Source organism: Camelus ferus, chromosome X (assembly GCF_009834535.1).
Source record: "Camelus ferus isolate YT-003-E chromosome X, BCGSAC_Cfer_1.0, whole genome shotgun sequence".
NCBI lineage: Eukaryota > Metazoa > Chordata > Mammalia > Artiodactyla > Camelidae > Camelus > Camelus ferus.
This window is the reverse complement of record NC_045732.1, coordinates 11089630-11161718: the sequence shown is the minus strand read 5'-3', so window position 1 is coordinate 11161718 and position 72089 is coordinate 11089630. Positions and strand designations below refer to the sequence as shown.

The following is a 72089-nucleotide window of genomic DNA, read 5'->3' as shown; positions in this document are numbered from 1 at the left end:
TTCAGGACCTTTGTTAACTCGCATGAATCTTTCTTTCATAAATTGGTTTAAAAGATCTTTTAATTTTCAGGTTTGCAAGGCCTAGAAAGCTCAACTTTGGTGAGGGTCTGCTCACCAGCTGCTTTTGATAGCCCTCGTCATACTAAATTTAGACATACACTTTGTATGGACAGACTTCAACAGGAAGCTGCCAGATTAAAAGAAGATGCCGCTAGTGCATCAGAATTCAAAAGCCACTGAAGGCCAGCAACTTCCCAGAAGCCACAGTGCTCTCTTATTCACAAAAATACTTCATAATTTCCCACCTGGGAAAAGAAAAGAAGAAAAAGATTTGAGGGGAGGTCCCCCACACACAGACACAGTAGCAAAAATAAAATAATTAACTGTGAAAATCAGGGCAAACAGAAGACAACGGCACAAAAAATGAGATAAAGCTGAAAGGTGAGGACAGTACTCAAAGTTCGCCATCACATAAAACTTTACTTCAGTTGGAAGGGAACTACATAAATCAGATTCTGAGTTTCCTAGACATCTATTCAAAGAAACATGTATGATTGTATGCCTGATTTACAGTATCCAAAAACTGAAGAACATACAAGTATCAAAAACACAGTTTCTAGGGTTTGACACAGGGGAGGAACGTCTCCCACGGATCCCAGAGCACGAACAGTGCACTCAGGACAACTCCAGCCTCCGTAAATGCTATCGGAGAGATTTTCACCGGGCCGCTTCTTGAAATAGCCCTCAATGTTAGGTAAGTGTACAGCACCAAGGGACAGCTACATAAATCAAATTCATGAGTGGATTAACGATATGTTAGCAGCATGCAGATCTCCCAACAGCCTGGTTTACTCCAAGGATGTGTCTCAGCAGTGCTCCAAGTCCCAACTGGGCTGTGGGTCTCTTGGGGTCACAGAAACATATTACACTATATCGTAAACACATTTTGGTGCCAATAAATACACCACTTCTGCAATATTGCTTTTAGTGGTTGCCTAGTAACCCACTGGGCTAGATTATACTTCGATCTTTCACCATGGCATTCAATTCCTTGCTCTTGCAAATGATGCCTCAGTAAAGCAGGGAAAACCATTTTTTAACTGTCAAAAACTTCTGCGGACCACCTACACTAGCAGTACTTTACTGCCTAATATTTAAGGGAAAGGTTCCCAATGGCAAGACTAGGTAACGGCACTAAAGTCAATGATGCCTCTGACATTTCTTGTTTCTGTTCATCACAACAGGGTCTGCAGAGGTTTGCATGAGAGCAGCACACAACACGGGAACAGCGCCTGCTGTGTGTACAGACACATTTCCAGGCTTCCTCAGAAATAAACACAAAATACCTGGCATTAAAACTTTCCCACAAGTTTGAGTTGAGAATTTCAGGAAAAACATCATGAGCTAAATGTTACCTTTACTTCAGAACAGTAACACATTCACCTGTCTTCTCGCTTGAGACAATCCTGGTTGATCCCCACTGTCTCCAGGTCATTATGAGCAGCGCTGCCTTTCTCTCTCTAAAGTGTCCCAATTTGGACAAGAAATTACATGGCTACTGTAGGTATCAGAGACAAATCATCAACCCAGAGGTTCCAGAACAACAAACTAGGAATGCCAAGGTCCCAGGCGAAGGTTTCTGCACAGAGAGTGAGTTAACTAAACCTGCAGACCCCAACGCAGCGCAGTGAGGGTGATGGCCCTTGGTTAGAACCATGTGAATTGTGAAAGGAAGCGTCCTCCCTCTGCTGTCATGAAATAATCAGTTCCTTCCACACAGTCAACAAACGGGATGACCAAGCCTCATCCTTCCCAGTCGTCAGGGCACCTGGCATGGCTGTGCCTCTAGCCCCCTGCTCCCCGGCTTGTGCCGTGGCCTCCCTCAACCACGGGAGCGGGTCCAGAGCTGTCGAGCTGGACCACACACTCCACGCGGGCAGGAGCTGCGTGGGCTTTTAGTGCCCCCGTGCCTGGTTGAGTGGAGCCGCTCGTCAACACGCAGTGAATGAATTTAGGAATTTTCATTCTTTTCCTGTGTCGAACTACCCCCTTTCTCAGATCCTTTCCCTGGTTCCCCTTCATCCTCGATCCATGAGACACAGGCATTTCCCCAACATCCCGCCCCTGAATTCCCTTCTCTAGCTCCGTTCCCATGGAACGTCATCCAACGTGGTGGCCCTCTTGCCCAAAACGCTGAAGCTCTTTCCAAGGCATTTTTTCCCTTTCCTCCGCCTGCTTCGTATCTCCACGTGGGTCCATGTCCAGCCCCCAAAGGACACTGTTTCAAAGGTAAACATCCATCTCCTCCAGTCTCTTCACTATTTCCTCTGACTCACCCATCGTTACCCTTCACTCCCAGGCTCAAGGCTTCGCTGTTCCCATTTGGACTCATTCCTTGCCCTTCCCGACCCCTTCCCATCCATCCATCAGGCACCAAGACTAGTCACTTCAAGCCCATAGTGTCCCTACGTGACCTCTCCACGCCAGTGCCACCCACCTACATGGTGCCTCTTGATGGTTGCATACGGTTTCCCTCTGCCTCAACTTTCCCCCTGAAAATCCACAAAACTGCATGAATCTTCCTAAAGCAGAGGTCTGATCCCAGGTTGTCCCTCAGAAATATGTAACGGATGACACGACTGCTCGGGAAAACAAACCCAGCTCCTCGCTGTTCCTGCTGAAGTGCTGGTTCCTGCACAGCCAGGAAAGCAGGCGGCGGGGGCCAACAGCATTTCAGGAATAAACGATTACAATACCGTAACCAGCACCATCTGTGCAGCAGAATCAGGCCCCTGTCACCCAAGCTGAGGCCCTCCTAACCCCAGAGCCTGTGACTGCGGTCGCCCCATGGCACGGAGTGTGCAGTCGGACCTCGGGGGGCTAATTCAACCTTAAAGAAAGACATCACCCTGCATTACATGGCGGCCCAGAGTAATCGGGGGGGTCTGTCCAATGGAGAAGAGGGTTTCAGGAGAGGCGGTGTCAGCAAAGTGACTGAGAAAGACTCAACTGTGGCTGGCTTTCAAGAAGGAGGAAGAGCCAGGAGCCAAGGGACACAGGCAGACTCTAGGAGAGGGAAAAGGTAACTGGAAAAAACAAAAAATGAAACAAAACAAAACAAAACAAAACAAAAAAAAGATTTTCCCAAGAGCCTCCAGAAAAGAAGGTGTCCCTGCAGACACCTCAGTTTTCATCCAGGGAGACCCGTTTTGGACTTGTGACCTCTAGAACTGGGGGATGAGAAACGTGTGATGTTTTGAGCCCCTCTGTTTGCGGTCCTTGTCACACTGACAGCGGCCATGGAAGCATATACCCCTGCTCTCTGTGGAGCTCCTGCTGTGCTAGTCACACCGCAGCACTCTGCCCTCTGCCCTGTGACTGTCGACATCTCACAATCCCTTTAAGAGAGAATTCTGGGCGTCAGGGAGCTCACAGAGCAATCCGCCTGCGGTTTGCACAGCACCTCAGACAAGGAGCTGCAGAACCGATCCCGGTAGCCTGGCAGAACGAAGCAGCAGGACACCTGTCACCCAGGGCGGGATGAGGGGGTGCAAGGGGAGAGCCCGAGAGTGAGCACCCCCTGAATCCTGTCACTCCAAGGGCCTCACTCTCCTCAGCGTCCTGCTCCCACTCCCCTGTGGTTCCTCCAGTGCCACAGGGTCATGCGATCTGGTCCCTCCACGAGGACTTCCGTTCTGAAAACCTGCACTCTGGCTCCCAATGCTTCACACCCCAGCCTGGCCCTCAAGAACGCAGCTGAGTCTCTGAGCAGGAGCTTCATGAACAGAGGATGAAGAATAAAGGGTTGGGAAAGGGTGGTGCTCAATCTGGGAACTTAGGTCCTGAGGATAAAGCCTCCAGGGTATAAACGACACAGAACCAAGACTCACCCTTGTGCCTGAGCCCTGAGTCCCCGCAAGCCCCAGGGACCTCACTGCCCACGGGTCCTTTCTCTGCTGGGCATCGCTCATTCATTCCTTTATTCCCCCATCTGCTCAGACCAGGCTTTAAAAGATGCTCTTGATACGCAGAGACATAAAGCTGGCCTGACACTCATGATACTGCAGACACAGAAAGCTGGCCCAGCTCCTTTCTTCAAGGAGCTCATGGTCTCCAAAGCAGGTGGTCAAACCCCTAACTTCCTACTCAACAAGCAACACTCTAGGTGTTATTACCAAGATTCAGAAAGTTCTATGAGAGATGATGACAAGTGCTGGTGAGGATGTGGAGAAACTGGAATGCTCACACGCTGTGGGGAGGAACATAAAATGGCACAGGCACTCTGGAAAACAGTCTGGCGGGTCCTCGGGAAGCACAGCCACCATATGGCCCAGCAATTCCCCTTGGAGGAAATATACCCAAGAGAACTGAGAACTTATATCCACACAAAAACTTGTACACTAACATTTACAGTAGTTTATTCATAACAGCTAAAAAGTAGAAACAGCCCACATGCCCATCAGCTAGGGGACGGATAAGCAAAACATGGTATATTCGTAACAATGGAGTATCACTCAGCAGGAAGAAAGAGTGAAGCACTGATTCAGGCGACAACATGGATGAACTCTTAAAGCGTTACACAATGTGAGAGAGGCCACACACCAAAGACACATACTGTACGATTCCGTTTACTTGAAATGTCCAGAACAAGCAAATCCATAGAGACACAAAAGAGATTAATGGTTGCTGGGCGCTTCACGTGGACGGAAATACTGCCAATGGGCAGAGGGATTCTTTTTAGGTGGTAAATGTTCTAAAATTGTACTTTGGTAATGTCTACACAGCTCTGTAAATTTAAGAAAAATCATTGAATTGTTCATTTTAAACAGGTGGATTTTTGTATGTCAACTATGGCTTAGTAAAGCTGTTTTTTTAAAAGAACCTCTCTGATATCCTTAAAGCAAAGATTTTCCTATGTATGTACGCATAAGTGTTCAACAAAATATATAGTTACATTGCTTCCATACAATCAGAAAAATGGAGACAACTTCCAACTTAAAAAAAAAAACAAAAAACGCTTCATTTGCCTGGATACAAAGGATTTAAACAGGTATACTGCCTCTAATGTCAAACACGTAATCGCATAATTTAAGTTGGTAGGAGGCCTGTAGATAGGCTTTCTCATTCAAATTATACCTGAACAGTAAGTTTTCTTGAATAAAAAGTCACATTTACACATAACATGATTTTCAGCTGGTTTGAGACAAAGACTGAAATCCTACAACATTTCTTGTTATAGTCACAGCAGAAGCCAGCAGACATAACTCAATAGACTATCTGCTCATTAGGACTCAAGAATCCTAACACCTGAAGCCCCCGGTTTAAGTGGGTTTTAAATTCAACGTAAGTGGATTAAGAAATTCCATTTTCTGTTGTCAGACATGACAAAAGCTTTGAGAATGACGGTGAAAGATACTTTTCCAAACTGCCCAGTAGCTAATACAGCTGTTGCAGGGCTTTTTCCAGGCGGTGTGGAGTTCAGCACTGCTGAGAAGATGGGCAGAACACAAGCGCTTTCGCGTCCTCTCATACCTGTGAAAACACTCCCCCAGTTCGGATTGAACTATCATTATAAACAGAATTTTGCAAAAGAACACGGTCCAGTTGGGTCAATCTTAGCAGCACGTGTCACAGGAGCAGAATTAGGATACAAAAACAGAAAACAAATGCAGCCAGGCCGTGCCCCATTCTCCCTGCTGGAGGAAGGAGCCAGGCCCTGGGCCTGACTCACCGGACCTGGCAGCCGGAGCCCCTCCCCAGCAGCGCTGAACGTATCCCGTGTCTTTGTTCCCAACGGCGCTGTAACAAATGACCACAGGCTCAGCTGCTCTAAGCAACACAGCCTGGCTCTGGGACAGTTCTGGAGGTCAGGTGTCCGCCCCAGGTCACAGGGCTGTGCTCCTGCTGGAGGCTCCAGGGAGATTCTGGTCCTGACCCAGTCCAGCTCCTCCAGGCCGCCCACCCTCCTTGGTCCGCGGGCGCGCACCGCTCTGACCTCTGCTTTGCTGGACACACCTTCTCTCTGAGCCTGACCCACCGCCTCCTTGTTGCTTCCACTCAGACGCAGCTCTGTGGTGACACTGGGCTCAAGACAACTTCCCCATCCCAAGTTTCCAGAATCACACCCGCCAAGTCCCTTCTGCCATGAGACATCACATTCACAGGCTCCAGAATCGGATCTGAGATGTCCTTCCAGGGCCATTCCTCCGCCTACCACGCAGATCAGGACCAACATGAGAAACGAGAAGAGTCTGGAGTGTGAACACAACACAGAGCAGGGCGGTGGTGGCGGGAGCAGTGACTGACAGCGGCGCTCACGTTCGCGGCGCTGGCCCGCAGGAGCAGCCGTCTTTCTTTGCTTTAAGTAAATCCCGGCGTTTCTGCCTGGGTTCGGTACTTTGTGCTCACGGTGCTGCCCCTCGGCCCCTAGTAATTACAGAGGATTGTGGCCAAGGGAGCAGGCAGGCAGGCCTGGGCTCCAGCTGTCAATGTAGTCGCTCAGGCCAGAGCGGTATATCAAGAGCAGAAGCGGGGCGCGGGGCCGGCTGCTCCCACTTACAGGAGTGGGACCCCAGACGGCACACAAATGCTTCCTGAGCTGTCAGTCACCTCATTTAATCTGCACGTGGACCATTATGCCCAAATCACAGATAAACAGACCGAGGCTGGATGATTCTCCTCATCACAGAGCCCAAGCCCACGGCCCCTTCCACTGCACATCATGGCCAGGTGTGCTCCTGTCCTCAAAGACTGTGGGGTCAGCCAAGGCCCCAAATGCTTCCTACCCCTTTTCCCAAAACACCCAAACCAGAAATGCATGACCTCGAAGCCAAGAGAAATGCAACCACAAGATTTACAGCCCCAAACGAAGGCCCCATCAGGGACCCCTGGGCAAGCTGGGCCCGGCTTGGCCCGACGTGGCCTTGCCCACTTGGGGCCCCGCCCACTTGGGGCCCCGCACACCTCACCTCCTCCCTCAGCTAAGGGCTTCGCATCCACACGGCCAGCAGGCCCTTCCCAGGGCGCCAATGCCCATAGCTTCACTCCAGCTCTGCCCCGGCAATGGGGGCCACCAGCACCTCGCCCGCCCCCCCCCCCCAAGGAGCTAAGGTTCGACGAGGGAGAGCCTGTACTTGTCTCGACGACTCCGGAGCCAGCTGAGCACCAGGCAGAGCATGTGCTTATGTAGCGCTGGCACCACCAATCCACATTCTTTTCTCAAGTTCCACGGTCAAAGCTAGACATGGAGAAATATCCCATATCCTCTCCACAAACAATGTGGAGCACAAGCATTTCCAAAAACTATCACAGGCCAACACAGCTCTTCCTCTGAATTGCTGGTGACTCCACGTCCGCGTAAGAGCCCCCTCCTTTTTCCACCTCTGCTTCTGTACTAGGAGGGTGTAACGGAGAACACTGCAACATAACCAGCTTACACATACAAAAGAACATTTTGCTGAGATTTGCCACAGTAAAACTCAGAACGTGGTAAACTACATTTTGAAAATAAGAAATCACCTCTAGTCTGGACCGTTGAGCAGAAGAAAACAGGCCCCTTGGTCTTAATGTCACTGCCACCAACATCACCGAGATACATGCCGCAGCGCACAGGAAATTACAACCCCTGGGAGCATGTTGAGTATTCACTTAAAAATAGGTATCAAGGCCCAGTCCCATGGCACATGTCCTGTGTGCTGTGTGTTTGTGCAAGCGTGTGTATTTATGTGTGTGCATGTGTGTCTATACACACATAACATTCATGTTAAAAAAAAATTCATGAAGAAAGGCTCCAGTCCAGGGTTTCTTGACTTTGGCACTGCTAACATCGCAGCGAGCTCATCCTCGGTGGTGGGAGCTGCTGTGTGCATAGCTAGTGGCACCCCTGGTCTCCACCCACTAGAAGCTGAGAACATTCCTCTCAGTCCCCACTTGTGACAACCAAAAATGTCTCCAGACATTGCCAGATGTTCCCTGGGGGCCATGGTCACCCCCAGTTGAGAACCACGGCTCTAAGCTACTAAAAAGTCCCCAGGATGACTGTGTCCTGATTATTTAAAGCATACACGGTCCTCAAAATCAGAACAGTTGACTTTCTCAGATTATTATGATCACAGTCAGAATTATTTTTCTTTGGGGGGGATCTTAAAAATGCAATAAATTCTGCATTACACTTTGTTCATCCACATTCCATTAAAATGACCAAAATGTAATAAGCTCTTACAAAGGAAATCTGTACAAGTCATTTTTCTATGCAAAAAAAAAAAAAAATTTTTTAACGAGATGATTTTGGAAGAGTCTAACAAAAATCAAAATTGCCTTCTTTCATCAGTTTTACACCGAAGCCTGCAATCAGGGAAAGAATGCGGGAAATGGTCCTCCATTAACCCAGATTCCATCTTTCCCTCATTTGACCGAGATTTTTGTGGGTTACGTAAATATTACCTTTAAATTACTGTTTATTTTCACCTGACATGTGGACAAAGAATCAAACGGATCGCTGGAAATAGAGTCTACATCAAAGCTCTTATTTTCCCCTTTTAACCACAAGTCCAATAAAAATTTTCACGCTTTCGTCTATCTGACTCTTTCTCCGTCAACTGACGGCACAGGGCCTCGGGCAGGATCAGAGAGGAGTATTTCTGGGATTCCAGGCCCACGGCCCCTTTTGAAAACAGCCGTGACCAGACGTGAAGGGGCTGTGAGTGATTTCTAAGACCAACCCCTCCAGGTGGGCACGGAGGGAACGCGCCACGCCCGCACATTGTGTCCTGAATCCTCAGCGGGCTCTCTCGTATGTCCTCGCTGTCCCTCCAGGTTTTCTTCCCCAGAATGAAGGCTGAATGAAACACACACATGCTTCACGCTGCTTTTAGGGCCTAAGCAGGGGGGAGCCGACCCTGTACTCTTTTTCTCCAAAGTTCCAGACGGAATTCACTGTTGCCCATGACTAAATCCAGACTGTGGGGTGTCCAAGCCACATCCAACCCCCCAACACACACACACCCCATGCTCAGAAACCCCTGGCAGGTGAAGGCATCACCAAAAGAATTCTGCACAGTGAGCCCAAAGTATGATGAAAGTCTTGTCTGCAAGAAGGTCTGCTTGGTACACAAGGAAGCAAATCATTCTCCTTACTTTTAGTCACAAAACATTAGGATTCAGGCGGCTTTTATAACCGCTTGGGACGCACAATCCCAACATCTGTTTGGAAGGTCTAATTCCATACAGCTGGGGTCGACAGACTCTTTCTGGAAAGGGCCAGATAGGAAATACTTCAAGCTTGGTGAGCCAAAAGGCAAAACTGAGAATGCGGTGTGAGGTTATATAACAAGACAGAAAACAAATTTCCCCCAAACTTTCATGGACAAAATTTGAAATTTTATGAACACTGATTTTGAATTTCACATCATTTTCATGTATCATGAAATATTCCTCTTCGATGTCCCCTCCCCCACCTCAGTCAATTAAAAACGTCAAGCCCATTCTCAGCTGGAAGGCTGACCAGCAAGAGGTGGTGGGTGTGTTTAGCATGGGGGCTGAGTTTGAGACCCTGCCCAGGAGGGGCACAGGCAGACCCCTCAGGCCCAGCTCTGGACCTGGGGAGGAGACAGGTGCCGCTCAGGCAGCAACAGGCGAAGACCAGAGAGAAAAGCAAGAGAAATCCAGACCATGGCATCAGGGAGGCAAAGGGCTTTCTGAACCCAGAACACTCTCTTTGTGCTGTCTGTACTAAGAAACGTGTATCGGGGGCAACTGACACCTTCAAGCACGAGAAAGTCTTGGGATTTTTTATATATATGACACCGCCTACCACCATAACTCTGTGCCTTTCAGGGTCGCTGGTGTCTTATAACCTCTCCAGTTACACATACATTGTTGTGCGCATCAGGTGTTCACAAATGGACCCAGTTCTATTTCTTTACACCATGTCACCAGAGAAACCCTCCTAACTCCAAAAGAGCACTAAAAATCCTACAAACCAAGCTTAATAAACAGTAGAACATTTGATACTTAAATGGGATGCATCTGCAGGTTAGCTACTGACTTTACGAGAGGTACGCCCACCTGGAGAAGACATCTGACAGAGCAAAGTAAATTTTATTGGCAGTTTGCACAGAATTTGTCTCCAAGGACAAACGCCCCACACACCCCCGTTCTGCACACAGTCCAAGACCACCATGGAGAGAACCCGAGGGCCTTTACCAACATTCACAGTCTTCATGCTTCCATCATGATGTGTCACAAACCCTACTTAGAAAGGGGACGCTTTGTTTATGTAAATATACAAATAGATCTTTAAAGGAGGCTTTAAACAAATGCAAACAGGGACAAAGAAAAGCAGCAGGAGGCCTTGCAAACAGACTGAAGAGGTGAAGTGGACATGGTGCGGGAGGGTGAGGAGGGAAATAGGAGTTCTCAGGACACCTATGAAGAGTGGAAACTTCTGGACCATGTAAGTGATTTTTATATTAAAAAATATCCTTATTCTCCAAAGGTTCAGGAAAGAAAGAGGGAATAGAAGGAGGTAGAGAGAGAGATGGGGTGGGGGTAGAAAGGGAAAGAAAATTACTGCTCAAGAGAGTAATAATTCTACCTAATAAAACTGAAAAAAGGAAAAAAAAAATAATGGAGCAAGGGAATAAAGAATGTAACAGTTAAAACAAATGGCAAAGTGTTATCAATTGATGAATGTATTCTTTGAGTCTTCCATGGGTTTGAAATTTTTCAAAATATAGAGTGGGAGGAAAAGGATGGACTAAACCTTGGCTTTAAGTGAGTTATTCTGCTCCCTGCCAGCTCCAGTGGCTACTATTTGTCTTCAACAAAATACCTCAGTCTTAATACTGAAGTAAAAGTCCAAATTACTCCCGTTAAAAAAAAAAAAAACAAAACTGAGTTTGCATGTGTCGAGCTGGACATTTCTGGATCATTACACAAGTATTTCTAGCTTCCTGAGTCTCTCTGGACCCTCCCACCATGAGCCAGGCAGGCATGACCAGCCTCCCCTCTGCAGACTCTGCAAGGCCAGGCATCACTCAGGTGACCTTGGGTGCCTCAGAGTGAAAACCGGGCCAGAATTTCAAGACATCATGCATCCCCTGCTCTCCAGCTAGGACACCTCCCCAGAAAGCTTCACAGATCCCAGGGGAGATCAAGAATCATAATTCTCATGCTCCTGACTGAGCAAATACTTAACTATAGGAGCTCAGAATATTTCAAAATAATTCACAACAGCATCTGCATGCATTTCCCAGAATGCTGGGTGGGGGTGCCAGATGGTGGTGCTAGGTGATGGTACCAGGTGGCAGTTGCTAAGTGGTGGTGCTAGGTGGTGGTACTAGGTGGCAGTGCTAGGTGGCGGTACTAGGTGGCAGTGCTAGGTGGCGGTGCTAGGTGGTAGTACTAGGTGGCAGTGCTAGGTGGTAGTGCTAGGTGGCGGTGCTAGGTGGCGGTGCTAGGTGGCGGTGCTAGGTGGCAGTGCTAGGTGGCGGTGCTAGTTGGTAGTACTAGGTGGCGGGGCTAGGTGTGGTACTAAGTGGCGGTACCAGGTGGCAATATTTGAGCAACAGGGTGAAAAACTTGCCTCTCAGTCTTCACCAGGGTGTACGTGCAGGTGGGTGAAGGGATGCGGATTTTGGCCGCTGTTAAAAACAGAGGATTACCCTTTCAAACACGAGTTCAAACCCTAGTGAAGTCTGCAAAGAACTTTCCATTCTCACCCAACATCAGTGGCCTGCTCCTTAGATAAGGCTTCCTGGAGGCGACATTTAAGAGCGCCTAGAACCTTCTTCTCCTTGGGTAAAGCTCTCCCCTCAAGGGGAACCCCAGCTGATACCTTGAAGCTGTACGAGACCCATAACCTCAAAGGAAGGCAGGACCTCCATGCTGGACGCTGCCTTGAAGGATACGTCTTGCCCTTCCCAGACCCTTCATGTGCACTGAAGCCGCTGGGAGGCTCTGGCCTATTCCAGAGGGAAGTTCAAATTCCATCATGAGTTTTCCAGCTGGGCTGAGCGCCTCCGTCTGGGCCCCAGAGCAGCCTCATCCTGGCTCACACTCTGGTCCTCTGGGTCTTCAGCCTTGCGGGCCACTCGTGCTGGTGAAATGCTTATTGTTCCTAGGCTGGAGTTTCTTTTTCACACATCATCTTTGAGGAGCCAGACTGTCGCCAGCGCTTGGTTGATTTAGGCACCACCTCATTCATGATCCTCTGTGCATGGGGGTCACCTGTGCAGACGGAGGGTTGGGGTTTGTGGCTACTGACTTTTGTACTGGAACCTTATGTTTGTGGGAGAATATCTACCTCGCCCTTCAGGCACCAGATCCGTCACCTAGAAGACCTCAGACAAGTCCACCCAAGTAAACTACTGAAGAGTGAGACTTAGTGGCCAGTCCCCAAGCTCGTCCTTTGTAAGCACCGACAGACCACCAGCACCGCAGGCCACCAGGATTCAGACAACACATCCTAACGTCTCTGCCTCATCTCGCTCCTGGTCTCCCCATGTTTGCTTTCAGTCCACTGGGGGGACTTGAATACCCCACCCAGGATGTGAGTTGGCACCGAACAGCAGGAGGAACAGAAGGAGAGGAAAGAATCCAATGGTCTTCCTCAGTCAGGGAAACACACATTTGATGGCCACGCGCCCAGCACGCAGCTGCCTTGAGAAGTGAGACACACAGGGCTTCATGTTGGCCACAATTGCATGGACGGTGCACCCAGATGTCTAGTCTCCCTACAGCCAGCCGATTTCCTGCTCCTGGGCCCCTGGTCCCACCCACGACAGACGCATGACTCACGCGAGCCCCTAGAAGAGTCACAAAATCAAGTCCAGCGAGGCACAGAGGCAGCAGGGACACTCAGCTGGAATGGCACGGTACAGGCTCTTACACCACTCAGCACCACTTCCTGAACCTTAAACTGCACTTCCCTGGTTCCTCAAATGGGACAACGCCCAACCTGCCTGCCTCACAAGGAGGCAGGCAGATCAAAGACGAAGGCCTTTGGAAAACCGCAAAGCATGGACAGCTGTTCACTACGACAACCACTGAGAGGGGGACGGGCGAGGGCTCAAGCCACATTCCCCCTGCGAGCGCCAGGGACTGAACAGCTGAGCTGTCCCTGCACTGGCCAAGTGACAGCTTCTCAGGACACCACAAGTCTTGCAAGCCGGGGCTCTTCTACACACCAAGAACACGGAGTGCCGCGGCACCCCGTTACTACTCCGGCACAGTCTAGGGTAGCCCAGCACGCGACACGTACTCAGTTTTAACTGCCCCTTGTCTCTCCCTCTTCCAAACAGGACCCCAGCTCCTTTACAGGGGACTTCCTTCCTTTTCCATTCACGAGATGGTGCTGAGAACTGAGGAGCGTGAATGAAGACGAAGCTCCCTCTTGCCCTGGTCTCCTCCAAGGTTTTAGGAACAAATAGTTGACAAGCTCATACAATTATGAAAATATGCAAAAGCAAGACACGTCCCCATCAGTGCCCAGCCAGTCCCCTGCCCCCTCTCCCCGTCAGCAGAGGCTGCGAGGATGCCATACGCTCCGTCCTGGCTGCGCGCGTCCAGCCGGAAGAGTCCCAGTACCCCTGTGCTGCTGGGGCACTGCTGGCGGTGTGGGTGGAACGCTGGCTTCCAGATACACTGTATGTTAGGATAAACTATCTAACGTCAGGGCACAGTGGGCAGGGCTGGACAGAGTATCGTCGTATAAACAGCATGAACGCAGAAACAAAGCTAGAAACTATCACAGCCAGAGCTAGCCTCTGGAAAAGTTTTCCACAGAACTTTTGTCACTTACCAAATTGCTTATCAATGTTTATCATTTATCAAATAAAATTACTGGAGACTTTCCAAAACAACAAGACAAAAAAGTTCACAGGCCATTACCAACAAGGGGCTGTAAAGAACCGTCACAGCACAGCAACTGGTCACCAGCCCATGGGGACCCTGAACTCTCTCTGTCCTCTCTGAAGACGATTTTGCAAACCCACTGTCACAGAAAGGGGTGACCTGAGAATATACAACCTAAGGGAAAAAAATACAGAGGCATATCAGGCAATTAATTCATTCATAAAAGTAATTTTCCCAGAATGTGCTATTTGCAGTGTCTGCCAACTTTGAAACATTGTGTAAGTACTTGCTCCAGGCCCCTCAAAACCTGGTGAGGGCAATTCCTCACAGGAAGACTGCCAGGGGAGCTCTCCTTGGCCCCTGGCAGCCAGTACATGGGCACAGACTCCAGTTCAGCCAATTAGATAGGGCCTTCCATCACTTGTGCGTGCTCACCGACACACACACTCACACTCACAATCACACACACTCTGAATCTTGAGGTAGTGACACAAGAACAGAGATGTATTTGGAGTTTCTCTTATGGTCTTGGTTACACTAGTGTGATGATATGCAGGCCAGGCTGTTCCTGCCAGAGTGAAAATTCTCAGTTCTGCAAAGCAACCTTGATTCCTGGGCTCCCAAGACTGGCCTCGCTGCCCTTCCTCAATTCCCAAGGGTCCAACTTTAGTTGGCCAGGAACTGTTTCTGTTGTTTAAAATCAAGAACCATAATGGATACTCATTTGATGTACAAGGGAATGTCTATCAACTGGTATACCAACATGTCCAAGACATATGTGCATACCTGTGTATTTTATTTATAGGTTTGCTTCTGTTTAAAACCACGCTGTAGGGGCGAGGGTACAGCTCAAGTGGTAGAGCGCGTGCTTAGCATGCATGAGGTCCTGGGTTCAATCCCCAGTACCTCCTCTAAGAATAAATAAGTAAGTAAACCTTATTATCTCCCCCCACCAAAAAAAAAATAATAATAATAACAATGAAATTTTTAAAGAGATTTTTTTAAAATTTTAAAAAATGAAACCATGATGTAAATAAAGTGCACATAACACGCACGCTGCTAACTGTATGTAAAACATCTGGAAAAATACACAAGAAATTATCAACAGTGGTTGCTCTGGGAAGTGGGATTAAGAGGAAGAAAGAGGTTTTTACTTCTTACTCATACCCTTCAGTACTCTTTGAATTTTACGGATTTTAAGTAAATAAACAGCATGTACTATAACAAATACATACAAACAGAAAAGAAGGGCCAAACCCAGAGAGTAAACTCTGTCCCAGGAGAAATGCTTAACCTCCTCTGAATCTTATTTCCCCTTCCTTCTAAGGCAGTTCCCTTCAACAACATTCACCCTCAGGCCCATCGGCATCCGGGGACAAATTCAATCTGAGCATCCAGTGTTTCAAGGAGCAAGAGAGAAACCTTTTTTCTCTCTGAGACACAGAATTTAATTGCCAAGTCCAGCCCAAGAGGCCCAACCCCAACATATGTCGTCCCCACAGTAGGTGCTTAACATTTAACAAATAAAAAGTTCATGAATGAACAAGCTGCACTAAAATGTCCTGTGATCATTTGTTTCTACAATATTGAATTCGTATGGTTAATTACAGTTAAATTCCACCAAACACATTTTTTGCTTTTTTGTTTGCTTTGGTTTTGCTCTTATATTGCTTAACTCTCAACCTCTTTTATCGTGGCGAATGAAATTCTCTCTTTAAACGTTACTTACGCCTTACACAAAAACGACGGCCTGCATTTATTTCCAATTAGAAAGGAGAAGCAAAGTCAGAAACTAGGAGAAAATTAATGCTGCATTCATACTTGATTTAAATGGATCAAAAAAGCATTTTTACACCCTTTAATGACAGCAAAAGAGGAACACACAAACAATTCAGGAGGTTAGACTGACTTATCCCAACACTCCCTGCGGCTTGTCACCATATTGGAGGGTCTTCCAAAGAACACCCAAGCATTAGTGACGGCAGAAGCGTCTCCTCTCCCACTTTCATCCTTAATAAAAGTTATGCGTAGGTGAATCCTGCTTAACCCACTGAATTTAGATTTGTTTGTAATTAATGCTCTTTTCTCAACTGTTCATAGAAAACAATCTGCTATTTCTAAACCAGCACATACTTGAAGGGAAGACAATTCCCTTCGGCGTCACTTCCCCTCAGCTGCTCCAGCCTTGTACTAATGAGCCCCGGGCATTTCATTTCATCCTTGTGAAAGAAGGTTAGCTTAATAACGAAAACACAGCCACAAGGCTTTGTCTTCAAAGAAGGAGCTGGACTGTTCTGGTTGACAGTTCCTCTCTGGCTTTGCCTTCACCTGCCAGATGACTTGGCCCCTGCAGTGCAAAGCACAATTTCCGACAGCCGTTAATTAGGGCACCGGGAAGCCTGGCTGCCTGTCTGGCTCTGGCCAGGTCCCGTGACTGGTGAGGACCAGGCTCCAGCGTGCCTCAGTTCTATGACTCACTAGCCACCCAGTGAGGAGTCTGTTTGTCACTTGTGCTCCATGCCTCATTCTGACCTGGTGAGCCACCTAGGACACTAGGCAGACCCTCTAGAACCCGAATCCCGCCTGGCACACAGTAAACGCTCACCAAGCGTGTGCTTCAACAATGGCATTGTGATGATGCTGAAAAGCTACTGTTGTGTCTGTCCACAGCACCAAGGACTTCAGTTCTGGTACCAAATCCTTCCTGAGCTATAGTTACCACGTACTGTCCATGCACAAACCCTCTGGATGGCCTGCTCTGCTGCCAATGACAGATGTCTTCTAGCATTCCACTCAGAACCAAACCTGTCCCCTGGCGCCTTCCTGAGCCCAGTCGGCCAGGCTGGTCCTAACTCTCAGTCTACTGGCTATGAGGATTATCTGCAGGTGATGGGACGTGCCTGTCCTGTGACCGGGTAACAGGGTGGGATGGGCAGATTTCCCCGTCTGCCCAAGCACGTGCAGGTGCCAGGCTCTGTGCGAGGTGCAGGACGCACTGAACACGACGCAGGCCTGGCCGTGACTCAGTCTGGTGGGGAGACAGAGCCAGCCAACGACTATCATAAAACGATACAGAAGTGCTGTAACAAACTGCCCTGGGCAGATTACAAAACATAGATGAAAAAAAGCCATCTGGGTGGGAGACAGAGGCTTCCTGGAGGTGGTGACACCAGAGCCGAGTCTTAAAGAATAAGCAAGGTTAGTCACAGGGAGGAAAAGGCAGTAGGGACCAAGACAGCCCTCATTTATTAACAGAAACTAGTCCTTACCAAGTGCCCGAGTACCAAGACTTTCACTTATGTCCTCTCAGGGAATTCACACAACCACCTTACAAAGTAGGTATCGTCAACTCCATTCTCCTGACTGAGAAACCACAGCAGAAAGTGGTTAGTTAACGTGACAAGACACCACAGCTACTCATCGGAGGAGCCTCATTCCACCCTGATGTGAATTGCTCCCAGACCACGCCACCTCCAGGATGACCGCGACCTTCGTGGGACTGCATTACCGTCATGGAGGTCACAAGAAGGGCTCTGTGCATGTAAACAAGCACACACGTGCCCAGACATCCGTCTCACCCTGGGACCCGGTCTATCCTTCTCACTGCAACCACTAAAAGATCCACAAAGGATCAGTGAGGAAATAACGTCATAATTCCTTCTTCTCGGAGTCCCTGTCACCTTAACTCTAACCTGCCACACCTTGACCCGCCCGTCCCCCGAGCCCCGTGTGCCCTGCAGCTTTTGCAGCAGCTGACCCCCCGGGTACCCCACCTGCTCCGCTGTCCTCTGCCCCATCTTGTGCTGCCGGGAGGGACCCCAGCCTGCTTCTCCCAGCAGGTGCACCACACCTCGGCATCCAAGCATGCAGCCTCTCCCCGGCCTCCCTTACCCACCAAAGGTTCATCTTAGACAAACATGCTCTGGGGTCTGGACACGTGACACACCCCCAAACAACAAAAAATGCCATCGAGGAAAGGGACATGCAAGACAGAGCTGGACTCCCATCAACCCTTCACTATGAGAGTGCTCACACAAACCAGCTTTAGTTTTTCAGACTAAAAGAGCAGCATGATTGCCCCTAAGACCGGACCCTTGAGGGAGGAGAAACAAAACCAAACCCAGACAGATTAAATCTAATCTCCAGTCTCCACAAATCATTACGTTTAAATTATTAACTGAACCTCCGGGCATCAAACATTAGCACAAATGATTTAACAAACTCCTTGAGTCCGCCTCCCGTCCCCTCCATGGCCCGCAACACCAGTGACCCTGATCTCAGATGCACTCCGACCACCTCAAATGGGTGCATCTTGGACCTCCTCATGGTCACAGAGAACCACTTTCCTCCAAAGCCTTCACCACCGGGAGTCCCAGCATGCCACCCGCCAAGCCCCCATGTGCCTATTCAAACTCAAATTTAAGTGAATACACTCATATTCATAGCAGCATTATGAACAGTAGCCAAAAGGCAGACACAACCCAGGTGTCTATCGCTGGAGGGATGGACAGACAAAAACGCAACATATATCCACAATGGAATATGATTCAGCCTTAAAAAGGAAGGAGGGTCTGACACACGGTCCAACACAAGGACATGATGCCAGGTGAAATCAGACTATCACGAAAGGACAGACCTGTATGATTCCACCCACACGAGGCACCCAGAGCAGTCAAATCCACAGAGAGAGTGTAGAACAGAGATGAGCAGGGGCAGCAGGGGTGGCGAGCAGGGGGCGCTATTGTTCAGAGGGGACAGAGGTTCAGTTGGGGGAGATGAAAAGTTCTGGACATGAGTGATGGTCACGAAGGCACAACGTGAGTGTCCTTCGAGCCACAGAACTCCACATTTCCAAATGGTTAGAGCGACAAACTTTGTTATACGTATTTTATCACAATAAGGGGGAATGTATATAAGAGTCAAAATTCAGTTCTCCCGTCCCACGAGCCCCATGTCAGGCGCTCCCCAGCCCCACCTGAACGGCTGCCACGCGGGCCAGCACAGTGCAGGGGCTGTTTCCGTTCCCGCCACAGTCTGGGTGGGTGTGGACCGAGAGTCCCCGGGCCAACCGGGACAGCAGAAAAGGCCCATCCCCTGTATTCCAGCAGCCCGCTGTGCTCTCAAGCACCCATTCATTCACTCAGCAAGCGCTGCTGAACACCGCCCATCACAGGGCCAGGCACTCGCCCTGAGTGCTGACAAATAAAAGTGACCCAGACACTCCTGGCAGCTGAACACGCAACAGCATCCCGGTGAAGGAGCACACGGTTTAAAGGGAAATCACAGCACCCTGCAGCAGGGGACACTTCGCCCATATAACCCACAGCTAACTGCCTCCGGACTTTGTTCTTCACAGCACACGTTCCTGAATGTTCTGCTCTGCTCAGGAGCCAACGCCCAGACCCAGCGCAGATCATGCTGCACCAAGACTTCCCAGGAGGCTCCACTTTCCTCTTTGCCACCTAATAGCTCGTTTTCGACCCTGAGTTTTCCCTCTCTTTGTTTCAAAGCAAGAATCAGCCTTCACCTTCCCGAAGTTAATGCCACTGACATGTCTTGAGTCCAGCCTGTTCTGGGCCCCACTTCATCCTCCGTATCCTCGTGTCTTTCGTCTCCATATCTGTAATTCCTGAGGACCTCGACCCTTAGTCAACAGGCAAGCTCAGTGCCCTCTTACTGTAGGAAAAACCATCTTTTCCACATTGTCTTCTCCTTTTCAATCCAACAGTGTTCTGCAAACTACTTCAGTGAGGGGGCCAGGTAATGCACATCACAGGCCCTGGGGATCACACATAGTCTGTGTCGTACGATGTTCTTTACTTTTCTTTCATGACTCTTTAAAAACGTGCAAACCATCCTTAGCGCAGGGGGTGGGCCGTACATGGGTGTATGGGACACAGTGCACCAGCTCTGGCCTACATGTTCCTCCCAGACCACTTTTTCTTAGGTGCACTTTTTGATGTGCCCCTTCTCTGTTCAAAAAACACAATACTCAGTGGTCTCTCCCCTTTCTAGAGAATATGTTCCATCCTCCAAGGATGGGCCTTCAAGACCCGAACCCACCCTCTGAATGTCCCAGCTCCCTCTTCCCGTTCAAATCTCTCTGAGTGCCACCCAAATGGCCTACTCTGCTGCCCACCCCATCCTGCCACCAACTCAAGTTTATCCCAACTAACGATCTGGGAAAAGTCTTTACCATCACACCGCTGAGCCCAGCGCTAATAAGGTCACCACCTTTTCAAAACTCACTGTCTCCAGGTACAGAGGCCTTCCTGGGCTGCCACTTACCCAAGCTTCCCTTCCCTAGCGTCTTATCTCCCCAAGACACTGAGAACTAGTTATTCCTGACACACTGCAGTTGCTCAAAAAGGTTTCCTTAAAGAATGAGAACTCTCAACTTACATAACACTTTAAATCAACTCTACCTCAATAAAGTAAAAATAAAATAAAATGCACCCCACCGCCCAAGGACTGAAGGAGGACTCTTGTTTCCACGTGGGCAGCAGGGGCAGACTTGGAGCTGTCCTCAGCGTGATCACTGCTCAGCACTGCCGTAGCAGGTCTGCACAATTCCTTGTCTATCCGGTGCATCGGAGAACCGGTTCCATTTATCAGTTCACTGGGAGTGTCTCTCTGGAGAGGGCATACCTGACAGGCCATCACCAAAGTCGTCTCGTTCTGTACAGTCATTGCTACAGACTGAACGCCTGTGCCCCACCCTCAGCTCCCAATTTACATGCCGAGACCTAATGGCCAATGTGATGCAAGTGGGGGACGCAGCCTTGGGGAGGTGACGAGGTCACGAGGGTAGCGCCCAGCAGGACAGCATCAGCGCCCTTACAAACGAGACCTCACGGAGCTCCTCGGCCCTCCCACCCGGTGGGGACGCAGCAGGCAGACCCCCACCCAGAAGTGCGTTGTCACCAGACGTGGAATCCACCTGTGCCGTGGTACTGGACCTCTGGCCACCAGACTGAGCAATGTATTCCTGTCGTCTACAAGCCAGCCAGTTGGGGCCATTTGGTTACGGCAGCCCAGGGACTGAGACGAAGTGCTCTGGAGAGACCCCACTCTCAGGTGTCCAGGTCATGCTCAGTGGCAGTGGCAGCAGCAGTGACAAATGTGATGCGTTAATGCTCCTCAATGCAGCCAACCCTTCCACACTGCAGTGCAGAGGACAGTCCAGCCACTGCTCCTCTTCCACTCGCCCCCCGGTACTTATTAACCACCTACTGCATGCCCACGAAGGGGTGGAGAGTGAGGTCCAACAGGAAGCAGAACCACCTCTAACAGCAAGCTCTTCAATATCCCACACAAGAACGCCAGTACACTTCTGTCCTCAGCACACACGGGCCACTCCAGATGGACCCGTCTCAAGGGTAAGGACCAAGGTCCTCGAGCCCCCATCCCCGCCCCTACGCTGGGCTACGCTCAATGAACACTGGCCACGTGGAATCAAGTTCCAAATGATCACAGGAAAGGCCCCTGGTAACTCTGCAAGGCCTCAGTGGATTGCCCTTTGAGTAACTGCTTCAAGGCGGAAGAAGAGCAGCAACGTGTGGCCTCAAATGCACCCCGGGAAGGGTCAAAGTAACAGAAGGATGTTCGTTCTTGAACAGATTTTGCACTCCGGTTTCTCTTACAGGGAGATGGCTCTCATCCCCCAACCAGAAGAGAAATTAAAGTCACTGCCTCAATCCAATCGCTTTAAAATGTCTTTGTCATGAAAATTCAACTAGCAGCCTGTGACCTGACCGTGGTCTCAGTCTGTGGCTCTGCTTCTCTGCGGAGAGGCAAAGTACACCCCGTGACTGGGGAGCACCCCGTCTGGAGGATGCGCCCTCCCCTTATCAGAACGAGCGGCACTTGGACTTTGCAGCTAAGCCAAAGGGGCTGCGGGCTTATAGTCAGGTTCCATGGAAATTATTTCATAATTATTACCTGTGTGTAACAAATGGAAATTATTTGACTTTCAGGGTATCGGCAGTACGATACCAATACCACATGACAGAATTGCTCAATTCTGATGCTTGGCCAAAAACAAGAATTGCCCAATACATGTAAAGTTTGATAGTTTTCTGTAATGGCCACATAACAGCTATCGTAATACCTGCCTGTAAGGTACTTTAAAACACAAAGGGCATGCACTGAACTCATCACAGGATAAGAACGCCTATCACTGTGCATTTCAACTGGTCACGGTGCATTAAAAATCATGGCACACCTGGGTATGGTACTGGTCTAATACAGGATGCCAATACATTGGGTAATTCGGGCTGATCAGCTCCAAGCCATTCTAATATGAAGACTGAAATCAGTCAAAAATGCTTGAAAAATAAATCACGTGACTTTAAACATTTGTGGTCCAACCTCTAATTTCAACAGTCTTTGCCCCCAATACGCTACTGCTGGTCTGTGAAGTGTGACAGGAACTACATCCCTTGGACCCTTCCACGCCCGTGATTCCATTAGGGTAGCTCTATCCGCAGTCGTCTCACAGCAGTGACGTGCGGAGGTCCTCCTGCTGGATACTGAGCTTCAGAGACTAACAGTCTACTTTATACCCAAACCAACAGCATACAAAGCGCACTGTTCATTCACACCAAGCACTCGGCACTAAACACTAAGGATGGACCTACCAATTTGTAAACAATGTAGTACTACGTAAAGCACTAAGCTGCGCTGGACTCAAGCTTAGCCGGACAAGGTCTGTGGATGCCACTCCCCTCCACAGAGCCCCGAGTGGGACACTGGGAAGCCGAGCCGGGGTCCGGGTCCGAAAAGCCGAAAACTCGATCCTTCTGGCCTGGAAATCTGGCATCTCTGACCCTCGTGCTCTCCAGATACCACATAAATGCCAAACCATCACTGCGCCCTTCCTTCGGGTCTCCTGGGTGCGAGGCAGTCTATTTTTGCCTTGGAAACTGCCTGGGTCTTGGTGCCCCCAAAATGCAACTGGAGTGTCCACAGAGAGATTCAGAACAATCTGCCCATTTGCTGCATGGCTTGAACCTGGAAGATACATTTTCTCAACAGCTGAAAAAGGGAAGTGTGTCTTTTCATTGAAGATTTTCACTCAGAGGGAAATCAAAACTTCTCAAAAATTGTTTTCCTATTTCCCTAATATCAGAACACGTTTCTAAGTGTAGGGCTGATGTTTACAATGTTTCATTTAGGTACCGTTAAGGACTGTAAGTTTGTTTTTGTTTTGGTTTTTTTCAGAGGGGAGGAAGAAGACAATGTATGATTATTAACTTAGAATCACCCCTAATCACCCCTAAGGAAGCAGAAAGGAAACACGCACTCACATATCCAGTTGTGTCAAGTGTTCATGCCGTTAGGGATTGCACGCTGTCTCCCCAAAACTCAGATGTTGAAGCCCCAACCCCTGGACCTCAGCACCTGAAGACAGGTCCTGAAAGGGGTAATGAAGTTAAGTGAGGTAGTTGGCGTGGGCCCTACTCCAACCTGACCCACGTCCTTGTAAGAAGGGGAGATCAGGACACAGACAGGCACACAGGGACGACCGTGCAAGGACACAGAGAGAAGACGGCCATCTACACGCCAAGGAGAGAGGCCTCAGGAGGAAGCAGCCCTGCCGACACATGATCTCAGACTTCCAGCCCCCAGAGCAGTGAGGAGTCAGAAGCCCCCCAGTCGGCAGCACTGTGTCCCAGCAGCCCCTGCACGCTCTGCACCGGCCCGGCAGGAGGGGTGGGAGTGCTGAGCGACACGGTTCTCCCTCCCATGCCTGCACAGGGAATGTCCGCAGGGAAGGAGGTTCACAATTTGCCTCGCCCCCAGGCCCTCTGTCCCCTAGAAGACAAGAAAACCAGACGACTGTAGATAGACTGCCTCTCTCTCTAGGCCTCTCCTCTGTCCCCTGTATGATGGGATAACAAGACATGAAGGCCATTACTGGGACTCCCCGACCGGGTGAATACACTGCCACACAAAGCTCCTCACGCATCCCAGCACTCATGCCGCACCGTCCTGCTTCAAACTGGGCAGCACCCAGGCCAGTTCAACCCACCTTATGAGGTGGGAATCATGCAGAAGAAGATGTGCGAAGCTCCCAGGAGACTCCAATGGCAGCTGGGCTGAGAAGTGCTCCGAGGCAGCAGCAGAGTCCTCAGCAAAGCTGTGGGGAAGCGAGGTTGCCGGGCAGTCAGGATGCCCGGGGGGTGGGGAAAGGTGGGCACAGAGTTTGAGCAGAAAGTCAAGATCAGGAAGCCTGCTGGGCCCAAAGGCTTTTATCTTGATGCTCAGAACACCCTTGTCAACGTCACACTATCCTTATTCCCAAATTAAGAACAGTGGCTGGGGCCGTTCTGGTGGGGGTGGGGGGAGCAGCAGGAGGAAACAGGAAAGTCATCTTTTGGGGGCACTGATCCTACAGGACAGCACTGGGGAGATGTTTGGGGACAGAAGGTGACACTGCTCCTTGGCCTCACAGGGCCAGAGCAGGGGATCCACTAAGAGCTGACAGTGACAGATAGGAAACCAGGCAAAAGGGCTGCCTCGCCACCTCACTGCGGCTCTCTGCTCCTCCCCAGTTCACCATCCCACCCCCGCCCAAGCTCCAGCGTAAACACACCCTGCCCTGCTCGAAGATTATCTGCTGACCACTTCTGGGTTGCTTTATACATGGCCCAGAAAAAATGCTTCTAAGGACGCTGTTTAATCTTCACATGTGAAACGTATCCCATTTTCTGAGAGGGGGAGCTATTTCTAATTAAATACATCTAAAAATGTGACGAGGAGGTAGGAATTCAGGCAACAGGGTAAGATGCACCATTCAAAAATGTACTGTAGTCTGGAACAAATCCAGAAATGCCTTCCTCCTGTTACATTTGAAGATTTCATAGGCTGAAGTCCAGCCAGAGACAAGCATATTTGTGACGGAAAGACAAGTATTATGCCTTAAAACTGAGAAGCCAGAGGAATTTTCTCACCTTATTCTGAAAGAAAAATGTAAATATTTTTGGAGGGGTAGGGAGAAAAAAAAAAAAAAAACAGGAAACATGCAGTATTTTGAAAAAGAGCTGTTTTACCACTTTAAAGCCATGGGTAATTTAAGAACATAAAAATGTGTGATGTGGTCTGTTCATTAAGTGTAGGATTTAGTATAAATTGAATTTTAAACTATAATTTACTCAGACAATAATTTCAAATGTAATAACTGAATTTGCTTTAATTGCTTTTAAACTGTGCTGGCAAAATTTAAGGAACTCAATTTCTGCCAATTTATTAGAAGCAGGAAACTTGACTACAGTAGAAAAAGCTTTATAATAAAACAAAGTTTTCTGGGCTTGGGGAGCCCACAGTGCCGAGCAGACCCAGAAGCTACTTACTTAACAAAAGAAAAGGAGAAAGATGAGAGAGAAGCCCACCCTGTTCCACTAAAATTACATCTGGCTTATAAACATACGTTCATTTGAGACACAACTATGAACAGGATTCTCCTCGTGTTCGTTTTTTACAAATAAGCCTTTTAAGTCTTTTTAAGTCTTCTAAGCTAGAGGAATTCATAAATGCTTTCCTCACACTCAGGAGGTTTTCTATTCTGTCCCAGGTTGGGTTTATTCCTCATTCGGTGGGTTTCTAGACATTAACCTGTTCATCCATGTTCTGAAGAGGAAGAGCACCTGGAACAGAGGTTTCCTACAAGTTTTTGCCCAGAGCCTCCTTACCCCTTCTTGTTCTTCCCTATCACAGCCCAGGAAACGTGGTGCCTGTGACCCAGGGTAGGGGGTCTCAGCCCTGGAAACCAGCCTGACTCAGGCTGTGCTGTGGAGCAGCTGTGCAGAACAGCAGACTGAACTCCGGCACCTGCACCCCTAGGGATTCTGAAAGCATCACACCAGGGTGGGGACCTTCCTTCAACCAGCCTGAAACTCAGCATCGTGGGCAAATACTGAGTGTGCCATTACTCCTCCTCCAGTGACTGCCTTTGAGGGGTGGGAGACGAAGAGGTACAAGCTTCCATTACAAAATAAATGGGTCACGGAGATGAAATGCACAGCGTGGGGAATGCAGTCAGTCATAATGTAGTATTTTTGCATGCTGACAGATGTAACTAGACATTGTGATGATCATTTTGAGAAATGTACAAAAACAGCACATCACTATGTTGTATGCCAGGAACTAACAAAGTGTTGTAGGTCAGTTATGCAATCAAACAATCCAACTCACAGAAACAGATTAGATTTGTGGTTATCAGAGGCTGGGCTGAGGGGAGGGGGAACTGGATGAAGGCAGTCAAAAAATACAAACTTCCAGTTATAAGATAAGTAAGTACCAGGGATGTAAGATACAACGTGAAGAATGTAATTAACACTGCTGTGTGTTATATATGACAGTTAGGAGAGCAAGTCCTGAGTTCTCATTAAAAGGAAAAAATTTCTTCTTCTTTATTTTTTACCTATTAGTGATGATGGATATTCGCTAAACTCAACTGTGGTCATCATTTCACGACATATGTAAGTCAAATCATAATGTTGTGCACCCTACACTTACAAGGTGCTGTATCCCCATTACATCTCAGTAAAACCAGAGGGAAAAAAGACTGCCCTTGGCTTCTGGCTCCAAGAAAGCTATGGCCGCTGCACAGAGCGGTGGTGGCAAATGTCTCCTACAAAAGGCCAGATAGTAACTATTTTAGACTCTCTAGCTACTCTACCCACCTCTGTCCCTGAGGGAAGAAAGTCTTAGAGAAAACAAGTGTGACCCTGTCCCAATAAAAATCGATTTTCAAAAATGGGCCAGAGAAGGCCTCTCCAGCCCACACAGAGCCTTATCAAAATCTTGCTTCAGGCACTTCCTTTGGGATTGAATTTTAACAAGTTATACTCTGATTTTTAAATAGTTTTACAAGAGAAACTAACAAAGAAATGAAACAGAGAGCTTGCCGACTGGGTACTCCCCAGGAAAGGGCAACAGCATCCTTCACTGGGGTAATGGGTGCTCTAAGGTGCTGCCCGACCCCTCCCCCCAACTGCCAGGAGTGGCCTCCGCCCAAAGGCATGCCCCAGGGAATGGTCAGTGGGGGAGGCGGCTACAAAGGCCCCTGACTGGAGAGTGTGATGCCAGCACCCTGGTGTCAGCCAAGGCCCTGGGACTTCATGGCAGCCTGGCCTCCGCCTCCCCACCCGAGCCTGGCCCCTCCGGCCTCTCCCACCTACAGGTGCTGATCTGGAGAGCACCCTAACCCTGTTAACCTGCCGCATGCCAGTCCCGTCTCAGACTCTGCTCCCCAGGAAACCCAACCTGCAGAGGTAGGGGTCGCCTTCTCAGGGGCCCAGAACTCTTGAGAGCCTGATGACACAGCGATGCTGTTCCCTCCTGAGCTTCTACTGCAGACATTTCCCTAACTCAAGGCGACACCACCTTATGGGTCTGTACTTCATTGACAGGTGAGTTCCAGGGCCTCTCAGAACTCCACACAGTTCAAGTGGGAAAGTCTATGTGTTCCTAAGACTTCCTTCCAGGAGGACAATTCCTAGGAACCTGCACTCAGCTAAAACTGACTCTAAATAATCAAAGAAAATCTACTTCCAATAACTCATTTACTGGCATATAACACAGTGGAAGAGTATTAAGCTGTACAAAGGAAGAAAGTGCTGACACATGCTACAAAATGGATGGACCCTGAGGACAGGACGCTGGCTGAAAAAGCCAGTCGCAAAAGGACAAATCCGGTGTGACCACACTTCTGCAAGGTTCTCCGAGTCAGCAAATCCCAGACACAGAGAGCAGAAAAGAAGCTGCAGGGCTGGCGGATGGTGCCTCATGGGTACAGCACTCACTTCTGCAGGTGAGAAGAGTTTTGGTGACTGACTGCACAACAGTGACAATGTCTGTCCATGTAATAATGGCCGCTTTTGCTACACAGCGTCCAGATACCACATGGTCCAAAAAAGCCCCCAATATTGGACCTTTATGCAATTTTGCTGACCCCTGACAAAAATGAACCAAAATATTTAAATGAACATTTAGGGTTTAATGAACCTTTAAATGTTTAAATGAACATTTAGGGTCAGGGATTACAGTGAATCTGTTCTTTTTGAAGTCATACTACAAGTGATAAAGCAGTGATGAGAACTGAAGAGTCCTTCTCCTCAAAGGGCCCTGTACAACAAACGTGTCCCTGGTCCTTCTTCCTCTCTCACACTAAAAGTAAACCACAGTATCTGGGGAAGCACAGAGGATGTCTTCACAGGTGATGGTGTGTTTCCCAGCTACAGTCATTCTTCAAAAGCCTGACACCCCTAAAACTACCATATGACCCAGCAATTCCATTCCTGGTTATATGTTCCCCCAAATAGAAAACTCTAATTTGAAAAGATGCATGCACACCAGTGTTCACAGCAGCATTATTTACAACAGGCAAGACTCAGAAGCAACCTAAATGTCCATCAACAGATGACTGGATAAAGAAGATGTGGTATATTTATACAATGGAATATTACTCAGCCATAAAAAATGAATTTTTTTTTACATTTGTAGCAACATGGATGGACCTCGAGGGTGTTACACTTACTGAAGTCAGGACAAAGAATGACAAATACTATATGATATTTATATGTGGAATCTGAAAAATAAAACAAACAAATGTATATGACAACAACAAAAAAAAGAGATTCACAAAGAGAGAGAACTAGTGGTTACCAGAGGGGAGAGGGAAGTGAGGAGGGTAAGATGGGTGAGACGATTAAGAGATACAAACTACTATGTATAAAGGAAATAAGCAACAAGGATACATCATACAGCCTGGGGAATATAGCCAATATTTTATAATAACTATAAATGGAGTGTAATTTAAAAATTGTGAATCACTGTATTGTACACACCTGAAACGTATTCAACTATACCTCAATGAAAAAAAAAAAAAAAACCTCTGGCAGATCTCCCAACTCTCCTGAGCAAGAGAGAAAGCCACAAGGGGAGCAGAATAAAGCGGGGGGAGCGGAATAAAGAGGGTCAGCAGGTGGGCTCAGCCTCATCCTCTCCTGCAGGAATCACTCACTGCTGAGGAGGACATGCTCCATCCTGGCCCATCTCACCTCCCTCCCAGCCTCCAGGTCTCAGCTTTCTCTTGGGTCCGGGGCAGGAGGGGGGGCTTTCTAAACCTCTAGAGCGGGGCAGCTCCTCTCTCACCCAGCACTGCCCCTCTGGTTCCCGCATAAGGTCTGCAAGTGCTTTGGCATACCCGCCTCCCCCACTGGCCTGCCACCTCCAGGAGGGCAGGAAGGACTCTCCCCCTGACATCAGTAACAGCAGGCTGGGGCTTGCACAGATTAAGCTGTGAAAGGTATGTGCTAGATAAACTAATCAGATGAACTGGGGATTAATATAGCAAACACGGAGTCCCACCGCAATGAAACCACTTCCTCCCAGAACGCACGTATCAGCAAATCATCTTCGGAAGAGGATGGCGAGCCCAACACATGTCCAAGAGGATTGGGAGAGACTTCTCTGAGAAATAAACAGCTCGGAACAAGTGCAGCATGGAGAACACACATCTACAGTCAACGCTGTGCAGACCAGAGGACGGCAAACTACAGCCCACGGGCTAGACCTAGCCCACTGCCTGTTTTAGATGGGCCAAGAGCTAAGGATGGTTTTTACAGCTTTTTAAGGTGATGGGAATCAAAAGAGGAAAATCTTTCATGAGACACGAAAACTATATAGAATTCAAATTCCAGTGGCCAAAGTGGACTGTCACTGGGACCCTGCCACCCCCAGTGGATTACATGGATCCCCACTATGAGCAGAGGGGAGGGAGGAGCTGCAGGGCCAACACAGGTGCTACCCAGCCCCCTACAGAGAAAGCTGGCCCACCTGGGAAGCGCCATCCTGACCCAGGCGGCCGCTGTCTCTGGCAGGCTCCACACTGCGCCCGGTGTCAGCAACACTTCCCCTAGCTTAGCACTCCCATCCGTCTTGAAATCTACCTGAAATCCACCGCTCAGGGAGGACCTAGGGAGGACGGAAGAACAGAATGTGGGAAAAGCAGGCTGAATCTGTAAAAGCACAGTATCCCGCCTGCTACTGTTGTTTGCTCCACTCTCACCCCAAAATGAGTCGGGGGAAGTGCAGGAAAGCTCCTGGAGCCAGACTTCTGCGGAGAGTCGACCGGGTTTTACAAAGAGACTGTTGTCTGTCTCTCTCTCTCTGTCACACACACACACACACACACACACACACACACACACCCCTCTTCATGCTGAACCATGGCCGCAGCTGCACTCATTACTCTTATTTCTTCCACAGGAAGCAGGACTAGAAGGAAAAATAAGGCAGGAATGTCCCAGTGCGCTCACACCACCAAATGCTCAAGCACTCAGCCCTCTCAAGGCAGAAAGAGGAAAAATAAAGCCAAGACAGCCTGCACTTCCAACAGTATTGGGGCTTGTTTTAATCCAAAATCTCTCTGGGAAAAGTTACTTTCCCCATGCAAACACATAAGGAAAAATAGAGAGGCGTGCACATCAAAATATTTTATTTACATAATGACTGAAGCGGCGGCCCAGTTGGTACTGTTTTATGTCAGATATACTTTAAAGACCAACATACATCTATATTACAGACAAGATGGGTTATTTTCTCTTGCTCACTCACAGTCAGCTCTTAAACAGGACAGAACCAAAAGCAGAACAACACTCAAGAGACTATATAATGTTTCCACTAAAATCCCAATAATTTCTTTTTAAAAAGCCAAATTGGGGGGGGGGGGAGTGTATAGCTCAGTGGTAGAGTGCATGCTCAGCATGCATGAGGTCCTGGGTTCAATCTCCAGTCCCTCCATTAATAAATAAACAAATAGCCTAATTACCTGCCCCCCTCAAAAGCAAAATCGATCCTGGAAATCTGAGCAAAGACGTGTCCTCGTTAGGCAGCTGTACACCAAGGGGTACTCTAGGGAAGGTGCAGAACAGGAGCACAGCGCTCAGACTGTTCCCCACAGGCCTGTTCTCACAAGTTCTAGTTATGTTTTCACTTTTCTCATTGAGAAATTTGTCCAAACACCTAGGAAATGCAGGGTCCCGCACCCCATACGTTCAATTCAACAATTACGGATAGTACTGTCACTATTCAAAGCAAGTCTTCAACCTCAAGTCTAACAGGGATTTAGAAGGAGTACACTTGAAGACAAGAATATAAATGCCTAAGAAGGATACGGACCGTTACGGGTTTCAGTGGAAGGAGAGCAAGGGGAGGGAAAACTGACCGAAACCAAGAAACCCAATAAATCCAAGTCTTGTCTCTAAATGACACCCTCCTCTCTCTCGGTGTCCTGGACCATGCCCTGGACTAAGTAACCACTCCTCTGGAATATTTCAGGAGGCGCCAATGGTCAACCTACTTCACTTGTTGACTTCCTCCAAGTCTCACTCTCCACTGAGAAGCCAGAGCCCACCTCAACGTGGCCATCCCCCTCCATCGACGTCACCCAAAACCTCCAGGATGACAGCTGACTTCTTAACACAGCCCAGAGAGTTACGGCAAAGGGGCCCTGGCCAATTCCCTCTCCCTCTGCTCATCCACTCCCCACCAACCTCAGGACCTTTGCACAAGCTGTTCCTGGGCCAGGCATCCCTTCCCCTCCACTCCTCCCTCAGGTCCCACCTTAAACATCCCCTCCTCTGTGACTAATTAAGACCCAGACTCTCATGGCCATGTGGCTGTCCCGTGATGCTCATCACTGCTGAGATGGGTACTGCTTGTGCACACGTTTGCTTCTCTTCCCGGTTTCCAGACAGGCAGTGCACGCCACGGCAACCAGAACCTAACCTGTTCTCCTCACTGCTGTGAATGCCTCTTGCCTAGCGAAGCGCTTATCACACAGTACTGACCAAATATTTGCTGAATGAATGAATAAGTAAGAGTGTGACGGAAAGAAGCCACCAGTAAGCGTTTTCAGTAGGTGGGATTTTAGTTGTAAGGTAACAGAGCAGAGGGACAGGGTCTCCCCAGCAAGAGAGCAAAAATTCCACAAGTGTTCTGGGAAAGTCAGTCTCCTGAATTGGCTGGAATGTATGTGTGGGCCAAAGTTCAAGGGGGTCAGTGAACTTGGATGGGGCTGGGGGGTGGGGGTGAAGCAACAACTTTATTTTCACTAAACTTTCACCCAATTCCACTAGAAACTTAAGCAATAAGCCTTCGTGGAAATAGCAGACCCCAGAGATCTTTACCAATAGGAACTGTGGACATTTTCGTATCACGTTACAGATACTTTAAAATACTGCTGACACTCACGACTACTTCGAGATGACAGTAGTGGTTAAAGCCATTCTTAGATTGTGTTATTTAAAACGTTCAAAAGCACATATTAGAGAATTGAAAGTAAGTCCCGAAAAGACGTTTGTACACCCACATTTATAGCAGCATTCTTCCCCCAAAGCCAAAAGCTGTAAGGGACCCAAATGTCCATCAACAGATGTGTGGATAAATACACTGTGGTCGCCCATACAGCGGAATATGATTCAGCCATGAAAACGAAGGAAACTGAGCTGTGCTACAACATGCATGAACCTTGACGACACCGTGCCAAGGGAAATAAGCCTGTCACTGTACGATTCCAGGCGCGTGAGGTACCTTGAGTCGTCACGCTCACGCAGACAGCAGTGGAGCAGTGGCTGCCAGGGCAGGGCGATGGGATGGGGACTTAAGTGTTTATGGAGACACACTTTCAGTTCACGAAGATGAAAAAGTTCTTGGAGATGGGTGGTGAGGACAGTCACACAATAACGTGAATGTTCTTTTTTTTTTTTCTAAATTGAGTTATAGTCATGAATGTTCTTAATGACACTGAATTGTACTTAAAAGTGGGTAAGATGAGGGGAGGGTACAGCTCAGTGGTAGAGCACATGCTTAGCATGCACAAAGGTCCTGGGTTCAATCCCCAGCACCTCCATTAAAAATAAATAGATAAATAAATGACCATAATTACTTCCCCTCTCCAAAAGTGGGTAAGATGATAAACTTATATGTGTTTTACCACAACAAAACAAACTGTGTTTACAACAGTACTTTTAACTGCTTCCTTTGCTAACCTATTTTTTAATGCATTTAAAAATCTTATTCTAAGAAGCCTTTGAGCCTTGAATGAACAGGTGAAGGGAGTCCAGACACAAAAAGAAGGTTTAGGACCCCAGTTTACAAGAAGGGGGCAAGCGAGGAAGCCAGGCTGCCCCAGAGCCTCGGGCACAAGGATTCTGGAGTTAGTGTCACCAAGTGGAGACGTGCTGCAGTTCCCACCCCTCTGCTGCTGATGCTTGAACACAGGGGTTCTGGGGTGTCCCTGACGTGGGGGACACCATGAAAGAGTAGTAGAGAGGGCGGGGCCTAGGCAAGGGCAGAGGGTGCTGGAAGAGTCTGGAGGGCCCACAACCCCAGGTTCATGGGGACTCTCAGGGGTGCTTCTTCTTCATGGGGGCAGACGGGAGACTGCACATGGTCCAGAGATGCAGGGTGGGGGTGCGGGGGAAGCAGAGGAGCGTGGAACTGTTCTCTAAAGAAGTGTGAAGAGGGGAAAAAAACAGAAACAGAGCGAGACGCTACCAGATCAAGCAAAAGGTTCTGCTGACTTTTCACGATGCTTTGCTAGTGTTTTCAGCGCTAGACTAAAGGCATTAAAGAGTCTGCAGAAGACCAAGATGCGAGAGGTTTTCTGCCCTACAAAACCTATGGTAATAAATCCCCAACCACATGAATTCTTGCTGCACTCACAAAATTAAGCCCACGTTTTCAACATGTTCAGAAACCCTTGCTCACAGATGGAAACTCTGAGATGGTCTTTTCCTTTCTAAATGTCAACAGAGGCGATGGAGGGCTTGATAATGATTGGTATGTAAGACAGGAGGAGAGCAAGTGAGCTCACTGGAGGAGGCGTGTCTGGCTTGGAGAAGTTCAAGTTCTCCTGCCCACTGGGGACCCAAGAAGACCGCCTCCTCTCCCCACCACTCCTCTGCTTGGCATCAGAGACGGCCTTCAATGATCCAGGAACAAAGGATCATCAAAAGACTGCCAGTACCGATCACTTTTCCAGGCTTAGCAGAAAAACCACCTAGTCCCAAACTTCCTGTATTTCCATATAATTAATAATTCACAAGCAGCAGCAGCAGCAGCAGGTAAAATGCAGGAAGCCCAGCTTTGGTTCGCAGGGGCCGTGAGCACCTAGACTACTTCCCCTCACTAGTCCTCTGCCCTCACCCTGCCTCGGCCACCTCCCCGCCGGCCACTTTCAGTTTTACCCAAGCCCTGGTCCCTGGACGCTGTGCTGCCAGACCATCCTGCTTGCTCACATATGAGATAAGCCCTCCTCTGGCGATCTCACTAGAAGCCTAAACAATCCACGGCCACGCACGACCAGCGGCTCCCACACCAGACCAGGCGGGTACAGAACACCTCGTCCCGACAGAAATGCTCCTGGAGAGGGCTAAATCAGACCATCTTAGCGCAAGCCTTTTCAGTCTGCCCTGGCTTAAGCCCCAATCCACTGGTTTTTAAAAACCAAACCAATTAGTTCCAATAACATCTTAAACAGAAAGCCTTATCTAGAGTAAACAGGGCTATTCTGATTGCCAGCAGTGGTGGTGACAGCTCCCACCCCCACCCCCACCCCTCAAGCTCACATCCTTTGTCCCCAAAGACAGTCTGAAAGCCTGGTTTGCCTCCTGCATCAGCTGGCCCCTCCATCTCTGGCTTCCCTTGAGTCAGGACCCCCTGCTCTCTAAAAAAAAATCAAGACCTTCATACTCGATCATTTCTTGGTAAAAGTTTTAAGAGGTATCGTCTTCCTTTCTGCTCCCCAGAAGTCTACACATCTACCCCCTTCTCATCTGTCTCAAAGGAAATGTCCCCACTACTCCTTTTCCAAGGCAACATTTTCCCCGGCAAGAAATACAGCCCCCATCCTTTATCTGACCTGTTGAACCACTCACTTCCTGTTAGCTTTCGCTCAACCTCCAGGTCTTACCCCACTAAAAACCCCTTCACCCACACTGGCTTCCCTCCCAAAGGCTGTTCTACGACTCCGCGACCTTCAAGGCTGGACCTCTCCAAGGAGACGTGAGCGCCCACTGCCAGCACCCTCTCATTCATTATCCGACGTAGTCCATCTTCAGCCAGTGCAGACGCGCTGCCCCTCCCTGAAAACCACACTTGGGTTCTCAAAAGTCACCCACAGCCTCGAGGTGCCAAATCCCACCTCTGCAGCCCTGCCCACCCTGGCTCTCTTCGTTCTCCTCCCACGGCTCCTGACTCTTTGGGCTCCCGGGGACCAGCTCCTCCACAGCTCTCAGCATCCTCACCTCCAAGCTCCAGGGCACTCCTGACACCTCAGCTCTGAACAAAATCCAATCCTGCTGTTATGTTCTCCAACCAACCACAGTCCCCCGTGGGGGTCAGATTTGTTCTACTTATTCCGGAACAGGAGGCCCTCAATAAAGCAGCTCACAAACCCAGCCCAACGGTTCTTTCTAAAGGAGTCACTCGTCCTGTTCCGGTCTTCCATACACATGTTCTAGCTGTGGTACAAGAAGGGAAAGTGTGGAGAGAGAACACTTCAAGAGGGAAGAAGCGGAAAGTAGGGACGGATCAAGGAAGATTACAGTCACCAGCCACACTCACAGACTCCAACAACCCACGCGCTCACCAAGCTGGCCGAGTCCCCGTGGTCTCTGCCCCTACCCGGGAACATCCCAGGCCAAGGAGATCAAAGGGCTGTGTGCCCATCTCCTCCTTGAGTTATTTTTAGGTCTTGTCAGAGGAGGACAGGAGAAACCAGAGAATTTCCACTCTGCAAGTGTTCTGGCAGCTTTCAATGTAGGTTAGGAGGAAAACTTATTTGGGCTGTCACTGTTGCTTTTAAATTCTGGCTAATTTTCACCCCTTCTCCCAGTCGCCCTCTCCATGCCACTTCCAACCAGTGGCAGCAGATGCCTCTGTACACTGTAACGAGGCTTTGAGAAATCTGGAAAGAAAACGGGAGGAATGTGAAGGAAGCAAGCCCCTTACCCAGGACACTACAGTGCATGGAAAGCTCTGCCTTCCTACTACGCACATGAAAACGAGGCAAGGTTGAAGAAATCTTGAAAGTATAGCAGCCTCCAAATTACAGGTGGGACATGGTCCAAGTCTTCATTGGTTTCTCACTCAGAAATGTTTCTCTCCTGGAAATAATGCTGTTTCCACTATGGTCAAGCTCCCGGCTAGTCTAGAATGGCCTTGTAAAGCCCGCAGACGTAACTGAAATGTAAACTGACCACAAAAAATACCCAAGTAGGACACTGCTGCGGCATCGTGCGTCGGAATCGCCGTTCTGGGTTAAGTGGGGTTTTCCCGTGTACAGGGTACCAGGTACCACGGGCAAGACAGAAATTATGAGGGCCATCTCATCTCCCCTACGTGTTGTCACTGTTGTGAGGCAGGGATGTGGAAAAAGCAGGCCATGAACAAAGGTCTCTTCTGGATGACTCGACTTCCCCTCTTCTCCCACCAAGCACAGGGGTGCTCTGTACCCCCTCATTTTATGCAAGAGCCCTGCTCTGCTCTGACAAAGCCAGCACCAATTCCTTCCAAACCTGTGGTAAAATAACTGATACAGTTTAATGTATTAAATCTCCTGCACATTTGAACTGGGACCAAGTTTCACATCAAACAAATGACTCTCTAATTGTGGAATACCAGGCTTCAGCAAGCAAAGTGAGATGGCAAAAGAGTGCAAACAAAGACGAGATCAGGAGAGAGGAGGACGTGCAGGTCACACCGGGGAGGTGGCACCAGCCTCCAAGCAGGCAGGGGTCTCATGCTGGTCTGGAAAGGGCCAGAGACTGAATACTTCAGGCTTCCAGGGGCCAGAGGATCTCTGCTGCAACACCCTTTGCAGGGAGAAAGCAACTGTAGACAACACCTAAATGGACGGTGCAGCTGGACTCCAGTAATACTTCGTGGACACCAACATCTGAATTTCATACCATTTTCATGTGTCACAGAATATTATTCTTTTTTCAGCCATATAAAAATATAAAACCATTCTTAGCTCACAGGCTGTAGAAAAACAGGTGGTAGGCCAAATTTGGCCCCCACCTGGAAGAAACCTGTCTCAAGAAATGTTTTTGGAACCGGACACCACCCTTTTCTCAGGATTCCCATGTACAGAACCCTGGCTTCTAGCCACCCAGACCATCTTCCCCCAACAACTCCCAAGGGCACCTGTGGAATCTGAGGCCTGAATAGTGCCGTGAATTAAGGGTAGGAAATCTGCCAGTGCTGAGAAGCCCAGCAGTGCCGTGGAGAGAGAATGGGCTTTCAAGTCACAATGCAGAGCTGGGGACCTGGGACTTCACAGCCCTGGCCTTAGTTTCCCCACCTGCAAAACAGGAAGAGCCTTTCCAGCGATTTGGACTTGTTGTGCAGGACCAAAAGGAATGACAGAGCACCGAGGACACTGCCCTGTGGACAGCAGGCCCCCCAAAAGGCGCTGGCTCCAACACTAACAGTTTCTACCCTTACTTCCCCTCAAGGTTCATTGACAGTCCTACTCAAGGCCCAAAACTCAGGTTCAGGTGTCAATCTAGGGATGTGACCCTGGCAACTGGGAAAGAACCACGTGAATGAAGCTACAGAGGTCAAAAGCAGGACAGGCCACTCGGGTTTCAGTGGCGCAGGAAGTCACAAAGAAATCCCCTCCCTGCAGGTTAAACTCTCCAACACACAGAGGAGAACTGATTCCACAGGAGGGCCCTTCCTCCCCACTCGCCGGGGCCACTTCCTCCACATTGCCCCTCTTCGCACTGTCCCCCACCCTGGCCTGTTTCTTCTGTGCTCCCTTGCCTCTGTATGGTACAGTACTCGCAGCTTACAGCAAAGAAGTGTTACCATGTGCAGTAACAAAGCAGCGAGAGATAGCTGTGTAGACAATGGGTTTTTAGGAGACAAAGTCCTGATGGTTTTTTAACGTGACAGGCAAGTTCAGTCATCCCCTGCTTAGCGTAAGCAATGAGCCAAGTCTGCAAAGCTCACAGCAAAATCACGGAGCATTAGGAAGCACTCAGTGACCACCTGGATGTGCTCTTCCGTGAGCTGCATGTATGAATGGAGAAACAGCTCATATTACTCTGGAGTCCAGGTTTCTCATAGTTCCCAAGCAATATTCCCGAGAGCAGCACGGAGACGGGATACCCTCGCGGGAGCAAGTGCGCCGTACGATTCCATTCCCCAGGCAGGGGAACCACCCACGTCAGTTTCATCAAAGGGGACAAGGGTGACTGGAGGCACTAAGGTTTTCAGAATTTACCCACCCTTCACTAGTCAGAATGCTGCTTTATGAGTCTGCCCTTAGCGATCTGGATCTTTTGTTGTTATTGTTATTTTTTGTTTTGGGTTTTTTGGGGGGGGCAGGTAATTAGGTTTACTTATTTATGTATTCTTAAAGGAGGTACTGGGGATCTCACACATGCTAAGCATGTGCTCTACCCCTTGAGCTATACCCTCCCCCCCTGGATCTTTATGTCTACGCTGACCCTTGAGAAAGTGGGTGGATGGACTTATGCTTCATTTTGCCTCCCATATCTGTTCCTCTAAGCCCGCAGCATCTTCAGCTGCGCCCAGTCCTCATGTCTCACTGTCTCTTGGTTTTTTGTTTTTCCTTTTTGTTTGGGGGAGAATAAGGGGCGACGGAGGGGGCAGAAAAGGAGACACATAAATACAGAGAAGACAGAGCCCCACTTCCTGACATCAGCCACGTTCTGCCTGCTTGCTGTGGACGTCCGGTTCCTAACTGTGGCGGAGAGAACGTAACAGACAGGGACACGTCTTCAGAACAGGTCGCTCTGAAATGGCTCTCTCCACATGCAGTTACACCATGTCCACGCACAAGAAGGAGCTTTCACCACACGTGATCACGTGAAGTGTTTTCATGGCACGTTTCAAAATCTGACAGCAGTTCCAAACCCTTTTTAAAACAGCTTTATCGAGATATAAATCATACACCACACAATTCATCCATCGGAAGTGTACGACTCAACTGCCCTCAGTATATTCACAGAGCTGTGCGACCACCATTAGCACAAGCGGCCTGAGAAGATTTTCATGATCCCCGGAAGCCCTGGACCTGCTTCAGCAATCAGCAGCCATGCAACCCCAACCCTCAGTCCTGGGCAACCACTCATTTACTTTCCGCCAATCAAACCCTTCTTTGTTCAGCCCCCAAGCTCTATAAATGTCTGACAGGCCCTGGTATCAATGACCTTCACAACTAACTTCCAAGTCTTATCTCATGGTGCAAGCCAGTACAGCAGCCAGCCTCCGGTTTCTACAAGTCACCACGGCTTCTGCAATTACACTCCATGCCACGTTCACAGGAGCCTCTCAATTCCTGGACCGAGAGCTCCTATACTGAGTTCCTGCCCAGCTCGTGGCCGAAAGCCCTGGGTGGGGGACGCGCCATTATGTGGATCTTGGGAGACAGAGTGGCATCTCCTCGGAGTCACTCAACTCTGGTGTCTGGTGACTATCATTAACCATTTCCCATCTCATCATCTTCACGGCAAGAGAGGTGGGAAAGAAAAGCCATTCTTAAAAAGAAAAGAAAAGAAAAGCCACTCTGCCACATTCCGTGGGATGGGAGATTCACATCCATTGTAAGGTTAGTTTACTCTTCCACCCTCCTAGCCAGATAAGTGGCAAACCACCCAAGTGGAAGAGAAGAAATTTCAATGTGAGATCTCAGTGGGTTGGATAATACCAAACAGAATACTAGAAGAAGAGGTTGTTTCCTCCATGTACAAAGTAAGGGCCATGGGGACTGATTAAGTAACTGAATCCCGGACCAGTGATTTCGGGTCGTGATAGCTGGGTTTCTTCCTCCCCATTACATTCTCCATCAGTCTGCCTGGAGCTGGAAGGGGAAACAGTTTGTCTTACTTCAGCACAGAAACAAAAGCAGCATGCTCCACACATGGCCTGGGCCCCACACATGTCCAGATTTTAACCCACAAAGCACTCCTGCTTTTTCAAGGAGGGCTGCCCCCTGCTGCATCCACTTCAGCCCCCAACAAGGTGAAGGTGACCCTTACAAGGGCTTGTTTATAGTCCCAACTCATTCTGTCCCCTTCTGCTCAATTTATGCTCCATTTAAGTTTTGCAAGAGAAGATATGACCTATGTTTATCTTTAAACTGTAGCTCACATATGAGTACATGCAAAAACTGGTGAACTCCCAGTAAGGGCTGTGGACGAGGTCACTGTATCGCGCCTTATCGATTTCCTGGTTTTGCTGTTGCTCTAAGGTTACGTAAGATGCCGCCGTTGGAGGAAGCCGGACCTCTTGGCACTATTTCTGCAACTTCTTGTGGTCTATAATTAACCAAAATAAACCATTTTAAATAAAAATTAACTACATAAATTAAAAACATTTTTTTAACACAGTCTCTGTTACGGATGCTCTGGAGGACTAAAAATGGCGAAGCAAAGGACACGAATGAACCCTGTGAAGGTCTTCCCAGTCGCTAAAAACTCATTGCCACAAACACAGGCAGTGAACCAGGAAAAAAAGTCTTTTCCTGTAACTAGCAAGAAAAAAGGTCTCCTATTGCAGTAAAATGTAATATCCTGCCAACACTAGAAATGAACAATCTGAAAATGAAATTAAGAAAATACCATTCACAAAAGCACCAAAAGAATACACCCAAAACCCCAAAATATAACCACAAAGAAGTGCCATTATTGCAGCCCAGCCTCCCATTAGCCCGATGTTCCTATGATCCCGAATCTTGCTTCACCTCCCTCTCTGATGAGGGTCTGCAGGAAATCAGCTGCTCTTCCATCCGCATCACGGCTAACAGATGACACCAGGGCCACGTCCACTTGTTACAACGCAGGATACTAAAAATGAGGGATCATTAAGACACACACACCCATTCAATCAATCACCCATCTATTCTCTCAATCAAATACGTATCAAGCAAGAGAGGAAAGCGGCTGCTGGCAGTGGGGAGGCGGCCTGGCACTCACAGCCAAGCCGTGGCATTCTCCTGTTGGATAGTGAACAATTTCAGAGACCACCAACCTCAGACAAGGCTCCGATTCCTTAAACCCTGCCCCAAATCTTTTAAGGTCTTCGGAGCACCCTCTGACTGGGATGGCCCACGGTCCCCTCACTGCAGCAAATCAACAAAGCCAACCTTGTCCAACCAGAGGTGTGTGTTCCTGGTGACTACTGGCTGAAAGACATGGTCTGGTGCCAGGGACACAGGAGAGGGCAAATGCCTTCTAAAGAATCTGTCTCACCTGAAACAGGAAAGACCAACTTGTTTACAGAACTTATCTATGTGAACTGCAAATAAGAACTTTCAATTTTTAAAAACTGACTCTACCACCACTGGAGGCCACCCATCCTTTATTAGCTGGGTTCTTTTAATGAAATGCATGTATTTGGTTTTAAGACCAAGTTGAGAAATTATTTACTTTATACACTGTGATTTTGGGGCATGATAGCTGGGTTTCTTCCTCCCCATTTATACACTGGCTGACCAAACAGTACTGAATATTCCCATCACTTCAGAAGCTGTAATCATATGTTTGTTTTTTCTGAAAACATCTGTTGAGTAATGGACATGTAGTCCAGGATTTCAGCATCCAGCACCCACAAGACCTGAAGGAAAAGGAGCTGCCCAGAAGAGCTCGTTTTCATGGATTAAAACACCCTTAAATATATATGCATAGGCAACATCTACTCATAATCCCAACAATTTTTTTAACACCTTGGTTCCCTTTGTACCATAATTTTGGGGAGAGGGCCATCCTGATTATCAAGAATCATCAGTGAGTCCTGATAATGGGACTGGCTTCCATAGAGGGTCAAATCATGTTTCAGATAAGGTACAGTGAACTTTTCTCAACAAGCAAATGAAGACACAGATGTTATCCTCATCTGAAGCATCACTATACCTTGAAAAGATTCTATTAGGTTGAACCATCACATGGACTTGACAACTTTTGACCTGAAATGGTGATGTTGTCCTGCTCAAACGAGTATGTGTGCAAAGTAATTTTTTAATATGTAAAACTGAAGTCAAAATTTTTGGTTTACAACCTTGACAGCGTAGAGGTGCCAAGTGCATGTCTCCTTTCAAGAAAGAACACACCTGCCCCTCCTCCGTGGCTGTTCTTGCCAGCAGCTCCGGGACTGAGCAAGGCATCTCTCCCTCCAGCAAACAGGCAAGCTCTGTCCACAGCTCCCGGGTTGGCCAGCTCAAATTTCATCAAACACGCTTCGAGGTATTGAGGCCTTCCTTACTCCATCCTGTCCCCCGTGTCTCTCTCACAGGCTCTCTTCCCCCATTAAGACACTTGACCCTCTCCCTCCATCTCCAGAGGGCCTGGCGGACACCACTATGATAATGCTGCCTGTATTCAGTTGTTAAAATCCCTGAAAACTGAAATATGTGTGTGTGTCTGATGCACAGGGACACACACTGTGCACACGCATACAGTCAGCCCTCATGACTTGGGGATTCCATATCTATCTGTAACCCCAAAAGCAGTACCCGAGGGGCTTGATGGTCACTGAAGGACCCTCACTCGGAGTGGAAGGTTGGAGTTACCGGTGCACACGTTCCCAGCTGAGGCGGAACGAGGTTGCACGCTGCCTTCCTGTTTCAGCTCCCAGACGGTGAGCAAGTGTCCCTCCTGGGGTCTTTCTGGCGCCGTTTTTCACATTTCTGCACTTTCGTTGGTGACGTTCCCGCCTGGAATGGCCCTGAGCACGATGATGCGCGAGAAGGCAGAGCTGTGCCCCAGGGAGAGAGGCGTGTGTTGGAGAAGTCTGGTTCAGGCAGGAGCTACCAGGCTGTGACTGCAAGTTGAACGTGGATGGAGCCACAGTACCTACACAGATACGGTGTCTTTAAACACACACAAAACAAGGCTAAGCAGTGATTGGCTGATGAAAAAGTCGTGACCTGGGCTCCCAGGAACTTAACTCTGTATTTATTTCCCTGAGAAGCAAAGCATCAGTAAGTCTCAGCAACTTTATGTTTACCGTAAATACCGAAAATCAACCGAATACATACGCTAGATAAAGATGTACCATCATGAGTCTCCACTTGACCTAAAGAAACCCCTAAACCCAGCCTGTGTCTTCCTATCCCATACAGTCCCCATGCGGAACGACACGTCCCCATCGCCACCCCCTACCCCGTGCTCACCTCACCCGTCCCCCTCCTTTCCCATCCCACACCTTCGGCAACAGGGCAACGCTCTCTGACTCTGCTCGCGTCCCCTCTGCCCACAGCCCTTCTGCGCAGGTGAAGCCTGGTTCCAATGAACACCAAGGGCAGCTCCAGATGGAAAGGCAGGAGCCAGAGAGAACGAACGGCAGACGAAGGGAGGCAGAGACAAACCTTTCCCCTCGGCCGTCCCACTGGCCCTCCAGCCCCTCTCAGGAGCTCTTAGAGAAGCCCTGGGTCCAGGCTCCGCTTGGGAAGTGGGAAACGGATGGCCAAAATGCAACACTCAGGGCAAGGAGCAAATGCTGGTTATAAAACACGGTGTGTGAACTCTTTCTTCCTATTTTATAACTCCCCTAATAACAGGTGTAAAAACCTTCTCCAAGAAAGCAAACAAAGCAGAAAACAAGGGCTGAAGGTAGAAAGTCCTTCTGTGATAAAAGCCATCCTAACAGTGAGCCAGGTTATCACGTCTGCTTTCCTAGAGAACTGATCTCACCTACATTCTGAAAGGACCACACATGGCAACCAGGAAGGAATCTTCTTAAAAGGCACCAAAGTCTATTTAAACAAACTGTCCAGAGATGACCAATTTTCAACGAAGATTCTCAAGCTAAATATTTTAATAATACAAAAAATTTAACTATGGGTTTTTTTTGTTGGTTTTGCTTTTTGTTTCTTTCTTTTGGTTTTACGCTGAATAGTCTATGGCTTGATTCTCCAAAGATTTTTTCAGGAAGAAAAAAAAAAAAGTCCTCTCATATGTGATGCTTGTCACCATGGTACAAGCTTGTGCATCTTCCAAAGAAACCTAAGATGAGAGAGATAAAGGTAACCGTACTCCTTACTTCTATTTAGACTGAGTGTCTGAACCTGATTTTCTCCAACAGGGTCCAAACTGGCCACTAATGAGGTCACATGCCCCTGGCTAGATAATCAGGAAATGCTCTCAGACCTCCTTCTAAGTCAACCCTACAGAATGGAATCTGCTGGAAGACGGGCCTTTCCTGGTTCCTATTCAAGGCAGTTTAGTCATTAAACGTTCCAGAGAACATGATTATTACAGAGTGTTCCCTAGAAGGTGACAAGAGAAGATTCTAAAGACAGCTTTTCAGCCACTGGGTTTTGCCATATTCAATTCTCACCACTGTGAGTGACAGAGTAGTTCCAGTAAGTCAAATCAGGGGCTCTGGGCAGTCTTGAAAATGGATCAATCACCTCACATGCTAGAACGACCCCTGGAGAGCATGCGGCCCACGCCATCGGCTGACAGAAGAAACAGAAGGATGATTCCGTTCTCCTGAGGCCAGAGTCACACGGGTGGTCAATGATAGCATTAGGTCCAAAATTCAATAATTCTGCTCCTATTCAAGGGTGCTTTCCAGGGGAAACATCAGGCTTGGTATTCAACAACAACAAAAATTACATGGGTCTTTGGTTTAATCCAGTAAATCACGGATAAGGTCAGGAACTGACTTGTACTGGCTCAGATTACCCTAATTTCCAAAAAAGGGAATGCATTTATCTCTAAAAGTCTTCACTTCCCATTACACATGTTTCAGAGATGGACCACAAGGGCAGGTACCCTGTGAGAACTGAGAGCTCGCGGGAAAATCAGGGCAAATCACCACTGATCAGTGACACGGGCTTCCAAGGAATCTGGAGACGCCAGTTCCCAGGTCCGTAAAACACGGCGAAGCAAGTAGAGAAATATCACCTCCACCGAACATAGAGAGTTCCTAGAGTATTCCGGGAAGTTGAGTTGAGACACTGGCCCGTGGCATTGATAGGAAGGAGGATGGAGTAAATGAGCACTGGGATGTCCCTCCATCACACAGTCTGAGGCATGGGCTATGACACAGCCAGCCCACGGCCAGGAGTTCACTGTTTGTCCTCGAAAGCACGTCTTCCAACACGCTCCCTACATTCCGAGTGGCTTCATAATTCCATTCCTTTCTCCCCTTCGCACTCGCCCTCACTCACTCCAAGCTCGACACGTGACGATAACACAGGTCCTTCTCCACTGCGTGGCAGGAATCGTGCCTGGAACGCCTTGATATGGGCACACCAGGCAGAAAGAGAAGTTCGTGTCCTCCTCAGTGCCTTTCATGTAACTTCTTCAGCACAGGTGACACTCCAGGTGCCTCGAGGGGGTTCACATCTGACGAGGTGGGGGTTCCCTCCCCCAAACCTGATTTGGGTTTCCTAACTGCTAAATTCCAAGAGGTGGGTTCATGTAATGTAGATTGTGTTTTAGACAAAAGCACAGTTGGAAAAACTACCCAGACCGGTGGCCTCACAACATGTGAAATTACTACACTTGCACCTGGAAATGTGGCAGCTCAGGGCCTTTCTCGTTTTGCAAGGAAGCCACGCCCACCCCCTAATTTAGTTCACAGATTTCTATTTCCCTCTCCTCTCTCACTATGTGTGACTTTCTAGGTCATCTGCATCGTCAGACACACCAACTTGGTGTCCTCACAGCCAAGGAGGTGAGAAGCCAGGCAAAAAGTTGGTAAAGAAATGATGCCCCAGAGACAGGACAGCTGGAGGTGGCCGGAGGGGGTGATGACACGGGTGAAGAATGACAAAGGTGTAAACTTCCAGCCAGAAAGCAAATAAGTAAGTGCTGCGGATACCAGGGAACACACGGCGACTAGAGTTAACAATGCTGCAGCATATCTTTGAACGTCAATAAGACAGTAAATCTTGAAACTTCTCATCACAAGGGAAAAAAAAAGTGTAACTACATGGGGTGAGCGATGTTAACTTATTGGGATCATTTCACAATGTTTACATAGAACTATGCTACACACCATAAACTAATGCTGTGTTATATGTCAATTACATCTCAGTTTTTTAAAAAATGAAATTAAAATAAAAAAGAACAGCTGGACCACCTCTGTGGGCCCTGACCCTCTCCCTACCTCCCGCAAGCCAGTAAATTCTTTTCTCACACAGGGAATCGAGAAGAACAAAAGCCTGGCTCTCACAACCACTGCACCAAAGACACATTCAAGGAAAACCGTTTTGATTAAACATAGCACAATCAAAGAAAAGAAAAGAGAAGAAAAGAGAAGAGAAGAGAAGAGAAGAGAAGAGAAGAGAAGAGAAGAGAAGAGAAGAGAAGAAAGAAAAGAAAAGAAAAGAAAAGAAAAGAAAAGAAAAGAAAGAAAAAAAAGAAAAGAAAAGAAAAGAAAAAAGGTTTTCCTAAAAAAGTTATTTCTATAACTTCCTAGCAGCCCCAAGAGGTGGTACCTGGCTGAGCTGATGAGAGCAAATTCCAGGTGTCACAGGATCCTCCAGAGCAAATGCTTCCCCAGACAGGTTTTTAAGAGAAACTCTACTTGCTTGCTGTGCGCAATAAAGGTGGGAACAGAGAAGCTTTCACTCGCTCACCGCACAGCACTTTGGTTGTCCCGCCAGCAAGTGATGTACCCTGATTTTTTTTTTTCCATAGCTCCAATATCTCAATCACCAAAATAAACGGCGCGTGCGTAGAGGAGGAATGAGGCTGTCAGCCTCTCAGTGACACAGCTCCCTTCCTCTGATGAGGTCAAAGCTTTCTTTTCGCCACATAGCAACCGAGCATCAACGCGCTAACCATCAGCCCCAAAGACAGCAAAGAGAATTTATAGTACGATATAAAAGGCTGGTACATGGAAACTAGATAAATGACCCTTAACCACACAGCACAACGCACATTGCAATGGATACCATTAGCAACTGAGCCGTAATTACCCAATGCTCGCTATGGCATGGAGCAGAAAGGAAATCTAAGGCATGATCTTTGCTATTGAGCACTTGCAGTCTTGCTGGTGAGGAAAAAGAAAACACATGTGTGACAGAAATAGTTGGCAAAAGGCCACCTGGAGGAAAAAAAATATTAAGCTCATAATGGAAATGTCCTAATAAAAAACAGATTTTTCAACACCAGATAAATGGTCTCTTTATTAGGTTGTGTGTAAGTAAAGAATTAATAAAACTTAAAGAATTAATACAGTCCAAAGCAAATGAGAGTAAGTCACAGAAACCACAGAGATCTAGAAAAGACCCTTGGGTTTTAACCTGCCTCTGCAGTTATCTGTGAGATGGTAAATGACTCCCTTTTCCTCAGCTGGCTTTTGTGTGTTTACAGGGAAAGGGTCGCCAACTGTCCTTCTCCGTGGAGACAGGCCTGTGAGCCGTGGTCCTCAAACGCCAAGTGCAGGAGAGCCACCTGCAGACGGCCTGTTTGCGCAGGGCTCTTCTGCCTCAGCACACCTGGACCCAGGCCAGGCCATTCCTCGTGGGGGCTGCACTGTGCACTGCAGGGTGCTCAGCAGCATCCCTGGTCTCCACCTCTGGATGCCAGGAGCACAAATGGCCAATATTACATAAACATACAGACCTTGTGGGCTTCAGAGGAACAAATTAAGAGACAGAAACAAAGGAAACAAGGAGTAGGGAGAATACCGGCCCCCACAGGGGCCCAGGCCCTAATCTCTGGGCCCTGTGACCATGTTTCCTTATGTGGCAGAAAGGACTTTGCAGATGTGAGAAACTTAAGGATCCTGAGGTGGGAAATGATCCAGTATATGGGTAGGCCTCGTGCCATCACAGGAGCCCTTGAACATAGGTAATCTCTGCAGGCTGTGGCCAGAGGGAGATATGACCAAGGAGGAGGGTCAGAGAGGTGACGCTGCTAGCTCCGCAGATGGAGGAAGGGGCCGGGAGCCAGGGCATGCAGGAGGCCTCCAGAAGCTGGAAAGAGCCAGGAATGGGTTTTCCCCGAGGGCCTCTGGAGAAGACGGCGGCCCTCCTGACACAGGGAGACCCATCCCAGACTTCTGAGCCCCACAACTGTAAGATAATAAAGTTGAGCTGTGAGTCTGGGGTCATGTGTCCCAGGAATGATAGGAGACCAACATCATCAATTATAAGGTCAACTGGGACAACACACACGCCCTTCAGCCTCCCCAATAAGCCGTCTGTTGGAGGCATAAACACCACAGAAAGTTGCACCCATTGATAGTTTGACAAAAATCAGCCCCCACATTCTCCCACCTGACCCCAGGATGGTAACGATGGCCCCACACAGGCAGAAGGTTTGTAAATTCAGAAAAGTAAACAACTCAGCGATTCTGTGTCAGTCTAAGCTGGTATTGTGGCTTTGGGAGGCTGCAGAAAGCAGCTGAAGTCTGGCTGGTTGGAGCCCCACGACCTGCAAGCTGCTTTCCACCACCCCCTTGGGAAATACAGGTTTCCTGTGTCTCACCCAAGACAGGACCCTCTAAACCCCAAGCAAAAATGCAGCACAAAGTGGGTCAGCGGGTGCGGCTTTAATTGACCAGAACTGTTTTTTCCTATGTCGCTCTTTAGGAGAGAAGATGGAAGAACCAAAGAGAAAGAGAAGGAAGACGACAGTTTACGCCCAACTGGAAGCTGAACTGGAAAGCGTTCATTGGAAACATTGCTCAATTCATGAACCATTTTCCATCTCAACATAATCCAAGAAGGGCAGTTCTGGTTCACCCATCTTGGAACATTCTCCCACCTTGAGTCCCCACCCCCAGCCCCAAGCCCTCCATGATTTACCCAGAGGCTCCACAAAACGTTTACCCAGAAACTGGGATAGCACACACTACGACATGGAAGAACCTCAAAGCCGGGATGCTGAGGGAAAGGAGCTGGGCGGCCAAGGCCATGTATCGTGAGATCCACTTACAGGAAATGTCCAGAGACAAAGAAAGTACATCAGTGGTCACCAGGGGAAGGGGCAGTCATGGCTTAATGGGTAACGGGTTGCTTTTGGGGGTGATGACAAGGCTGTAGAATCAGTGATGATGGCTGCACAACTTTGTGAACATAGCAGGAAAAGTACTGAATTATACACTTTGGACAAGTGAGTTGCATGGGATGTAAGTTACATCTTGACAAGATGTAACAGAAGAGAAGGAGAGGAAGAAACAACTGGGATATTAGCCAACAATTACAAGTCAGTGCAAACTTTAAAACACGTAATCATCCTGCGGAGATGAGCTGACTTAAGGAGCCTGGAATCCTGCACCCCAGTCCCCCTCCAGAGTACAGATTCTGAAACGCAGGAGCACAGGTCAGTAGTGGACTGTGACCCAAGGTGGTTTGTGGAATGGATTCAGGAGCAAAGTGGGAAGACTTGGGGTTCGTGATCAGATTTAGGAAGATGTTTTTGCAAAAAGACTAGTCCTCAGTAATTTAAAGCACCGCTTTAAAATAAAAGTATGTCTCCTCAAAAATGAAAAAATAATTGTAACGAACGCACTGGCTCTGGCGGAGAACATCTACTGATAACTTCCGTCAGCTCCAAGTTCGCCAAATCAGACTAGACTCCTGAAAAGCATACTGGAAACAAAACACGTTTACTGTCTTGGGACTGGCCGCTTCTGGTGGGAGTGGTGAGGTGGAGGTTATTCCCTGTGAAAGGAAAGGCAGCCCTAAGGTTCCAGGGGACAGCATCACGGGGACCCCCGGCACAGGGCCTGGGCCCCGGCTCGCCTCACCAGGCATGGACCCTCTCCTCAGAAGGTGACCCCAGCAGGCTGCAGCAGCCAAGTGGGCACCAGTCAGATCCCGCAAGAGTCCAACTGGGTGGCATGGCCAGGTGTGGGGTGACAGAGGCGTGCCCACCCCACCCCCCACCCTGAGCTATTCCTGGTAATTGCCCCTTGATATGAGGATGCCGGAAGGAAAGACGTACACACTCAACCACACAAAAATGGGAAGCTGTGTGATTAACACCACGAGCAACATCACAAGACAAAGAACCGTCTGGGAGAGAAGTAATCTGGAAGAAGTTAAGAAAGGAGTAGCAGTCATAATCTAGAAAGACCTCTCAGGCAGAGTGCAGACCAGCATCTTTGGCATCAGCTGGGAACTTGCTGCAAATGCAGGGTCTTGGGCCCTGCCCAGATTTACTGACTAGAAATTCTGGGGATGTGGCCTGGCGATCTGCATTTTCACCACAGGCCTCTGGTGCATGATGAAGGGTGAGAACCACTGGTAGGGCCACACAAAATATTTACAGCAGCATTTTTCATAATAACCAAAAAAAGGGGAACAACCCAAATGTCCAACCACGGTTTTGCGTCCGTATCTAGTGGAATCCTACCCAGGTGTGAAAACGAGTGAATTAGTGACACAGGACACCACATGGATGACGCCCCGAATCATTAGGCAGAGTGGAAGAAAACAGGGAAAATAATGACTATGTATTGTGCGACTTCACTGATACAAAATTCTAGGACATGCAAAAGAACCTACCTAGTAATAGAAAGCGGATCAATGGTTGCCTGGTGGCGGGTGGAGGGAGGCAGAGAGAGATGACAGAAAGACACGTGGAAATTTGGAAGCGATGGAAATACGCGTTATCTTGAAATGCACGTGTCTGTGAAACCAGCACCACAATCGAGACAGAAAATGTATGAGAAAACTGACTAAAGTGCACACTTTCTACGTGCTGGGTTTACCGTACTTACATTGTACCTTAATAATGTTGTAAAAAGAAATGAAGCAGATGAAGCCAAGCAAGTGTAATATGATCCCATTTAGATAACAACACAAGGCTACACAGTTGTACGTGGACAGCAGAACATGCCAGAAACAGAATCTATGATGTCACACCAAGGGCTGTTAATATTGGTTATTCTGCGAGGGAGGAGGAAGTTACAACTCATTGCTTGAAGTCAGGGAGACTGGCGTGCCATTATGTAACACCCTGGAAAATGGCATGAGCTCAGGACAGGCAAAAGAAACAAAAGAATCAAGGAACAGGATCTGCTCAGAGAGGTCTTGCCCTTTGGAAGGCATGGAGGCAAAGCAGGCTGCAGGGAGTGTGGGGAGAAAGAGCCCCACCCCCACCCCCGACCAGCAGCGTACAAACCAGGGCTGCAGGGAGGAGGGGCGGCTCCCGTCCCACAGGCACAGTGAAGACAGGCTGGTGTGCAGGCTGGGGCCCAGGCAGGGGGCCTGAACGTCTGGAGGGACTCAAAGGCTGATCAGTCCAAGAAAACAATGAAGCAGGTTAGAGGGAAGAGTGTAGCCCTGGGTGCTGGCAGAGGACCAGCTATCATCACACTGTGTACATTCAGGGGAGCAACTGAAAACCCTACAGAAACCAACAGAAACCAAAACCAAGGGGCCCCTAAGCAGATGCACTAAAGCGTTAGGCTCCCAGCAGCCACCCCCACCCTGCTACCCCTCAGCCAGTCTAGAAACACTTTCCATGACAAGGTGAGTGCAGGAAGCAGCCCCTCCCATTACAGACACTCAGAGTTTTTAAGAGTCTTTATTCTGGGTCAGCATCCTTCTCTCTCCTTTCTCAGTTCTTGGGGGACCAGATAAGGATGAAATGTGATTCCCAGGTCAAAGCCAAGGGGTGGCCCCACATACTTCTACCTACATTGTCATTTCGCTGTTTATTTGTACATGAATACTTCTACTGGAATTTCTTTTCCCTCTAAAGTTGCATCCAAAAATCTTGCTTATCCTTTGCTTTAGAAAACTCCCTATTTCCCTGGAATGTATGACAAGACAGAAAGATATCTGAACTTCTTTTTTAAGTCTAATGGGGTTCTTACTTCTTCAGCTTTACCAAGTCTTCATTGAAATCTAAGTAGCTCATTTAAAACTATCACCAGAATCAAAGCTACTAAGGCAGGGTCCCTGCCCTCAGCACTACTGACCTGTTGGGCGGGGGAATTCTTTGTTGGCATGCGGGCTCCATCCTCTGCCTTACAGGGCGTTTGGCAGCACGCCTGGTGTCTACCCACTAGATGCCACGGCACCCCTCCCCATCTGTGACAACCAGAAAGGTCTCCAGACATTGTCCAGGGTCCCCTGGGAGCAAAACTGACGCTGGTGGAGGACCACTGGGCTAAGGTATATCCCAACCAAGACGGAACTCCGGTCAAAGCCTAACTCAGTGCCATGAAAGAAACGAGGAGGGGATTCTGAGATGAAAGACAGTGGGGGCACAAAGGGATGACCACCCTGTGGTTGCATCCTGGGTTGTCCAGGCACTGACCCAGCCCTGCAGGGGCAGCCCCTTCCCCAGACGCCTCGCCTGCCCAGTGCGGCCCTTCACGCACAATTCCCCACTGTTAACATGACCCTGTACGTGCGAGGAGCTCCTCCAGATTCTGAGCTAATTTCTTCCCACACAGTTCCACGCTGATGGTTCCATGGTGAGTGCTGGCAACCAATCCATCACGATCCTGATCTTATGGGGAAACTGAGGATCGATGTCTATTACCCACACCTTCCTCCCCTCCAACCTGTCTCTGGGCAGAGGTCGGGGAAGGTTCCTAAGTAGGCTCTCACCATGTGGCAAGCTCACCACACTCAGAGACTTGTTCTGAGCAAAGAGAAATCTACAGAGTCCCACTCCTGGGCATATATCCAGAGGGAGGTAACTCTAATTTGAAAAGATACATACACCCCAATGGTTATAGCAGCACTATTTACAATAGCCAAGGCATGAAACAACCTAAATGTCCATCAACAGATGACTGGATAAAGAAACTGGTGTATTTATACAATGGAATACTACTAAGCCATAAAAAATAATAAAATAATGCCACTTGCAGCAACATGGATGGATCTGGAGATCATCATTCTAAATGAAGTCAGTCAGAAAGAGAAAGAAAAATACCATATGACATCACTTATATGTGGACTCTAAAAAAGAAGACAAATTTATTTACAAAACAGAAACAGACTCACAGACATAGAAAACAAACTTATGGTTACCAGTGGGAGAAGGGGGTAGGAAGGGATAAATTGGGAGGTCGAGATTTGCAGATACTAATATATATCTATAATAGATAAACAACAAATTCATACTCTATACCACAGGGAACTATATTCAGTATCTTGTAACTTACAGTGGAAAAGAATATAAAAACGAATATATGTATGTTCACGTATGACTGAACTATTATGCTGTACACCAGAAATTGACACAGCATTGTAAACTGACTCTACTACAATAAAAAAATATATATATATATAAAGTTAAAGTAAAAAAAGAAATTGACAGACAGAAAGGAGCTTAGGAGCTGCCTGCAGCTGGGAGCTGGGTGTAGGAATTGATGGCAAGTGAACATGACTGATCTTATGAGGAAGAATGAAAAGGTTCAAAAGTCGGATGATAATGATGATGATGACTGCACTACTCAGTAAATTTACCAAAAATCACTGAATTGCACACTTAAAATGGGTGATTATTTCAACACCTTCACTGTGGTGTGGTTCCTTTACAGTAAACCACACATATTTTAGATGTACACTTTGATGAATTTTGATAATGTATACACCCATGAAACCACCACCACAATCAAGATAGCTAACATTTCCATCACTCCCCAAGAGGTGCAAATTTTGACTTCCCAATTTACCCCTTCCCACTGCCTCTACCCTCTGGTATTCATAAGTTTGTTCTCTATGTCTGTGAGTCTGTTTCTGTTTTGTAAATAAGTTCATTTGTGTCCTTTTTTTTAGATTCCATGTATACATGATTATCATATGGTATTTTTCTTTCTCTTTATGACTTACTTCACTTAGAATGACAAACTCCAGGTCCATCCATGTTGCTGCAAATGGCATTTAAAATGGGTGATTTTTATGATATGTAATCTATACCTCCAAAAATCAACTTGATCTTAAAGGGATTTAGAGTTCCATGTTAAATTAATCACCACAAGCAGCCATCTACAGCAATCCAAAGGCAAAGCAATCATCTATGGCAAACCCAGACAACACAAAGTCTCACATAGCTTGCAGAAGGAATGACAGCCCAACCCAAACCGACAATGTGCCCAACTCAATTCAACACGCTATACGAGCTATAGATGGCCAAACGCTACCAGCTGATCAACATGGAGAGAAATTCCACTTGGATGAACATCTGTGCTGCCAGAAACTCACACAGAAAAATACACGCTGTCCAAATACAGAACATTCAATGGAAAAGCAAACACGACAGGAAATTCGAGAAGGTTGAACATTTACTTTTAGATAGCATAGCAAACTATGAACCAAGCCCAAACTTCCCTTAAAGCAAACACTATGCAGAAAAGTGGGACCCCTAAAATACCCCTCTATTGTGCCAGGGACTGAGAAAATTAAAATTTACAAAGGACAGCCTAATCTCTGTGTTTTATGTTTAAACATGAACTGGGGAAAAGTGAAAACACACAGTCTCTGTTTTCAACTAGCTTCTCTGAAAATATGTCCAGGACAATCAAAAAATTACAAAATGGAACTGGAAACTTTCCAACTATTGGCTGTACTGACTGAGAGAAAAAGGAAATGCCTCCATGAGGAAATCTTACTGCATTCAGTTCAAGTATACTAATGTAATTAACTAGGGTTATATAATTTTGCTAACTTCAAATTTCCAATTATAAAGCTTCACATACAATTACTTAAACTACAACTGATTTTTATTTCTGTGGAAAAAATGAAGACAGCTAATTTGAACAACCCAGTCTTCCCAAAGGGAAGGAGTTGCTTTCCTCGATAGAAATTACGCAAAGGATAATTCACAATGCTACAAACTCATTTGTTTTTATATTTTCCCTTAAAGGTTAGCAGCCTCATAGATTCAGTGTCTCAGTGGCTTTTACCGTTTGGCCTTACTGTTCCCCTACCTTCCTGCTCCATACACCTACCCTTAAGTTCCCAGAAAGTATACACCCATCTCTGCACATTGTGAGTACACCAGGTATGTGTTTAGGAAATAAAACTAACTTCTGTGCCCGCTTCTGCAAAGAGTCCAAGGGTAGGGCTGTACTTGATACATCTCTGAAACAGTACTTGGGGTAATTTCGCTGACCAATAATCCAATGAAGAATTATTAGCAAATCATCCACCACAAAGACGGGAAAAGACTTGTCCAGAGTGGCAGTGATTCATTAGCGTCCGGCTGACCTGCTTGCAGTATGAAGTCAGGACCTGAACAAGATACAGAACCTTCCCAAAGACTCCCATTACAGCTAAATGTGCTTAAACGTATGGATCCCTGGAGAGCAGAGACAAAGGTGCATACCGTAGATGTTAGAAATTCTACTTCCCGTTTCTCCTCTCTTTGCAGTAGGTGCCTTCTGAATATTACCATTAAGAGAAGCAATCTGTTTTTTATCAAGCAGGAGATAAATACATCAGTTTACCAAAGGACAAATGAATGTCGACGTGGGTCCTGACAAGCGCTGACGACGCATGGCACCCGACGCCCTGACAGTTCGAGGACGTGACCAGGAACGTCAGCTGCAGGCTTCTGGGTGCCGGGTGCCTGTCCCCGCCTCCCTCTGTTCACGAGCTGCACTGCACACCCAGCATTCGCAAAGGGGAAAATGGACGCGACACCCCAAATCATACACAAAACCCGAAGCTAAAATATCCATCATTTCCAGTTAAACAAACAGGCTTGGTGGGGTAACCCCGGAGCTACTTACGGTTGATGTCTAGTCTCATGAAAACCAGACCTTCATCCATTCTCAGCAAATGAGCTCAGCCTGAGACCCTAAGCTCGGAGGTGAGTCCCATTTCTCACCTCCACAGCCCACCATGTGGCCTGAGTCGTGAATATAGTTTTTGTATTTATTGACTCTCTGTGACACCAGCAATATAGCATCAACTAAAACGACAGTTTTCTCTGTTAAAAAGCCTCTAACGTGAAATGCAAAAAAAATGATAACAATAATAAAACAAACATGATGGATGAAATATGTCCCTGGAAAAAGAAATAACAACAAATAAACAGGCAGCCTGAAGGCACCCAAGGACTTTCTCACAACCTAGTTCCAGCGCTATCTCATGCTACCATCTTTTCAAGTTTGAATCACTTATTCAACAAAAAGCCTGGTTTCTTGGGAGCCCCGAGGGCATCCATCAATGAAAGCAGCTGATTTATAAACAGAATTAAGTGATTATGAAAACACTGTGGCGTCATGAAATGCTTAAAAAGTACAGCATTGTTCCAAAGGTTCCTCGTGCACCTGCAACCGAGACACTGTCATCTGGTTCTGAAACACAAATATTTTTTCAGCTTTAAAAACATGCAAAATCCAGTAGATCCAAAATATGCACAGTACCCTGTCACTGTATGTTCTTTCCTCCCCAAATCACATCCTTAACACTGCATCCCCTGGAGCAATGTCCAATCTTTAAGCTGGCAGATCTCAGTCATTTAACACATATACGTGTACGTCCACACACACACACACACACACACACACACCCTATGGCAGCTGAAGACAGAGGGAAAGGGGAACACATATGTGTCCCACTTTATTCAAGGACTTCACTATCAACCTCTCTCATCACCTCTGGGGGCCTCTTCAGGATCTTTAAATGCTTTATTTTTCATTGCATATCCCTCTGGGTGAACACGTTTTAAGCACTAACCCCAACTCACGTAATATATTAACTATAGATAACACTCACCTAATGTTATATGCATTTTTCATAGACCACAAATAGACGTTTTGTAACTATTAAATTTAAAAAAAATAAATGGACAACTGAAGTTTCTTCTTGCACTCCAATAAAACTCACTGTGCACCTGCCAGAGGACATGAAATCCACTTGGAAGCCCACTTTGAAAATTAAAGCCTGGAACAAGGCATTTCTGTCCCCCTCTGCCCCCGCTAAACATGGAGACTCTTGGTTTCAAGCAAACATACTCAGAGGTCCAGAGGTCTGTGAAATTTATCAGAGTCCCATGAAATTTATCAGGCAAGTCTCATATCCACAGGTCTCTCCCATTGTTTTCATAAGGTCTCCAATAATTTCTGTCGTGCACTGGACACGTGAGATCATTAATTCTTATTTTCACCACCTTCTGAGCTGGGTACCCCTCCAACGCTATTCTCCTGGCTAGGCTTTTTGAAGAATTACACTATAGATCCTTGGAAAGGGTTGAACTTGGCATAGAAACATCGTCCATCTTAGAAATACAACCCTAATGTGGTATTTTTCCATAATCAAATTAGGAGTTAAACCAAAGCGTGTCTCCCAAGACTGACCTATGGCTGTCAGGGACTGGCAACCGTTGTTTTTAAGTTGATAAATGTGAATACTTACTTGAGTCTTTACCTACACAGGGCTGGCATTCAAGTTTCAAGGATTAAAATGCCTGATAAGATTCTGTTGGAAAAAGAGTCTAAGGCTGGGACCCAAGTTTAATCTGTCTCCCAAATGAACCAAATGGTAGAGACATCAATTCTCTGGTCAGCTGCTTTCTGAAATACAAACTAAAACTCGGCAACCATGTGGAACTGTGCAAATGCTGAGAATTACGTTTGCACAGTGGTGCTACAAATTTCTGCATCACATGAATTGGATAACTGTCCTCCACCCTCCTTTCTCACTCCTCATCTTCAATCGGATGTCAAGATAACAAGGGTACCTGGACCCTTGGCTAAGACTAAGAATTACCCTGCAAAGCACTAGAAACAGAAAGCACTGCTCAGTCACACACAGACTTTCTCCAGTTCTTAATCATGGTTCATGTGGTCTTACCAGAGTAAAGTATTTATTACTGATCAAAGAACTAAAATGGCAACACATACAGTATGCTTCTTTTACCCAAATTTCCATCTATGAAGAAGTTCAAACAAGCAGAAATGTTTGCAGAACTGGATGCAGGATGTTCACAGACTCTACAGCCGGATGGCAACAGGCAAGTCTCTAATAGTTACGCATCAAGCCATCCAACAAGGGGGACAGTGTCCCTCTAGCCTCACTGCAACATGGATGCATTTGGGGGTCCAGATCTCAGGAGGCGTGAGTCAACTGTTCAATATCCTGGCAAGAGGTAAGCTGATCAGCCTGGAGGGGAGGGGGGAGGGGTAGTGGCGGCCCTCAACTCCCCAGCCTCTGTATTCCACCTGGGAGTTAGCGGCAAGTGTTCCAGAAAGGAAAGTGCTCAGGGCTGGCTATCTGGGGTCACATTCTGAGTTCCAGGCTCAAGAGAAGTAAGCAGAGAACACTCATGTTTTCTTTTAAGCATTCCAGCTACATCTACCATGCTAGGAAAAATAGACAGGAATTCAAGGCAGACACTCTCTTGAAGAATAAACACTGTGAATTTTGCCATGAGCATTGTTTGTGCTTATTTTACAGGGTCTCCTGAGACTGGGAAACCACAACAATCATAAGAATTACTCGGAGGCACTCAACAGCCCAAAGTGTCTTCTGAATTGCTGGGTTTTTGTTTTTTTTTTAAGTAAAATATGCAACTGACTTACCAATGTTAAGTAGAATATTGCTTATTTTAATCATGGGTAAACGACAGTCAAAGCACGGGACATAGTTTACCCAAACTTTCAGTTAATATAAAACCACTGAATTTCTTAACCTACAAAAGTCTTAAAAAAAAAAAAAAAGCCTACCCAACATTTCAGTAGTGTCCCTTTACATGATTAAAATCCACACACGAGAAGCATGGGAGGCCTCAAGATCAGCTCATGAAGCCTTTGACTCTACGTGTGAGGACACACACAGGTCCGACAAGTTTACACGCGCCGACAGAACACCCAAGGCAGGAGGTAAGTGGCCAAAATGCCACATCAGGGATTCTCCAAAAAACGTGCCATTTCTTATTAGATTGCAAATAGTGAAATTACGACCCAAGGTAAAATGTAAGTTAACAACCACACAGAAATACAGATACCAGAATTTGTTTTATTTCTAGAACAAACTAATGTGGCAAACACAACAGGATATTTTCACCCTGCTTTACGGTCACATTATTACCCTACAGAGAAAACCTCGCCTCTTGTGTGTCCTGTTTTTGAAACTAAAGACAACTTCAACCTACTGCAGTATTTTACATTTTAAATGTCTTTCCATAGTAACAGAAACCATCTCTGAAAGTGCACCCCAAAATGCCTCATCTCAACTAATTAGACAGCAAGAATGAACCAGCATTGAAGAAGAGCAAGACTTAGGCAGCTCCAGCAAGACACCTGGTATTTTCTCACTGTGGCTTCAAACAAACAGTAAGAAGCTATATGTTTGCTTTTTCCTTGCTTTTGATAATATCCACGGCGCAAAATCATTCTGAGGAAAGCACACTGGGCCAACTGTGCTGAAGTATAAAACTCATGTGTCAAGGGAGGTGCTGAAAGGGTGGAGGGATTCTCCATGAGGCACCTCATCCTGAGATAAAATGTGATTACCAAGACCAGGAAGCAGGCGCCCGGGTTGGGGGCTGGGGGCTCGGGGAGAGGGAGCACCATGGACACCTCTGGGGTAATGGAATCCAGCTGTCCTCTATCCTGCGTACTGGTGGTGGTTATAGACATTTAAGCACGTGCTTAATTCATAATTTATGTACAGTAATTCAGAAAACAGAGAGTCTCTCTATATATACACGTTATATATACTATATACACATACATACATGCATAAAGCGTCTGTGTGCATGTATGCCAGCCCTGAAATTTAACTTAAGGGGAAAAAAGATAAGGCAAGCAAGCGATTGCTGGAGACCCCCCTAACTGATAAAGATATATTACTATTATCTGTGTATATTTCCACACCAAATTCCCACCTTCAGAGTAGAGGAAAACATAAGCACGCAGGGCTCCAAGCATGATACTAATCCTCTCTCCTCTAACACAGTAAGCCTGAGAAATAAATACGTTTCCTTTGCTCTCTCAGTGAGAAAACTAACACCTGAGAAGGTAACTGATTTGTCCAAAGACGCAGTCAGTGCATGGTGGGCTGGCTGCCAAGTTGACACAGCCGTGTCAACTGCCCCCTGACCACCAGGAGCCCAAGAGGCCCCTGCCCAGGCTGGGCTTGGCGGGGTGGTCACGCAACAGGGGGCTCAGGAGGACCAGATTTGGGTGCCAAAGGGGCCAATCCTTGGAAGAGGGCCCCGACCAGGAAAATGCAGCTTCGTGCCCAGCTGCCGCCAGCCGTTCACAGTCGTAGGAAGGGACCGAGACCTAAGCAGCACCCAAGAGTCCTGCAAGAAGCAAACACCCTACACACTGATTTGCCCTCGCCCTCCTGAGCACCCTGCATGGTGTTGGAGTCTCCCCCAATCCAGGGTAACCAACATCTCGCTGGGCACAGAAAAGGTCCGAAAACATCAGACGGGCTGGGTTTTCTCCTGATAAATACCCAAGTCCCAAGAAACTGACCCAAAGTGAGACCGGCTAAATCTGCAATGACGTCAGCAACACCAACAGGAAGAAGCAGAAGCAGGGGTACTGGTACAGGGAGGGGGAGCATGGTTCTCTAACATACTTGGGTTGAGGAAGAGCTTCAGCAACTAGCAGCCGCCCCTCCCCCAACACCTCCAGCAGTGCTGCCCCTGTTAGTCTGTGTTCCTCAAAGCCCATGCACTTCCCACCTCCTCCTTTCCCTTCTCCTGTGAGTGCCTATGTCGTCACTTACTGCCTAAGGTATCCCAAATTAGCCTCCCAGGGAAGGGGGGGAGGAGCCCTAAGAACCACAGAACTGGGTATGTATCTTTCCTTGCCATCCACCTGCCCGTGGACCTCGCTCCAAACTGGACTGTAGAGTTGATGGTACACTTCAGGTTTGGTGTCTCCACCTTTGCACCACCGGCATTTGGGGTGGGGGCTGTCCTGTGCACCATGGGATGTTTAAGCAGCATCCATGGACCCATCAGATGCCAGGAACCCCACCATCCCCCTCCCCCGACTTGTGACAACCACAAATGTCTCCAGACATTGCCAAATGCCCCTAGACAGCAGGGGGCAAAACTGGCCTGAGAACCATGAGTCAACTCCAAGATTCTAGCATTCAGTGGTGAAAATACGGTTTCAATAAACAACTGCCTTTCCTACCCCCGTCTCTGAACACTTCCCTTTCTCTTGACCCTGCATGTCATGTTCCATCTCCACCTCTCTGCTCCCATCTGCCACGAACAAGCCAAGCCATGAAAATGGTACCAGACTTCCTTTGTAAGATAAAAATATTCTCTCCTCTGTTTTCAAGTTTAAACTGGCTCCAATTTAATTTTCCAATGGTTTTCAGGTCACATCTGCAGTCTTCAGTCAGGCAGTGGATTCGCAATAAATATTTGATCGCGGTGATGATACACAGAACGGCTTCGCAGGAGGCTGCCACTGGGTGGACACAACCACCTTCCGTCAAGTTCCTGGCTCCCTGGTCAGTAAGACACCCAGGAAACAAATTCCTTAATGACTGTATTTTCCCCTTGAGGTTTTAAACTCATTTCCTCAGAGCAGGCTCTCATTCCCTTTATAAACATGTTGACTCTGTTTGTCTCTTCCCACATCCAGCTTTTATTTTGGTTTTGTTGGGCCTCGTTCTGACAATGTGGCCAGGGTCATCCATTTGGTAGGCCGAGCCTCACAGAAAGGATGGAGCGGAAGGGCCAAGGAGGGCAAGACCCAAGGAGAGGGTTCACATCCAGCCTCCACTCAAAGGGCCAGTTACTTTCCGTCACGCTAAAAATAGTTACGGGAAAAAAAGTTTATCTTTCCTACTTAAAAAAAATGTTTACAAAATGACTTTAGTCTTACTTCCTGATTGAAACTATTTTTTAAATGTCTTGGGTGATGAAAGATTAACAACTTATTGGATGTTACTTTTTTTTTAGGGAGAAAAAGGGGGCAAATGCAAGGTATGGGGACACCATGCCTAGGACAGTCTCGGGGCATCATCGGGCAGAACAAGAATGCTTGTGGTGGAGCCCTGGAAATGCCATGTGCGTGGAGCCCCAGACTCTGACCCAGGCACAAAGCTGGGAGAGGGGGCTGCCACAGGATCGGGGTAAGGGGTCCTCCTCCTCCCCTACAGGTATCTGAGAGAGGATGTGACTTCCTGCCGCTCAGGACCCATGGGAGATGACTTTTCTGGGCCTGGCCTCCCTCTGCAGGGACCCATTTCCCACCTCTGTAAGAGAATCGTGACTAGGGCAGGTGTCCCAAAGGCCGACAGGTAACAGCAGTCCTGAGAGAGACCAGGAGTGAGGACGAGGGGCAGAAGGGATCTGGAAGTCAGCTCTCTGACAGGCGCGAAGTCAGGTTTTTACCCATCCTCATTTACAAATAAAATTTCTATTCTGTTGCTATAAAAAATACAGAAGACTATGCAAAGAACACCTCAACGAAGTAATAAAAATAACATCCTGACTCAGGGACCGGTGTACCAGAAATGGCTAGCACCTAGCTCCTTTTTAAAAAATACTTTGACTATTGTGAAGTCTCACTTTATTGGAAGGATTTCTTATCAGCCTTTTAATTAGAGGAGTTCAATCTCAAGAGATTAAACCTTAATACTGAGGACATAAACTTGATGGGGAGAGAACCTACGTTGCCCATAGCAGGGGTTTACACACGGCCTACATCTCAATTATGCACATGGAGCCTCACTGATGGCAAGACCTTGGGCTCCCCACCATCCCAAGGTATGTTCACTGCAACACATTCAGGCAGGCAACGTGGGGACTGGCTACACCATTTTTCAGATGGAAAACTAAGGCACAGAGACACTAAATGCCTATGTCCAAGGTTAAACACTGCGTAAGACTCTGGGTTGACTTCTGGTTTTCTCATTCAAAAGTGATCCAAACCACGTGAATATAAAACCACAGTCGTCAATCTCACTGAAATTGACTGAAATCACTTTCCTAAACTGCTGGCTGAAATGGGTCTTTCCTTCAAAGATCTACCTGTAAAATATTTAAAACTCTTATAGCCTCTCCCCTTTCCCCACAAAAAGCAGACTAACTCTCTTTACTGTTTTCTTTATCAATCCTTGCAGTTACTACAGAGTATCACCCTCCTTAGTACTTTCTGCAAGTTCTCCGCTGTCCAAGATGGTAGCCATGAGCTACAATCAACTATTGAGTATGTGAATTATGGGTAGAGCACAGAAAGAACAGAATAGGTAATTTCAGTAACAACAGAATTGTTACTGAATTTATATTAACTTGAATCTAAATATGCACATGTGGCCTGTGGTTACCTACTGGACAACTGAGCTACAGTCGGAAACAATCCCTCTGCTGTGGTGGATGTTTCATGATTTCTGTTGAGATTTGTCTAAATGTACATGCAGATTTCAACGCAGATTCTGGAGTTGGAGGGCGGGGAGTGGGGAAGAGAGACAGTTTGTGTGTGTGTGTAATTTAATGACCTTGTCTCCAAATGGGAAAATTCACACTTTGTAGACAGGAAGGCAAAATAACACCAAGCTTAAGAGGGGCTTTGGGATTAGACAGTCCTCCCTATATCATATATTAGCAAGTCAGTGTCCTCTGCAGCAGAACGGAAGTAACTGCTGCACACAGGGCGTTAAGTGCCTGTAAAATCCTCACTGCACGGCACTCAAGTAATGTATGGACAATTATTCTATTTGCACGATAGCAACAAATTCAATTTACAGGCTCCATAATTTTCAAAAAACTTATACATACATTTCTGCTTTCTGTCCTTGCACCACCCAGTGAGTATCACGATTTCAGTTCCTCTTTTTTATTTTTACACATATAGGAAAATGACTCAGAAAAGTTGCAGGACTTCAAGGTCAACAGTAGAGCAGAACAGGGTGGGCCTTTCACTAGTTCAGGCCAAATGGGGACAAAGGCTGCTTTTCTAGCCAAGCATTAAGTGTCCCAGGAGTTGGACTCAGGGGCTCTATTCCCCTTTTTGCTGGCTAGCACGGAAACCCTCCTAACAGCCCACCCAGGCAGACCTTGATGCCATCACACACATAAGAAAACTGAAGCTTCCCACAGTTAAAGGTGAGATTCGAGACCAACTAGGACACCCCGCTCTCAATTAGAACACCCAAACTTTCAGGAGGGGTGAGGTCTGGGAGATTTAAGGATGATCCTGTGAAATTTAAATGGGGGTGCTGACAATTCCGGGACTGACCAAGCTCTTGGATAAAAGCCAACCTCAGGAGCTCCAGTGACACACACCCTGCTGTGCCCACCAACAAATAAAACACAGTCTCCATTTTTGTCCCACAGGTGTGTGTTCACTTAAGGTCTGGAATACCCTTAAGGGGCTATTTTAATAAGTGGGTCAAGTGATGAACTTCAGCTTTTAGTCCTGGATTAGTTACCTAGATGGGTGCTTTTCTACAAAAATCAGCAGTACATTTGAGGTATTACCATCCTTTAAAATACGAGCGTCATCTTCACGTCTCAATTGTTCCACAATCAACATTCCTCCGCCCCCAACGCGTCTTTTCTAGGAATGACTGACTGCAAACTTTTCATAAAATTTTCAAGGACCAGTTGCTACCCCGAGGCCACCATTCAGGACCTTCGCGGGGCGCTCCCCTCCCCCTCCCAGACTGCAGTCCCGCCCCTTCCCTTCCAGGTTAACCCAGGGGCTCGGGAGGCGCGTCAGAAAAACATCCAGAAGTCAGGTCAAGCCACATGTGACAACGCAAAGCAGAAGCAGTTGCATATGGAATGGGGGTGGGTTTTTTGTTTCTTTTGGGGTTCTGCTCTACAACATCACCAACAGGGGAAAAAAAAAAAACCTCCGACTTTAACAACTTTGTGAAATTTCCAGTGCCGCTGCCTTGGAGAATGCGAGGCCGGGCAATGAGAGAGCCCGGGCCGGGCCTGACCGCGCACGGGCGACACACGTGAAGTCCAGGCCCTATCCCAGCGCCGGCGGGCCTCTAGCGACCCCCAACTGTCACAGCTCCAGCGTCCTGCGACTCCCGCAGGCGCGCCCCCACCCCGTTCTGAGCACCGACCCGGGTTGGGAAGGTCCCCCTGAGGAGCAGGGCCTGGGACACGGATCTAGGGGGCAACCCTCCTGCGAGCCTGGGAGCAACAGGTCTGCAGCCTCCCCAGGCCACGCTCTGCAGCCCCTGCCTGGCCAAGGGCTCCTCCCACCCGCCTTAGTCGCCCTCAGCCTGCTCCCCTCGCTCCGGCCGGGGGACTCCCGACTTCCTTGACAGTTTCTGCGCCTCGGAAACTGAGCCGCCGCGGCCCACGCCGCCTCGCCCGCCACTCACTGAGCTGCGCGCCGCCGCGCTTCCACCCGGTCCCGGGCGGGCCGGCCCGCGCCCAGGGATGAATGGGGCTCCCCTCCCCCACGGGGATCCCGCGGCAGCGCAGGTTCGCGCAGCCAGCCCCAGGATCCGCAGACAAAGGGGCATCGGGGGACAAGTCGAGCGCTTCCCCAAACTTACCGCCCGCCTCCCCCTCCCCAAAACAAAGGAGCCCCCTAGCCGCCGCTCGTCCCCGACTCGCCGGCACTTTGGGGTGCGGCCACATCGGGGTATTGTTCAGCCTGCAGGGAGCGCGCCGCACCCCAGCCCGAGCCCCGGGGACAGTTGGGGACCTGCCCCTCCAGAGCCCCGGAGGCGGGCGGAGCGTGCTGGCGCTCCCGGCCGCCGGCCTGCCCGCGAGCGGGGAGGGAATCGCCGGCCCCCGCGCCGTAGAAGTTTGCGCCCACCCCGCCCGGCCGGCCAAGCCCCGCGCACTCACCTCGCCACGAGCAGCGCAACTTGTGGCGGCGCCGCCACTCCGAGCTTTCCTCCGGCCGGCCGTCGCCGAGCCCGGGCCGTGCCACGGCCGAGGAGGGCCCGGCGCCCGGAGCAGCCGCGTGCCGCCCCCGGGCCGCCCCCGCCCCGCCGCCTCCGAGTCCCCGAGAGGCGCGGGCACTGGAAAGTTTCGGGTGCCGAATGGCGGCCGAGGGCGCTGCGGCGGCGGCGGCGGGGCGGGGGCGCTGGCGGCTCCTCGCTCCCGAGTGCGGAGGGGGGGCTGGGGCGGGAGCAGCGGCGGCGGCGGCGGCGGCGGCGGCGGGAGAGGGCGGGACGGCGGGAGGGACCGGCACGGGCAGTGACCTCCGGGGGAGCGGCCGCCAGCGCGCCGACCCCGGCCGGGAGGACTGCCAGCGGGGCCGCCTTCGCCGCCCAGGCCCGCCCTTCCCCCACGGCCCCCAGCCCGCACCCTCCCCCACGATCGGGGGAGGGGAGCCCGCGTCCCCCCGTCCCTCCCCCACGCCCTGGGGGGCCGCGTCCCAAGCCAGCCCCTCCTCCAAAGAGGGTAAGGACACCAGGCCTGCCCTTCCCCCACGGCGAAGGGGGTGAGAGTCCGCGCCCCAACACAGACCCTCCCCCACGGCATCTAGGGAAGACCCGTGTCCCAGTCCTTCCCTACCCCACAGTGGGGGACCTGCGATGCTACACTGTCCCTCACCCCAGTTCTCCCCTCCACACCACGGAGGGGGAATGGGTGAGGAGAACCCGGGCCTCTCCTTACTAGCTCCGCACCCTGTCCCTTCCCCGTGGCCTCCACGGGGGCAGAAGGAAACGCAAGCCCACCCCAGCCCCAGTCCCAAACCCAACCTTTCTCTTACTGCCAGGAGGGGACAAGAACCCGGACCACCACCCCTGCGGTTTCTAAGGGGAAAGGAAACCGGGCCACTGCTTTGTTACCCTCCCCCACCTCAAAGAAGCCGCCCAGTGCCCTAACAGAACACCCTGCAACCTGCTCCAGAGTTCATCTCCCTCAAAATCGGCGGCAGAGAGGATACCCCAGTGGTCTCTTCCCCTTCCCAAAAAGTGGAGGCTCAGGTGGAACCTTGACCTTTGCAAAATCCCTCCGGAGAAGTGCCAAAAATGCTTGGGGAGACAGACTGGGGTGGAGGCCAGGAGCTGGGGTGTGAGCCTGGGAGTTGGAGGTGGGGGAGTCTTGGGCCCTAGGGCCTTCTCACCCCACCCCTACCCCTACCCCTACCCACAGGCTTCAGACCTTGGGCTTTTGCAAAGTGTTTTATGTTGCAATGGCTCACTCGGCCCAGCCCTGGCGAACCGAAATCCCCAGCTCTTCCTCCCCTCCCAGTGTGGTGACAACTGCCCACCACTCACGGCCTTAATTCCCTTAAACAAATATCCGCACCCACCCCGCCTCGCCCCCAGCAACTTTGGTGTCTGCTTTGTTGACTATTTTAAAATAAGTTTGCCCTTCCCTTTGGTGTACAATGAGCTTCGCCCTAACAGCCCAGTACACTCAGCATTTTACACTGTAACCTCACTTGCTCCTTTCTGGGACACTGGAGCATTTGTTGTACTGGTTATAGGGGGAGGGGGCCCCAAGGTGAGTTTTTAAAGGGCTGGTCCTCCATCAAAAAGGTAGACTAAAAATTACCCTGCCAAATATTGCTGTAAAACGTCAATGAGGTAAAACGACTGTTGCTGCACCATTATTAGAGCACATCAATAAAAAATACACACTTACACAGTCTCCATAATTGTGAATCAGCAGAATAGATTGTGTCTTATTTTGTATCAGTTGCCATTCAAGGCCCCCCAAAAGGGCGTGGTGGGGCCTTCCCTTGAGCCTACCCGTCGTTGCTCCCGGGCTCCCTGGGCTTGGGAGGACTGATGTTGAGGTATTACATGCAATCGAAAAACCAAGGGTGCAACAGAAAACCAGAGCGAGCTCCTTCCTGATGCAACCCTGCCCTGGTTACACGTGCTTCCCTTCCCCCACCGCCTGGTGGTGGGAGCGCTGCGTTTTTTCCGCCTGTAGGGTCACATTGTGGTTGATTGATTCTCCTTTCGCCTTGCTCAGTCATTCAGATTTGGAAAGTAAATAACAAGTTGACATCATTACAGCTCTCGGCTTTACGGGGACGCGGCCCTCGGCTACCGCACACTCTCGAGTAGCCGCGCAACCAAACCGCCTCTCTGGCTTGCCAGCCCTGCTTGTCGTTAGCTGCTTGGAAATTCCGAACTGAACGTGATGAAAAGGCCTCTTTGTATGTTTTGATTTCTTGGCAGATGCCAATCACTTAAAGTATGGGAAAGTGGTGGAAATCCTCACTCCAAACTACGACCCAGTATGACCAGTTTTTACAGCTGGTCTTCCATAACTAACAATGAATGCAAGGGAGCTCAGAATCCATCTTGCCTGTTTGATCTTGTCTGCATAATCCGAACGGTCTTCTTGCAAGTAAGGAGTCAGACGCTTTTAACAGAGACTCCTAGGAGCCCCCAGGGACTTTGTAAGACCTCAGACAGGAAAAGAGAGCCCCTACTTTATTATAAGAACACTGAAATTCCTCTTTCTGAATGCTAGATGGGTGGTAGGTAAGTGGTAAATTAGACTATTTTATTTAATCTGTTTTGCAGATTTTTCAAATGGTGGGAGAAAAGGAGGGGAGAAATCCCATTAAAGTAGAGCAGGAAAGGAGCCAGTACATTCAGACGAAAGTATAAAGGCTAACATGGAGGCCATGGGCAGCAAGGATTTCCACAGGTGCACAACATCTTTATTCTAAACAATTATTTTTGGCTGCTGACTGGAGAGAGCTGGAATTCAGGAATCTGATTACAACAAATGCTATCAGTATTCCCCCTAAAGAGTAGCCAAGTTTTTAATTAAAAGGCAGCAGGAACCCACACAAATATATGCAATTAATATTTGACAAGAAAGTAAAGGTATTTCAACAGAGAAAGAATATCTTTTGTAACCAGTGGTGTTGGAACAACTGGACATCCATCTACAAAACAAACAAAAAAATTAATCTAGCCCAGACCTTACACTTTTCACAGAAAGTAACTTAAAATTGATCATAGGCCCAAATGTAAAAGACAAAAACATAAAACTCCTAGAAGATAATGGAGGAGAAAATCTAGATGACATTAGGTTTCTGCAATCAGTTTTTCTATACAACATCCAAAACATGATCCGTGAAAAAAAAAATTGATGCTTTGGACTTCATCAAAATTTAAAACTCTGCTCTGCAAAAGATACTATTAAGGGAGCGAAAAGACAAGCTACAGACTGGGAGATAATATTCGCAAAATCCATATTTGACGAAGGGATGTATCCAAAATATGCAAAGAACTCTCAAAACTCAGTAACAAGAAAACAATCTGAAATAAAAATGGATCTGGAAAAAGAAAATCTCACCAGAGATAGAAAATGGCAAATAAGTATATGAAAAGATGCTGACTGTCTATATCACCAAGAAATTGCACATTAAGACAAAATGCCACTACACATTTATTAAAATGACCAAAAAAAAAAAAGAAGAAGAAGAAGAAGAATATCATATGCTAACAGGACACAAAGCAACAGGAATTCTCTTCACACACTGCTGGTGGGACTGCAAAAGGTTAAGACCACTTTGGAAGACAATTTGGCAATTTCTTACAAAGCTAAACATAGTCTTACCATACAATCTAGCAACTATGCTCCTAGGTAGTTTACTCAATTAAGTTGAAGACCTATGTCTATACAGAAACCTATACAGGAATGTTTAGAGCTTTACTCATAATCACCACACACTGAAGGCAACCAAGATGTTCCTCGGTAGGTGGAAGGATAAGTAAACTGTGGCCCATCCATACAACAGAGTATTATTCAGCAACAAAAAGAAATGAACTCTCAAGCCCTGAAAAGATATGGAAGAACCTTAAATGCATATCCCTAAGTGACAGAAGCCCATCTGAAAAGGGTACATACAGTATGAGTCCAACTCTATGACATTCTAGAAAAGGCAAAACTGAACAGATAGTGGTTGCAGGGGTTCTGGGGATGGGAGATGGATGAATGGAGGATCACGAGGGGTCTTCAGGGGAGTGAAATTCTTCTGTATGAGATGTAATGGTGGATACATGACATTTTGCATTTGTCCAAACAGGCAGAACTGTACTGTACAACACCAGGAGTGAACCCCAATGTAAACTGTGAATTTTATCAATATTGATTCAAGCATTGTAACAAATGTACCACCCTTACAGGAAAGATGTTAACACTGAAAACTGGGTGCCAGGAGCACAAATGGGAACTCCCTGTGCTATGTGCTGAATTGTTCTGTACGTCTAAAACTGTTCTTTAAAAAATAATCTATTTGCTTTTTAAAGACAGTAGGAAAAGGCATTAAACGTCTCATGAGAATTATTGCCCAGTTTTCACTGAATCCAATATCTAATTTCACCCAGGCCCAGCTGATTCTCAAAGGCTCCTACATATAGGCCGATAATTGCTTGCATGACCAGCCTACTCAGAGAGGCCTGAGATCCCAGGATTGACGTGCCAGATGCCACAGTGACCTCTCGTGATGTGCGGAGAGCATGTCTCAGCTTTGAGGAAGCCACCACTGTGAGCTTCCCTCATGAAACAAAGAGGAGGGGAGTGTTGCCAACTTCACTTAGAAACCTCTGGCCGTGCTTTGTTCTCGGGGCTTGGTTCTCATTTCCTTAGGGAGACTGGAACCGAAACCACAAAGGGAGCTGGTTGTGCAAGGTGGTAGCACATGGACATACTTAGAGAAGTAAATGGGGCAGGAGGCCAGGAAGGTCCAACACCTGCCATAGATGTGAGGGGAAGTGGGTGATGGCCCCTTCTGCTTCCTTGGGCCTGGGTAGGCAGCCAATCTTTTTTTTTAAAGGATGGTGTATGGGATGAAATGTGTACCCGGCCCCCTGAATTCATATGTTGAAGTCCTAACCCCCAATACCTTAGCATGTGACTGTTACTTGGAGAGACAGATAAATTTAAAGTAACAGATAAATTAAATGCAGTCATCAGGTGACCCAATCTGACTGGTGTCCTTATAAGAAGAAGAGATTAGGACACAGGCATGCACAGAGGGAAGACTCAAGGAGATGGCCGTCCACAAGCCAAGGAGAGGGGACTGGAGAGAAACCAGCCCTGCCAGCACTTTGACCTCCAACTCCCAGCCTCCAGGACTATGAGAAAATAAATTTCTGTTGTTTAAACCACCAAGCCTGTGGTGCTTTGTTGTGGCAGCCAGAGCGGACTAAAGCATGTCAGTTTTTTATCCTTTTTTTTTTTTTTTCCATTTGAAATGTCACATTCAGTTCACATTCTTTGAATACTGAAAACACCTTGCATTTGGCATGAGGGTGTTCATGCACAGTATTGAATTCAATCCTCCCAGGAATTCTGGAGGGCAGGGTTTTTTATCTCCAGTGTTCAGAGAACAAGACTGGACCCAAAAGCTTAAAGAACTGAGGAAGGATGTAACCATTTCTATGCCCTAGACCTTCTTGGGCAACTTAGTAATTACTGATTCCAAATGCATAAAATGATGCACAAATACATAAAATAATATATATGAGGCTGCAAAGAAAGTTGATTCTGTTAAAATACAGTTATCAAAGTTTAAAAAATTCTCATGTCGTAATACATGTGCTTCTTCCTCAGTATTTCCAGTGGTAAGCTCCAGAGGTGGTTCTAATACCTTCTGTCATTTCAAAGGAGGGGTGGGTGTACACAAGTTGGCTTCAGCCATATCCTGCTTTGAGACTACATCAGCCTTCTACTGGTGACAAATTGGTAACAAATCACAGATACTGTTCATGCTACTGTCCTCTACAGCTGGAGTTGTCATAAATGCTTAGTTTGGGTCAGCTATGAAGTTTCTCCCCATGCAAGTTCACAGACACCCTGAAGTCGTCCCGGGGACCCTCCTGCCTAGGGATGAAGTGCCAGCTGGAGTTCATGCTTCTCTACTGCCCTTCTGCCCACCCAGACTCGCTCTTGCCGCCACCGCGGACCTCTCCCATGGCTCATGAGTTGGGACCCCTGGGCGGGGTGACTGTAACGGCTGCCAAAAACTTACTCACCGAGATAAATAATATTAAAACACCATACTTTAAAACTCTTGGGGGGAGGATACAGCTCAGTGGTAGAGCACATGCTTAGCATTCACGAGGTCCTGGGTTCAATCCCCAGTACTTTCATTAAACATAAATAAATAAGCCTAACCCCCTATAAACAAACAAACAAATAAAAGAAACTGCCACTTTAAATTTTTTTAATGAAAAAAACCCCTCTAAATTGATGCCCAAAAATGCCTCCACGATGAACAAAATATCAAAATGTTATATACAGACATGTTCTGGGAATTAAGAGAGACATTAAGCAATTAAGGAGACAAGCAAAATTCCCCGCCTTGATGGAGCGTCTGTGCGTGGATGGGGGTCAGCAGAGGACAGCTCTCATAACTGTTTTTGCACA

The 72089-nt window shown here is 48.0% G+C and overlaps 1 protein-coding gene across 1 annotated transcript; it reads right to left on the bottom strand.

The window, feature by feature from the left end:
* Positions 1-23580: 23580 nt before the first annotated feature.
* On the bottom strand, positions 23581-66597 carry LOC116662185 (translation initiation factor IF-2-like). Its single transcript, XM_032475629.1, has 3 exons — positions 66582-66597; positions 65577-66218; positions 23581-23995 (listed from the first exon to the last, which is right to left on the bottom strand). Exons 1-3 carry the CDS (start codon positions 66595-66597, stop codon positions 23889-23891), a joined length of 765 nt encoding a protein of 254 aa, XP_032331520.1. The 3' UTR covers positions 23581-23888.
* Between the last annotated feature and the right edge of the window lie 5492 nt (positions 66598-72089).

Coding starts and splice junctions, on each gene's coding strand:
- LOC116662185 (XM_032475629.1), bottom strand. Junction 23,996..65,576: donor GTTGCGCTGCTCGTGGCGAG/GTGAGTGCGCGG, acceptor GCTTCCCCACAG/CTTTGCTGAGGACTCTGCTG.